The following is a 72,089-nucleotide window of genomic DNA, read 5'->3' as shown; positions in this document are numbered from 1 at the left end:
ATCGCCATAACATTATACAATTACAACTGGTGCAATGATTATTCTGCTGCTGTTTTAACTCAATAATAAATTCAACATCAAGATCAAAGTCGTGTTTATTTTTTTTATCAGATTGTTTGTATCCGATTAATTTTTTTCTTATTATATCATCATCGATGATGTTAAATTTATCAACGATTTCAGGAATTATGATTCTACGTAATTGAGATATATTTCTGACCCTCGATACCGCTAAATAAACTAAATTTGACCACTCGATGCGATCGTCTACAATCCAGACTCGTGTGTCAGAAATAGTTAATCCCTGAGACGAGTGGATCGTCATGGCGTATCCCAACACCCATGGAGATTTGTCAGCGTGTATTGCATCTTCAACCACACTGATATCAACGGCGACAATATCATTTAATACGAGATTTTGATTCTCAGTCTGTCCTGGAATATCAACATTAATATTCTGTTTTCGTGTATCTGATGGTCTATAACACAACGGTACAGGTAATTCTGAATATTTTTCTTTATGCAGCTGAAATAACTGTTGTTGTAAAGCGTCTCTGATTATTTTTCTACTTGCTACGATCAAATCGGTGGGTCTCCATAATTTCAAAAAATCACTCATTGATGTCTCTGAGATCACTCCACGTATTATTTCACACTGAATTTTGTTTGATTGTAATCTGATTAATTTTTTAAACTCCCTCAAATTTGCATCAAGAGCTCTATGATCATCATCTATTTCTTCGTAATAATCAACGAAATTTTTTAACCAATGATGTGGAGATGGTCCAACAAAAGGCGGCGGTTGACCATGATCGCCACACATTATTATAGCGGTATTTTTCGTCAACAACCAATCAAGAAACGTTTTTAATGTATCCAATGAGACCGTGCATATCTCATCCCAAATAATTATTTTAGGTATATATTTTTCTCCCATCCGTTCAGGAGTCCATGTATCTCCGCGCCACCGAAAGAAACTATGATACGTACACGATTGTACTTGCCGCTGTTTCATCTCACGTACGAGTCTATGTGTGGGTGTCAGCACGATTATATCTGAATTTCTAAAAACATTAATCGTTCGAGTTGTTTTGCCGCATCCACCAGGTCCATTGAGATATACTGTCTTATATCTGGTTATTGGATCACTCAACGATGGTGCTTTCGACATTTCTGATATTTTATTACTCTCGCGATAAAAATCTCTCATTGGAACATCTGCTGATTCTACATAATTGTGTAATAGTTCCTTTTTTATTCTCCACGAACCCCATCGTTCATCATTACTTGTAAATTTCATAACAGGTTCTAAATATTTACTTGAAATATAAAACGAATCTGTTGCGACTCTGACTGCGGTCTCAGGAAATCTATTAATCATCGATAATAAATTTATAGAAACATAAGCCAACATGGAAGATCTTAGATGAGTATATTGCGGGGAGACGTCATTTATGTAACTAACGATCGTACCCAATTTTGTTCCGTCGGATAAATAAACACTTTCTCGATTTACAAATATATTTTTCGCCGTTGTATCAGCGATTATAAAAACGTACTCGGCATCATCTAAAATTAATCGTGCGTGATGTCTTTTATAATCATATGCACCACCTTGAGTAAATTTACCTATAATTTTTCTACCGAGATCTTTTGCGGTTTTGAGTTTATTAGGAATATCATCTTCGGAAACATCCTTAAACTCGCTAATAACTTCAGAATCTGACATGGGCAACCAAACTTTGGTCTGTGCATGATATGATATAATTGCCTCACTGACCACCAACGATGTCAGTATCATACAATCTAGCATATATCGCAACAAAACTATAGGTGCCCAACGTTTTTCACAAAAATGTCTACCAAACCAAACATAACAAATCTTGTGAAGATTTTTGTTAAACTCGAATGATTCAATACAGGCGAATCCAGTCAGATCAAAATCAGGTAATGGTCCATTAATTGCCACTCGCGTCATCTCATTTGTTGGGTGACCAAATCTTTCAAAGTACACAGAACAATCTCCGTATCCCAGAAAACTTCCTGGATAACATGCAACCATATCAACCGAAATAACATTATTGTAATTGTATTTGGTATTCCATAATCCGCCATGTCCATATTCGACGCAACTTGCGAGTACGTCCTCGAGTAAATCAAATCGTGTTGGTTTCCATGAATTTCTCTCTCTGGCGAAATGAGCCGCAACAGATGGAACGGTAAAACAATTAGTTAGTAATTTTTCAGTATTTTCCGCGTGCTTGCACTGTAAAAACGTCGCAAGATTTTTCATCTCGTCATGGAGGGATTCTGTTCGATATATTTCACCGTTTGGTTTGACAAACTGATCAAATTCACCCTCCTCATTACTTTTAAATAACCATACCGATACAGGATCGGTTTTACTTATTTCGTTGATAAAATCAAACATACTATATGTGGGGTAAAATCTAACAGTTCGATCACGTGGAAATATTGTTACTGCGTTAGTCCATGCGTGCGCGTTATGATCGATAATATTTATTGGAGCTCCCTTCGATTTATATTTCGATTGGTACAGTACTTCTCCCGTTATTGTCGCCACAGTTATTGGAAATTTTAATATTTTTCCTAACTCAGCAACATCTTTTATTGTAGCACCGGTATCCTTAACCGAATCAGCCCACGAGTTTATTTTTTCACGCCTTAAATCAGTTAATCCATTTCCACGCATCGCGTTTGTAAAGTGTTCTATTACTCGTTCAGCTACACAATTTAACCTTGAAAATTTCATCGGCGCTAGTTTATCAACGTTGGGTTTTTTATTTATCTCATAGATTCCATAAATAACCGCTGTTACAGGATATGCTCGCTCATAATACGGTTTGTCAATACCCGTCAGTAGACCCGGTCTGGAATTTTTACTTAATATGATAGTTTTATTATTACCAAGGACAGGATCATATTTGTCACGGATAATCCAACTACCTGTTTCTGTTAATACAATAAATTTTACTCTGAAGAAATATTTTTGAGTGCCCTCGTATTCAGCGATGTAGTTAATGATAGTTGCCGCTCGCTTGTCGTTCATTGTGGCGTCTGTGACTTTGTCGACACTGACTTTGTCAGTGTTGCGTATAATCTTGAACGTTGACCATGTATGAGATGCACCATCCGTGTAAAATTCTTTCTTGGCGTCGTGAATTTTCGAGATCAGACTTTTATTTTTCGGATCAACCAAATCTCGCACTGGCAAGTCAGAAGATAATCTGTCAAGGTTGAATTTATATTTAACAGGCCTAGTTTGGGATAATCTCTCAAACTCGTTCATATAATTAAAACAAATATTTAAATAAAGAAAATTATATATATATATATATATACAATGTCTCAATGTAGATGGTTGATGATCGGCTCAGTAAATCGATGCAACAAATCCTGTAGAAAGGAATTTTGTTGGATACACTCACAAAACATACGACGAGGAAGTCTAGGACCAATACCATGTCTGAGGTGTGGTATTGGAGTGCGAAGAAAAACAGAATTATGTGGAAAGTGCGGCGGAAAACGGTTCAGAGAACTTAAAAGATATTATGACAAAAAAAAAATAATAGCGGTGAAAACGCTATAAAATCCGTGGAGGATTATATATCAAGATTTCAGACAAACAATGATTTAAACAAATAATATTATTATAATGGAGCAAAATAAATTTGTCCCACATCCTGTCATAACAAACTATGAATCAAATATTAATGGTATCATCAGACACTGCAAGTTGAAGAGACCAGTTGGTTGTATTAATAATGTTGGTTATCTAATGTTTACTGCTGGGGGGAGAAAACATTATCTATGTCATAGATTTACATACGAGTGTCACAAGGGTTTGATCAAAGACGGTCTTGTTATTGATCATATTGATGGAAATCCTCAAAACAATAATTTATCCAATTTACAAGCTATCTCTTACAGTGAGAATAATACACGTGGAAATACAGGAAGATGTAAGACAATCGGAAAGAGGGCGGTAATTTCCACAAACATAGAAACTGGTGAAGTAATTATATTTCGTTCAATGCATTCAGCTGCGAAATATTTTGATATTCACCCGCAATCAGTACAAAGGGTGGCAGAAAATATATATAAAACCACTTTCTCGAAAAAATATAAACAGAAAATCATCTTTCAGTATCAATAACTATCATCACCACATTATTAACTATCATCACCACATTGAATTAATTTTTTTAATTTATGTCACAGTAGGTCCTCCATACACTACTGAATTTTTGATTATATAAAAGGGAGATTACTTTGTAATATATAGTTTTCTTCGTAGATTTTTGATTTTTTATGATCGTAATTAGTCAATTTAACTAATTACATCGTAATTAATTACTCGTAGAAGTATTATTTATGTTTTTTAAATATTTCCCCATCATACAACATTACGAGAGATCATGATAATGTTATTGATCCGCAGGAAGCTGTGTAGTACAGAACAGAAACCGTTGTCATGGTAATCGATCTGCAGGTGTGTTCATGCCACTGTTATTATTGATTCGCAGTCTGCTTAGGAAAAACGCTGCTATAAATACAGAAACTGTTATTATTCAGAAACTGTTGTTATAAATACAGAAACTGTTGTTATTCAGAAACCGCTGTTTTATATTCAGAAACTGTTATAAATACAGAAACTGTTATTATTCAGAAACTGTTGTTTTAGTGTAAATATTGGTTCCTTAGCTATATATTAACTTCCAAAACATATGTTCGTAACAAGGTTTGATAGCTCAATCAGTATGGTATTGGACTGTGACGCTCGCGGTCCAGGATCAAACCCCCATGGCTGACAATTTGTCGGTGGTGCGCGCATAATTGCGATTTTTATAATAGTGGGGGGACCGCAAACCCCCCCCCCGCTCAGCAAAATTCCCACCCACAATATTGACTTGTGGTTGATACATATTTTCGTATCACCCACTGGATTAATTATTGTGGGTGGGTTTTTGCTGAGCGTACATGTTTGTACTGTCCTTAGTTAAGTTATATGTTTGTGCCGTTCATTCATAATCTGAGCTCGCTAATACACTCGATAGGGGCTCTTCATTCATTGTATATAACCATTTCATTGTATATATGTTATGTGTATATCCTCTAAGCTTGGTAGATTGCGGTGGCAAGCTACGAGTTTAATGAGGATTGTGCTGTCCTTAGTTAGTTATATGTTATGTGTATATCCTCTAAACTTGGTAGATTGCGGTGGCAAGCTACGAGTTTAATGAGGATTGTGCTGTCCTTGTGCCGTCCTTAGTTAGTTATATGTTATGTGTATATCCTCTAAACTTGGTAGATTGCGGTGGCAAGCTACGAGTTTAATGAGGATTGTGCCGTCCCCCCTCTTGGGCCTTCTAGACCGTTGTTTGGCGGGTTAGGGGCTCTCGTAGAGGGAATATTTGCCTAATGAACTTGGTAGATTGCGGTGGCAAGCTACGAGTTCTTGGTTGTGCTGTCCCTGAAACATCCCGACGAACTCGCTAAACACTCGATAGGTGTTCTAGGGATATTTTTTTTTATTTTAAAGATTTATATATTATATAATGAACCATGAAAATATCAATGATGTAATTGTTGCTATTAAAAAATTGAAAAAAGATGGAATTAATATATCTGATGAACTTAATCCTGAAAAAATAGTTTCTGACTTTGAGATTTTACAAGAACGTAAAACCCAGAGAACACACACACTATCATCTGAATACAGGCTCATGAAACGGATTCAGGCGGCAATGTTTCAGTCGCTAGCTACCGTAGAAGATGATCATGTGAAGGAGTTCGTTCCTCTCTCTGCCGCCGTAGAAAGAATTAAATCGTTATTATCCCACGAGTATGAGGCAAAGAAAACGATTAGTACTCGCATAAGACTATTAAGAAAAATTATGTTAGAGAGTAACTTCGTTACTGGTGAAACGATCCAGAGTAGTAATTCCGATGAAGATGACTGAGATCTTTGATCAGAAATATTATTTCTGAATTTGATGGGTTAGTTGGTACTTAGATTCATGCAATTTGCAATTTTGATGGGCTACTTGGTACTCAGAATCGAAGATTCTTATTTATTATTTATTTCTGAATTAATTTATTTATTTACTGAATTAATTTGTTTTTTTTTACTGAAATTTAACAAAATTGTACAAATTTCTTAATTTTGACTACCATTTACCCCATCAAAAAAATAAAATTGTACAAATTTCTTAATTTGACTACCATTTATCCCATCAAAAACATAAAATTGTACAAATTTCTTAATTTTGACTACCATTTACCCCATCAAAAGCATAAAATTGTACAAATTTCTTAATTTTACAAATTATTTATTTCTGAATTATTATTTTATTTCTGAATTATTATTTATTTATTTCTGAATTAATTTATTTATTTTTACTGAAATTTAACAAAATTGTACAAATTTCTTAATTTTGACTACCATTTACCCCATCAAAAGCATAAAATTGTACAAATTTCTTAATTTGACTACCATTTACCCCATCAAATTTACAAAATTGTACAAATTTCTTAATTTGAGTACCATTTACCCCATCAAAAACATAAAATTGTACAAATTTCTTAATTTTACAAATTATTTATTTCTGAATTATTATTTTATTTCTGAATTATTATTTATTTATAACTCTGATGGGTGAGCTGGTAAACCCTCCATTACATAAAGATCTACGACAAAAGTCTTACGACAAAAGTCTTACGACTTTACATACAGATTTATTACAAGTTCTTCTTCACGTATGTCAATTAAGCGATTAAGGTGGTCTGTGAGTTTAAAATTGATTGGTGTTAACATATTATTGTGACACCGCAGATACACAGGATTAGTTGGTTCTTGCACGATTAAACTTCCAGGGGGAACTTGTGGTGTGAACGTGTACAGGATGTATCCTTGTTGAGCTTGATTTGATCTTCCGAGATCTATTTGATAGCTGCCATCGATTACGTCACAAACCAGATTGACCGCGACCGTCGGTGTTATATTAACGATCCCCGGAGATATGTGTCTTCCGCCGCCATGTGGATCATTATCATGTCTAAGAACAGCTGCTGGTGGAATTAATTTTCTCCATGCATCGAGTATTTTAGGAAAAAACTCATCAATGACATCACTGACAGATTTTCTTAACTCGGTTACACTATACCCGGGAAATTTAAAATTTGGTACATCGGCTTCTGTTAATTTATACTTTTCTAACCATTCATCTGCACCAACTTTTTTAAATGATTCTAAACTAAGCATCGCTTGAACTATTCGGTTATTAATATATTCCATATCTGATATAAGCTGATTTAATATTTCCACACGCGTGATGATTTTTTCACGCGTCGACGCTGATATGTCAAAAATATGTTCGTTAAAATATTGATTCAGTTGATCTAGTTGTTTTTTTACATTCTTGATTGATTTCCTGAAAATATTCAATAATCTCACTTCGACGAAGACCAAAAACAGTTCCTCTTTCCCCCGAATTTCTAAAAGTCCATGCCTCATCATAACTGAAAAAGATAAAATGGCTAAACATTGATTTATTTTTAAAAATACGTAGTTCTTCCCCGTATGATGGATTAATTTCATGATATGATTGCCTATCCGTGACATAATCAGACTTTTTCGGCTCTGGTGGTATCGGTGTTATCGGTGGTGATATTTCAGGCCATCCTAGCACGGATCTTATCGTGGATTGATAAATATCAACGGCATAATCAGGCGAGTTTATTTCAATCGTAGAGGACAGGGTGGGTTCATGAACATTAATTGATATTTTTGATTGTTTTCCTGTTATTGATTTTATTCTACGCGCAAATTCCTCACTGATCTCTTCAATCTCGTAACTGCCAGTTGGTATTCCAACAACAACCCAGTCAGGTGTTCCATCGGGTTTGTTGTTGTTAGCAAATACGAGCGAATTATTTGCTGGTGTACCATTAAATGATTTTGATCTGATATTTGGCCAGCTGTAATATACTCGTAATTGTGCTAGTGCTATTTCTTTTACTGGAATTGCAGTAGGAAAATTAACACTAAATTCAGGATTAATTGAACTTACCGAGATCATCGTTATCTTTGGCGGAGTTGTGTTGGTCACGATCTGCTGGAGTAATTCTGTCATTATTGATACTTGTATCTTTAATACCTTCGTCGTATATTTTGGTTATCATTGAAAATTCGAAAGCAGATATAATTCCATCACTGAGACTCGCTGATAACAACGAGGATAATTTCGAGTATGCTACCGTCGCTGTATGTAATTTTATTTTGTAATCGGATAATTTTTCGTTCGTGCAAGTACATATTTTTTTTGTGATGATATTAAGCACACCTGCAATAGTTGTTGCTGCTGAAATACAAATAGTTACAGCTACTGGTGCCATCGTTGTCAACGCTGATAATATTACACCGGTTCCAGCAACAACAGCGGATACTGAATAAACAATCACATCAACGATAACCAATCGTCGTCGATATTTTTTTACTTTTACTGTATATTGATCAACTTGATCTTTTAGCGCCGCCTGCCATTCGCGCGCTTGATTGTATCTGTATTGTGCACCGTCCATATATATTTGTATGCAGTAACCAATTGAGGTGTTTCAGCTACAAATTCCAAACACCACCAGAAGGATGTTGCGGTTAATTTCTTATCATCTGCTTCCAGAATAAATATTTCCTCGGTTCCGTTATTTAATACAACAGATACAACCCCGGAAAACCTGTCGGTGGAATGACGCCATGGAAACGTTATAAATATTTCAAATTTTGCAGCACTGAACACGGACAACCTGTACACGCCAGTGACTGTTGCGGTATATTTGATAGTATTATTTTGCTGCGACCATGTTGCAAATCCCGATGATACCGTGCATACGATGTTTGTGATATGCCCGGGAGTTATTCCAGCTGGAATTTTAATCAAATTGGTTTTATTGATAATCTCAGGAATTCCCGCTACGACGTCTTGCTGTGTTTGTTTGATCGTGTCTAGGTTACTTTTGATATCAACGAGTTTCATGTCAATGGCGCGTGGAGTACCGAAGAATTTATCTATGGTATCATCGGTTTTTTGAAAATTTCTTCGAAATCTTCCAAAAGCGCCTGCGTGAACGTCATACTCAGCCCGTAACGTGGATAATTTACCGTCTACGGTGCCATAGTTGACGTCGACGTATTTTTTTGTTGCTGCGTCTTCGTCAGATGTTGGATCTCTTAAAACTACTATTTTGTTCCCGTTCATGCTAAGTTCACCCATCATTGTGTCACCGGTGTTTCTCACGCGATTAGCAACACTTTTTGCAATTTCATCTCTGATGGTTTTAAGTGACATACTTGAATCTCTGATTTTGCCGCTATCAGTAAACACGGGAATATTATCCGTAACTGCACCGAGTACTCGCCGGACTATATCATTCCATTTGATATTGCTGGTTTTTAGTTTACCATATCGATCCTGAAAAATAACAACTTCATCTGGGTCAACTCCAGCCAGGTTCATGATATCAGCGAGGTCATCCTTAGTCACATACTTCGACAGATCAACGTCGCCGGGCTTTTTCTTAACGCGTGAAGAAGATCTTCCGTAAATATCAACCATTATATAAGATCCGTTGTTTAAAACGCCTTACGCGCAACAAATCGGTTGCTTGTATAATCGTGCACGACTTTATGTGGCGGCCTGGATGATTTTGATATAGCGTCGAGTACATTAATTACTTCACGGCCGCATATTGGCGGATCTGTCATTGTTTGTGTGGGTAGCGTTGAATACCAAACTTTACAACCTCTGGTTGTTGCGTGAAGTGGTGCAACATACTTGATAAATTCAACAGGTGGAGCTAACCCGTACGAATCAAAATAAACAATTCCACGTGGATCAACCGCGTATGATACCCAATGAGTACCAGGTCCAGAACGTTCATCGAGATTAATAATACCTGTTTCTAGTTTGTTTGGTTGTTTCGGTAATTGATCTCGCATAAAAACACCTCTAAAGGCAGATATTTTTAATTTTTTAGCGGCATTAAGTAAATCAAAATTTGATGCTGGAACGTCTAACGAAGTGATCCTGGAAGCCTTAGGCCTCTCCCCCAACGAGATCCTGGCAATCTTAAGCCGCGCCCCTTTTTTTGTGTCCTTGCCCTGTTGCTTTCTTTAGTGCCATTCCAGCGGCTGTTCCAACAGCACCTAACGCGGCCGCTTTTGCTACGGCTAGAGCAGCTGCAGCTATTAATGCCGGAATGGCCGCAAGTAGTGGAAATATACCACCCGTTTTAACCATGTCTTTGATGGCGCTCGGGGAGAGATGGAATTGAACTCCGGTTTTTGATTCTAGGGCTTTATTGAAATGTTTAATCTGATTATTTGTCAACGATAATTTGTTTGGACCACCACCAATCTGATCTCGTTTTAGTGATATTTTAGTTCCGCATTTGTTGGCGGTTTTTGATTGAAGCTTTTTTACCTGACCGGGGGTCAGAGTAACATTAACATGACTATACGACATTTTTATATAAATAATATTTTTTCTGAATAATTAAAGATTTTCCACCGGTGCATCAACGACCCTCATTCTACCACTACCACCTTCAAGTAACATGGCCTTGTCGCTAAGTATGACCGAGATTGCTCTGTAGGTGCCTCGAATAAGAGGTGGACCAGCTATATCAGGAGGAGGGTTAGTAACACGAGCTCGAAAGTGTATATCAACGACAGATTGCTTGGATAAATCAAGATGTTCCAACGAAAAATAATAAATCGGGTACAATTTTTTAAAATCTAGTTGTGATATTTGCAACCCAGTATCTATATTTTGATCACGTCCCATGAATGACATTAAACGATGATATGCGCGCTACATGATTTTGATCAAAATTTAACAATATATCCTCAGCCGGTTCTTGATGTCCATTTATCCTCAGGGAAACTTCATTAACTCCAAGGTTGTCAAATATCATATGTGAACGTAGTTGATCATTTATCCTAGCATTATCTTGCAGCGCAATAAAAATATGTCGTGGTGCAGAAACACCCTGTTGTGATGCTATATGCCATGTAAATAAACCATTAACATTACTTTGAATAGCAACTGTGGTTACTGTTAACCATGATAGCAATGATTTACCGCCTTGATCCATAAAAGATAGTAATTTTTGTTCCTCAGTAATAGATGGAGTTATTACTGGCATCCACAATGAAAGTTTTGATATATTTACTTTACCAGCAGCAACAACACCAGCACCTCGCCAGATTGCATCATTATCATCACCTTTTCTTACGAGCACAGTTGTGTGTTTAGCTCCAAAGATGACTTTTCTAACATTTCTGCAAAATCCAAAGATGTGAGATAATGGAATTGCACACGAAAAATTTCTATCATCTCCCGACAGCGCTGCTCGGCGTGTTGCAAACCTTAAGTTGTAAGTCGTGCTATCATCTTTTACAATATCAAAAGCAGCAGCTGGTCTGGCCGCGTATTCAGGACCATCAGCAACTGGTTGTGGATCAGATGCAGTATCTACTGGTGTTCGTATTTTAGCATACCTGATATGATCAGCGTTGTCAGTAATATCCTTGGCAAACATCATTGTTGGACCAGCTGATCTTGTAAAGTCGTCAGAATATCTCGCCAGACCAATTATTGTTGTAGCAACATCAACATCCTTCTGAATTGATTCAATATTTTTTCCATCAATCATGTATGTGGCGCTATCAAACAGTGCCATAATCCCGTTGTTGACAAAACCAACACGCAAATTGGCACCATATGCCGTATCAGCTACAACATTCGTCACAAGTTTACCTTCTACTTCAATAAACGCTTCAGCGGGCAAGAAATATCTACTTGTATCATGAACCTGTAATTCGATTCTCCCCCGCTGATTTGGTAGTCTTGCGTCATAGGAATAAAATTGATAATCACGTACCGATTCATACTTAAGGACAGGTGCCTCCATATCAAATACTGGGTCTGATTCGCGCCTGAACATTTTTATTATAGTTACCATTTTTCAAATGATGATCATCGTCGACGAAGACCGCTTCCTGCTATTAAATTTGCTGTTATATTTTTTTCTGCTTCTTCAGATATCGCCGCTAGTTTTTGATTTGCAGCCTGATTTATTATTTTACTAACATCTGCAGGCATCACCTCAGTACTTGCCAGTTTCACCGGTGGTTGTTGTTTTCGTCGCAATAATCGTGCTAGTCTTTCTTTGATCGCCGAGAACGCCTTACCAGCAACATTGACAATTGCACCAGGAGCTTTATCACGAACAATATCAATAGCCTTCATCGATAATTGTTTTGCTACAGGTGCTACTTTTGGAGCTATCCTTGTAAATAATCCCCGAATGACATCACCAAGTCCATTTCCGTAAATAACACTATAGATTGGTAATCGTGAGTTTACCGCTCTAACCTGTGTGGGTTTACGATGATTATCATGCACAGTCCTCTTATTTTATTTACCATTTATCTAATCGCGGTGACTAATCATCAACGAGCTCATCAATAAGTTCTCGGTAAACGCCAATATCCATGATACCACCTTGAAATAGTCGCCGACAAATATCAGCTGCTTCATTGGTTATTTCTGGTGAATTATTTCCAGCTCGTTTTCCTCCTATGAGAACTTCTAACCGTGACACGTCATTGATGATATTATCAGGACATAAACCAGATCCTGTTTTAGGTTCATCTTGAGGTGTTTTAAATACTGATGGTTGCATTACCGGAGTAAGTACTTCAGTGGTGGCCGGGGGTGATCCAGGTGGTGAATCTGTCGGTGTAAATGTCATTTTCGGTGCAGAAATTTTACGTAAAGGTGAAGGAATTTTCTTCGAGGAGTATGATTTAAGTGACTCTTTAGCCTTTTTAATTTCCGACTTCAACCTTTGCTGCGGCGAAGAAGATTGCTGTTGTTCTATTTGTTGCAGAGGTGGAGGAAGCTGATACTGGGAGGACTCTCCTTGTCCTAGTTGTTCCCGTCTCCCCCTAAGTCTATTTACTTCTTCATTAAATCTTTTAAATTCTTGACCTCTAGCTTGTTTTTTATTGTAATATACGCGATATATCCATTTAATGAAATCATCATCAGTTGTTTTTCCATAAAAGGGTTTTAAAAAATTAGATTTATTAGATATATTATCTAATGTCATCTTAGGTAATTTCTCTCTTTCAGTTTTTCTAATTTCCTCAACAACTCCTTCGTTAAATCTTGCATTTAATTTTAAGCTCTCTTCTCCTGATTTGGATTTAGATGCAAGTTTTTTTCTCACATCGGCGACTTCAGTACGAAGTTCTCCAATACCTTCAAGTATTTCCTCACCAACAGGTGGAGGTTGAGCTGCAGCTATGTCAGTTGGAAGGTCTCGTAAAATCTTCTTTGCCTGTTTAGTTCTTCTTGCTATTTTTTCTGATACCGGAAGAAGATCTTCTTTGATGACAGTTGTAACTTTCTCAGTAGCTGCAGTGACGGGTTTAAATAGTTTTTTAGTTTCTTCTTCATACTCAACTTTTGCTTCTTGCTGCGCTTGTAGATTTTTTCTAAATGAGTCTTTGACAGGAAGAAATTTTTATTTGCTTCTAATCGTTCTCGAGCTGTTCTTGCAGTATGAGATTCTGGATGTATCATTTTATTATAACATAATAATTTAATTAATATCAGCAGAAGAGGAGCAGCAGAGAGGGTACCTACCAACGTTGGTCGTCAAAAAAATAAACAAGAAATAAATAAACACGTAGAGTACTTTATTTTTTCAGATACTATTTCGAACTGAGGTTTTATTAGTACAATCGGTCATTGCAGAAATAAAACATCTCAAGGAAAAGTTCATTTGTAAAAATCTTGACCTTTCTACGAGATGATTTTATTTGTTTGTTTTATTTGTTTTGTCGGAATTCTATGGTCTGTTCACCCTCTCTGCTGCTCTAGGTCAGTCCTTCAGCATGACACTCTTATGATATCAGAAAGACCCGACATCCACCGAACAGTTCATTCTCGTTCACGACATACAGTGGGTTTTTGCAATCGGAAACTATCTGTTTTTGTGTTTTGTGTGTTTGATCTGCCTTCTAGTGGTCGAGAGAGGATGGGGGTGAAAGGGAGAGATAGAAGAGAGATGAAACCAGATCGAGAACTATCTGGAAATTGCTGGACTGAAAACTTCATAAACAAGTAGAATTGTTCTTACCGATATAAATTGAAGAATGATTCTGGCTTCAGGAACACGATACATATGTTTAATTTACTATGTGTTTACATAACTACACCTCATAAATTTCCTATGAAAAGGCATAACGAATTTGCATCTTTTATGCATATAAAAACTTTTTTGCCGCCAAAGTTGAAATTCAAACAAAGTAAATGATGTTTAAACAAAGTAAAAGTAAGGGTAAAATACGTGATTTGATTTTTAACGTAGCTTTAAATAAAACAAGGATGGTTGTCAAACCAAAGAAAAATTATCAATGTTCTAATATTACAAACAAAGATTACAAAAAAAAAAAACCAACAAATAAACTCTGTTTGATGAAATAAACCTAAAATGAGGAAAATAAACTAACAAATGAAACTGTATTTGGATGACCATTGAAACTGACTATGGTGAAACTGACATCAAGTGAAACGATTCGCCACATACAAAGACGATTCGCCACATACATACAAAGACGATTCGCCACATACAAAGACGATTCGCCACATACATACAAAGACGATTCGCCACCTACAGAGACGATTCGCCACACAAAGACGATTCGCCACATACAAAGCAGATGTTAATGAATAAAAATGTCAAAGGAAATAATTTACGTTAATGACACATTCAAACGCTCAACAAAATAAATGATCGCAGTTCTTGGAAGACACCATTACTCTGATTTATGAAACAAACATTAATTATCGAAGACGAGTGAAAACGTCATATCCTCTATAGTATTTATACAATTAATAACAGAACATGCAAACATGTAAAATCACTTTGGGGGCTTAAGGTTAGTTTCCCATCGCATTTTAAAAACCACCAAAGTTGAGTCTAAAATGCGACAAGGTTCTGAGTTGTGTATTTTTAAAAACAATTAAGGATACACTGGAAGGCTTTTGTTGAAGGTTCGTATGTACAATACAATGGACTATATCATATGTTATTTGTCACCGTAGTAAATTATTGTTATACGGTTTTATTGATTTGCAATATGTTTTTGGTGATCGTTTTTCATTTGCGGTATATTGCACAAAATGACTTATCACTAAAGAAAACATTGTAATAATTTGCACAAAGAAGAACGATGTGTACAGCTGTTGTCAGTCATAGCAATATTTAGTAATTCAAAAGTCTAGTGTGTATCGATTTGTATATTTTATACTGGTATTCGTATTCATTAAATATTCCATTGTCGGTCTTCACTTAATTGTGTTGATATCCGCTTTGGTTTTCTTTGTTTAATACAGAGCGTAACAGAATATTTGAAACGTGTATTTTTTTGTTAAATTTTATCTTATATTTATATCGTAGAACACACCACAACAGACAGAAGCGCAAAAGGTAAGCCTCAAATCATATCCATTGTCTTGTCTTGCCTAATATTGACCATATTTCTAATGATTCTGTTTTAAAGAATTATTAGTCATTTTTTAAGTTTTTAAAAGCATAATCCAAAATTTGAAATCTAACTGAATTCATATATACAAGTTAAAGATCGCATATAGTGTTCCGAAACAAACCGATGCATCAAGAGAGTAAACACTTCTTCATGAAGGACTTACGCCACTATGATAATATTATTTAAGTTTTAGATCAGATATGTTTGCGCTACAATAATGACACTTCATCAACTCTAAATCTGATATTTACTTGGGATAAATAAATTACTGTATTCGATATAAATGGGGAAAAATATGAGGATACCAAAATTTATCCATTTGAATCTGCTCTAAAAACAACCCTTTTTGTCATTTGATTGAAGCTTGTGTTGTTAAAAAAAACCTATGAAGCGGTCAGAGTTTCTACAGTTTGTTTGATTTGGTTTTGTGGGGTTTAACACAATTTCTCTGGAGGCTATTCGTGACAGCCAGTATTTTTCCGGGACAGTGGTGACCTTTAGGAGGTACAGAAGAATCTATCGACAAACGGGAATCTACTGGCAAGCTTTCTCAAATCGCTGACTTTGGTCAGAATTGGGACTCAAACTCACGCGATCCGAGAGAGATGCATGAGTGATCGGTAAAGGCGAGAGCTTTAAATCACCCTGCCACCGGGACTTCCTTCTTTAATTAGAAAAACGCTTCTCGATGCATATCATACTTTGTTTTTTCTCATTATGTTTTAAATCCTGGAAACTATAAATAAAGACCATGACAAGTTTTCTAATGCACTCGATACCTAATTAGATTACCCGCCATATCTCTTACAAACAAATGTTCGATAGTTCTCGCTGTCGACGTCATTTGCTTCAATTATTTACATAATACATGCTCTTTCAAGGTCGAAGAACTGTTGACGGATCTCGTACAAGTAAGTATAATAAATATTTTGATCATTCAGAAATCATATGATGATGCCAAGATTTCTCAATATAATTTAATCTTATTTCTCAGTCGGCTACGCTCTGAATGGAACCACTAAAAGGTATTTTGCTGATGTTACTGCGCATGCCCTGTATGAGCCTTTGTCAGTCATGACGTACATTTCAAAGTACCAGCAGACGAAAACAAAACGACTGCATTACATAAAACTTCATTATAGATCAATTACTGGAAATCTCTTTTTTTTTACTCTATCGATCTTTGAGTAATTCCGTTGTCCGGTCTTAATTTACAATTCGTGTAATGTGTACTCTGTATCAGATTGTATCGTAATATGCGGAAAAGAACGCTTTATCACGTAGTTAATACTTCTTAACTTCATCGTACATGTGTTAAGATACGGTCGTATGACCGATTTAATAAACTCCATACAACACTGTCATTTAGATGTCTTTATAATCCAATATTTACAATATCTGTTAAGTAGGTTGTGGTTGTTGTGATTTGGATTTTTAACGTAGCTTTAACCATTTTTCAGTCATATCGCTACGATGTCTCCAATGTGGCAGTTTATAGTGATGTCTAGCACTGGGGCATTATGCCGCAGACATATAGCATGATGTCCCACCCAGTCACATTATCCTGACACCGGGCCGACCAGTCCTAACACTAACCTCTTAATGCTGAGCGCCAAGCGAGGCAGCTGTTAGTACCGTTTTTGTAAGTCTTTGGTATGACTAGGCCGGGGATCGAACCCACGACCTCCCGCATCCGAGGCGGACGCTCTAACCACTAGGCCACCGGAGCGGTCTGTTAAGTAGGAATTATAATCTGGCATACATTTATTTTAAACATCTAATTTATGACAGGCACATCCCTTGTTCATAGTAACTATATCAACGTATCTTCTTATAAACTTTAACTAATCGTTCAACGCTGAGGAAGGTGTCAAGTAGTCGTGAAAGGGAGAGTGGAAAGGAGACAGATACAGTCAGTGAGAAATTTGCCCATTACATTAGTCATATATTGAAATAAATTTGTATTTACATAAGGGGTAATGAAGAACAAATGAAGTTTTCCATTGTTTGTGCTCTAATTATGATTTTTGAAGTTTTACATCCAATATTCGTATTCATTTTATGACGTTTGATTAACAATGCCATAAACTGTCTTTCCTTTCGAAGATTATCTGCAAAGATTGGATTCATTTTATTAAATTCATTTTCAACGACTAGATTAAAGCAAGTTGAAGATGTTACTTTTCACATTGGTATGCACGAAACGCACAAAATTCTCGCCCTAGGATCTCATATCTTCCTTGTTGTTAAAGCTTAAGAAACTCTGATTCAGATATATATATATATATATATATATATATATATATATATATATATATATATATATATATATATATATATATATATATATATATATCGTCATGTTAATAAACCCTACCCATGTGTTAAACTTTGGAGTGCAGTTTCCTGATAGTCGTTCACAACAAGCGGTTACTTTTTAATTAGCTTTTGCACGTGTAGTTCGAAATTATTGGTTTGGTTGTTGTATGCGTTAATGTTTTTATTGGTATCGTAGAATCCATCATTAAGCCACGCATACCGAGGTCAGGGGTTATAAGACGCTTGTAAACGTTGAAAACCCTTCAGCAGATTGAATACGAGAAAAAGGTTATAGACGAATTCCTCATTAAGACGGATAACGTTATAAAAATGGCTAAAGATGGTCTGCATATAGGAAAACAAGAAGTAGAGGATTTAAACCAGATACTACACAGAATAGAACATTTAAAATCTGCCATGGAAAAAAGAGCACATGAAGACATAAAGAAAGAAGAGGATGGACAAAGTAAATGTGAGGAAGGTGACAAGGTTGAGAAGGAAATGAAACCTCAAGAAGAAGGAATCAAATGCGATGAGAGAGAGAAAAAGAATAAAGATACACTGACGGGAAATAACGATGCGGATAAAGGCAACAGAGAGGGAGAAGAAAGAAAATTAGAGGTAATAATAAAACGTACTGAAGAATGGAACACGGAAGAGGAGAAACATAATAAATTGAAGCAAACGGAAGCCGAATTATTCAGGCTTGAAAAGGTAACGGATTTGAGCAGCGGACAACATGACCACAGAAAAAGACAGGACGAGATAAGAATGATGGTGGATGGTGATAGCATCAAGAAGAAGAAGGAAGAAGAGGAAGAAAGAATTAAACGTGAGAGAGAAGCAGAAGAAGAAAGGATAAGACTAGAGGAAGCAGAGAAAACTCGACTCCGACAAGAACGTGAAGAAGAAGAGAAAAGACTACAACAGGAAAGAGAAGAAGAGAGAAGACTTAAACAATTACGGGATGAGGAAGAGAGAAGACGTCAGCTAGAAAGAGAAGAGGAAGAAAGCAACCTGAAAATGGAAAAGAATTTAGAGGAGAAAAAATGGAAGAGGAAAGGAATAAAACAAAGAAAGAGGAAGAGAGAAAACGAAAAAGGGAGGCTATTTTAGCAAAGATTAATGTTGAAAGAAAACACTGGAAGGAGAAGATGTAAGTACCCACTCACATCCTGAATAATTATTGCAGGGATTGAACTGTTATGTGTTAGAATGAAAACCAGTCGTATTAAACGTGTGTGCAGATAATTGAACATGTTCACCTTTTCATCGGTACAAATGTGTTTTGATCTGCATTTACAAATATCAATACAGCTACATCAGCGAAAAGCCACGATATTAGTGGTCCTTCGAACAGTGGTGTCTTCGTCAAAGTTCATAATTTGTGTTGCATTAGTAGCAACGCAATATGCACAATGCAGAAATGGTAGTTTATTGTAGATTCCCCGAAACCATTGTCCATGATCTGATCCTATTAACAATGCTTCGCCTGGGCGTTATTATCATCATATAGATTATTCACTTTTTATTTTAGTTCATATGTAGAAAGTAGATTCGTAGAAGATTCCTATAACATTTACCCATGAATCGATGTTAGCTGTATTCATATCAAATGCCGATATTCAAATTTAAGCTTACATGATGATATGGAAGATGCAGAAATGTCAGAGCGAACTCAGTTTACCCTCACACGAAGCCCGGACGAGCTATTGAAGTCAAGCTCCCTGAAAAGTTCCGTATCTAATGAAGCTCAGGTAGGAAGCAGCGGTTCTTCGTTTGAATTACAAGAAAGGATGGAGAGTCAGTTTGTGGAAATAAAGACCGAGGAGAGGATTGAGGTGAGGATATAGCTAACGGAGTACTGCATTGATTAACTTCAGGAAGACAAAAATTAACTCAAGTAGATTACTTCATTTATATTGCTTTTCATGGATAAAAATGCATATTAAAAACCTGTAGTGTCTCTAGCAGAACCACGCTATTATTTAGGTATCCCTATTAAAATAGTTAATCTGCATCAAATAATTTTAAAGACTTTGTATTTGCATGTGGAACTGTTACTCATTATATATGCGTATCATTATAGCTTAATTAAAAGAACCATTTGCATAATTAAACTAATTTCATTCATAACTGATTAGCATTTCATTAATTAGTCATGTATGCAATTTCTTTTACATTTACATTGCTCATTATGTAGATTGAATATTGGATTAATTCACACACATACGTAATGTTGTATCCACCATTTTCTGTCATGTAATAAAAAAACGATATCTAGAAAAAAAAACTTTCAATATTAAAGTTGACAAACTAAGAACTACATTATATATTTGAATGTTTATTGCTAGTTTTGACGATTTGGATATGACTTAGATCATAAACACATAAAGCAAAGAAAAATTTCAGTGTGGAGCACAGGTTTTTGTTGAAGCAGTAAAGATCCACAACGACTCCACAACTGTTGTAAGAGGATCCGTAGATGGCGAACCATGGGAGGAAAGACCAGCTTTGCATCTTACTATAACAACTGGTGATCGACAGGTATATGACTTTAATTTCTCAAAAGGGATAGCAATTTCCACTTATGGATAATATTTACTAATTAATTTGAAATTTCATACAATTATAGAGCTGAATACAAGTTAACTGTTTAAGATACACTAATGTATCTATAATGGAAGTATTTCAATTAGACTTTATGTTAAAACGAGTCGTAATAATAGTAACAGAAAGCTTAATGAAGGACTCATGGTACTAATTCAGTTCCCATAGTAAACCTATACAAACACCATACTATTAAAAATTCCATAATTTAGAATTTTTGAGTGCCCATGATCAAACCTATATTTGTCAGTATAGATGAAACCCGGATGTCACCTTCTGTGTATAGGAAAGGATATGAGCCGCGGTATTTTCTAGACCTGCATGTGTTTGAAACACGTGCTTTCAATTCCGCACCAAAGAGTCAGGTGCTAATTTTAGTAATGAATATTCCAAACTCAAGACTGTTAAAGGACTGCAATTCAATCAAAAAAACAAACAATGTTCTATTTTTCACTTACAACTATAATAAGCTCTCAAAAGATTCTTTTTCCTAAAACATACATTACATTATTAACTAGTCCTGGTCAGCCTAACCCATATATTCTATTTTGTGTTCACCCAATTCCAGGCTGGTTCCCATTTTTTCATACCATTAGTACCGTGTGTCCTGAAAGTCTTCAAAGAGTAAAAAGGGACAACACTATAGAAGTTCTTTTCCATCGTTGTTTTTCCCCTTGATACAATGCGAACATAATATGTTCCCTAATTTATGTTCACGTTGGGGATGTTCGTTTTTATTGTGCATAATAATGAAGCTATATACTTTATCTGGCATTTTATTCAGCGCAACCTCAAATGTACTTTATTTGCTGAATTTTGAATAAAAATTTTGTAACATAAGATTTAAATCAATTTGTAAATATAAAATAATATTAAAGGCATAACTGGAACATTGAAACGAGAAATATGTAGATAATTTTATGACACTTTTAATATTTTCAAAACAAATACACGAATTTAATACAAATGCACGTGTATTTACAACATGATGTCTTATCCAGTTGATATTGTTCACACATGATCCTATACTTCCTCCCTCAAAAGATGCATCAATATATAAGCACTGGCTTTATGTGGAACATTTACATTTTAATGTTTATGTTCACATCTGTTATAGGCGACTTTAGTTCTCATATCATAACATACACTCATTAATAGTTTTATCATATTGTTCACATAAGAATGCAATTGAGCTTGCGCAAAATTCGGCAGTCTTTACATTTGATCTTATCTCTAGACGAGTACAAGAGAGAAATACTTCTGTAGTGTAGAACATGCTCAGTTAGTGATGTTCGGAGAACAGAACTCCTGTGAATACCCATGCTTGTCCGAATGGCTTGTATTTATGTAGTAATAGGGTTCAGAGAGATTAAGATATAATGTATTTTTTTTTTACTTGTTCAACACAATAATAAAAATATTATTTTTTTGATTAGATTATTAACAATTAGTTACTCATCTTTGTAGACAAAACATCTGGTTGGAGCAGAATTTACTGATTTCCAAAATCTCTCTATGGTTGTCGCGGCACGGAACAAGACCGAAAATGTCTTAGTAAAGGACAAAGAAATCACAATAAAAAGCAAAGTTGATAGCAATATAAGGGTGACGATTCCGGCCAAAGCTTTCGATGAAGCTGAGACCAACGTGAGACTTAGTCTAAGTAAGTAGAGGTCTTAGTATTGAATAGTGAATGACATCTGTATCGTTCAGTTTGTTTCCAGTAAACATTTACAAGCAATGCTCATTTCACAAAACCATGGCTGTTCCTTATTACGCCCAAATATGTGTTTTGTTAAGACCGTAATAAGAATGCATGACAAAACATGAGCAGGAACGTATCACAACTTATTTAAATGACAAACTATCTGCTGATCTTTAAAATTCCTCCCCGTTCTCCTTTTTGTTATTCCTGGAAATAGTTCCACAACTGTTCATCGAGAAACGAAATCAATTTCTGTTACCCTGTTACTGCAGTTGTAAGACCTACCTTGCCTAAAATCCATAAGATGTGAGATGTTGGTCAAAAGAGACAAGTCTCCACGGCCAATTACGAGGTTTACGATGTGGTTTAGCCCTGTCTAGCGGATTCTAAGATCTATTAATAACTGCCCTAATCACTTTCTTTGTAAATTCACTGTATACTTGTTGTATCATCTATTTCACGTAGAAATATTTCATTTTATTATTCCATGTAGGCTCAAGTGGATAATTAAGGGCTTCTAAACTTATCGACATAGACGTGTGGATTTCAGATGACGAAAGTTTGATGATGATGATTTTGATGATGGTGATGATGATGATGATGATGATGATACTATGTTCAATACTTAAGCTTTGTGACGCTCTATACTGTAAAAGATCGTAAATCGACAACTGTCAAAAAATATATTCACTTCTTTAGGGTACATAACATGTTCGACACAGACCTCGATAAAACAAGGGCTTTACATCAAGGATATCTTAACATAATTTCCATAAGTCCCATCGTGTCTCTCAAGTGCCAAAATAAATGCAAGAAATGTTTGACATTCAGGCTTGCAAAATTAGGTAAATCCAGAGAATTGTTTTCATTTAATTAATAATAATAATAATAATAATAATAATAATAATAATATATATATATATATATATATATATATATATATATATATATATATATATATATATATATATATATATATATATATATATATATATATATATATATATATATATATATATATATATATAGATATATATATATATATGGTTTGCTAAATATATCATTTACTAAATCGTTTCTTTCTGCATTTGAAGTTTTGAAGTTACCGTGATAAAAATGAATGATCCACTTAAACATTCATTATGCAGACTTCTTGTTGACACACTGGACGTTTTTGAAGAGGACATTATTTTATGTTTGAAGAAAGATGGACTCCACATAGGTTCATTGTCATGTTTACCCCGACCCAGAGTAGCCCCAGTTTGAAACATGTATAATCAAAGTAATTCCGAAAAGCCATTGTTTGATGTTAAACATTGCCGCAGGCTACCACTAATCCATTACGTAAGATTGCCGTGGCTAGAAGTGGAGAGCCAGACCTAGGATTGCGAAGCCAACAGATAGCCAAATATCACCTAGTTGTGGAAACGTTTATCCAAGATCAAAAGAAGTTGCCTGAAGAAGTGGGAGTGTCTTAACTTCTTTCCCCTGCAGACAGACAGACAGACAGGTTGAACTGGCCGCTAAGACGATTGGACAGGGTCACAGCGCCACCCAATCAGAATCGAGATAGGGGAGAGACCCTGATTTGGGTAGAATGAAATCTCCGCGTCTTCCGGCAAGAATTAGTTTGCTAAGAGAAATTACCCAGAGGAGAGGTTAGCGTAACTCCGAATAGCCATTCGTTATTGGCGGGAAAATCTTAGAACAGGAAATTCTAAGTACAGACAGCTTCAAATAAGGTTAGTGAGCTATTTGTTCGGTCTTTGTGGAATGAGACTGCATTTTAATTAAAGGTCGTATGTATACTTTATTATTACTAGAATCATAGTACGAAGAATTACTTTGTTTTGTTAATATGTTTGCATATTTTGAAGAAATGAGTTGATATTTGTAAAGAATTATATAGCTTGCTAGCCGTCGTAAGAGTTAATATTGTAATTCGCTATGTGGGTATTTTATAGTAGACTAACACATGTGTTCATAAGATTATAGATTTTGCCATTGTTGAATATTTGTGTAATGTACAGACATGCGTCTGATTGTTGTCAGATTGTAGTACAATGAGATTAAATATATATGTGTATATACTGATGTGACGCAATGTATTGATGTCTGTATGACAATTAGCTGATACCGTGTTATTACGCCATTGTTTACCCTGCAAGAAGTGTGTGGGAATTTCGATGTGTACGCATGCGTGACAGAAGCCGTGATAGCCTTGTCTGATGATTAATTGTTGATCTAGTGTGAGGTGAGATTCGATAAAGCATATGTTAACGCCTTGTGGTTTTTCACAGGAAGATTTGAGGGTCAGACCAGTTACAGTTTGGTCCCGTAGTCTCAGATAGAGAGACGGAGGAAAGGAGAAGAAAGGAGAGAAGTCAGGAGAAGTTGAAGTCTGGGAGCGAAATTGGAGGAGGAGATAGTAGAGAGGGAAACGGAGTCGAAGGAGGTGTTGGAGGAACGGAAGGAAGGAAGGAATTAGCGGGACAGAAAGAGATGAGCAGACGCAAGGTCAGGGGGAAAATCGAACTCACACTGTAAATCACGGGATGAATTAGACTGTCACTTGGTCGAGCACAGACGGGTGATTGAAAGTTATCGTTTTTAAATTATCGAATTTATTAAATTGTTATTGATTGAATTTCATCTTCGTGTTCTCTATAATTTAACCGTCGGCATTGCTGACTGGGGGCTAAGAGCTGTAAATCTACTTCGTCACTAATTTAACTTTCTTACATCGCGAGCCAGGGTGGAACTTTCATCATAATTTAATTAAATTATATTGGAAGAACCCCACCCCAATGCGTGCAAACGTCACATTCATACAAATTTAACACGTTCTGGAATGATGATGATTTTCTACTGCATTGTCGAAATTGAGTGACTATCTCACCACAGCCCCTGAATACATTTATCGATGGCACTCTGGTATAATAAATATATCAAGATAAATGACAATACATTCTTTGTGAACAAATGATGTGAAAGGTCTCTAATCCGGATTAGTGACATAATTAAGGTAATCTGGTTTGTTCCTGATATGCAGCGAGTTCATACAAAACTTTAATATTAATATTACTTCTGTAGCATTCATACAAAACTTTAATATCAATATTACTTCTGTAGCATTCATACAAAACTTTAATATCAATATTACTTCTGTAGCATTCATACAAAACTTTAATATCAATATTACTTCTGTAGCATTCCCTGGAGTTCCTGACGCGTGAACCAGTAATTTGGAAAAATACTATAAAAAAAACTATGGAAAGAGAATTACTATTACTCTAAAGTATAAAACATCTTAGAAAGCAGGACAAAACTGAGAAATTATTTTATATATCTAATGCGAGGGAAAGGAAAAGACTTCCAGCTGAAAGGAATTAAATGGAATTCTATTTTAAATAAGAACTACTTTCCTGAGGATGCGAAATTTATATTTTCCTTTACTATTCAAGTTATATGACCTCATTGTTTTCCACAGACTTCTTCATGTTAAGTATTGGTTGTTTGACATTAAGTATTGGTTGTTTGACATTAAGTATTGGTTGTTTGACATTAAAATCTCTGAATCGTGTACTTCTTGTAACGAAGCTAAAGAGACTATGCTTCACTTAATTTTTGGATGTCGTTTTACGAAAACAGTTTTAATAAATTTTAGGTCATTTCTTTTTGACAAATATCATATTGAGTTAGATTTAACAGAAAATACGATATCATCTGGAGTCAGAAATAGAGATTCATTAATGCATGCTTAATTTTGATGTAAATATATCCCTGTAAAGTTTAACAATTGCATTTCATGTTTCTGGCTCGCGTAGAACATATCTTAATTGCATGAATTCTATATAAATATGTCAGATTATGTAAATGAAAAGGTGTCGCAAAAGACGATACGTGAAAGGCAATTCAGACAAGAAATATCAAATGCGCATGTCTCTGGGTTTCAGGTTTATATATTACTTCGGAAAAAGCGACAGATTAATTAACACATTGTGCCTTTACCATTTTGTAGCAGGGGATATTAACAAAACAAAACAGATTGGTGTAGTGTTGTGCGAGGGAGAAAAGTGAAAAATTGCTGGCAAGTCGAATGAAATTGTGACCAAAGTGAACCATAACGACTCCTGGTGAGTCAATCGTTGATATACAATCACTACCTTGCATGGATTATGAAAACAAAAAGCACTTTATTATTATCTCATTGTGTGTCTTACCTCTATGTAATCTGCAGATCGCATTTCATTCTGGATCATGTTCTCCTAATTATAAATAATGATCGTTATCGTACTATGGTATAATCTGTATTTCATTGTATCACCATAATACAAGGAATACGTACGTCTTATTGAACCCTATTTTTGTCTGTCTGTATCTTACACCCTCTCTATGTGTGCGAGTTCGTTACTTTTCGCATTTAACTTTTTAAAAAATCATGTCACGATTTTTTACTGTATATTCGTCTTTCTGTCTTTGTCTCTATGTCCCTCTCCCTTTCTTTCTCTCCACTGTCTGTCTGTCTGTCTCTATAAATATTGATAATGGGGCGCAAATGTAAAAGGGGAGGATACATCTTACTTAAATAAAAAAAGAAAATATTTTTGTAAACTATGTCTACTCTGCTCGGCCTGACAAACATAGCTTGATAACAAAAATCGAAATTTTAACGATCGCGTCTAACACAAAGATAACCAACATCTCACTCTCTCTCTCTCTCATAAGATAATTTAACCTTGTACAGATTATTATTGGAATAATAAGATAGTATGAATCACCCGAAATATTGTAATATGTTTCTGTTTGTTCGTTCTTGTATAAGCAACATTAAGTTACGGTAAACACATTGCACCGAATGGGGAATGAAGTTTTGATTGCATATAGAACCTATACTATTTCACATCATAACACCATTCCATTTATCTATGTCTTGCTCAATTGCTGTTTCCTGATAAGGACTGCCAAGGATGCGAACTCGCAAAACATACTGACTGCAGCTCAGCAGTTGTTCCTTCACTGTACGGAAACGCTTTCGCAGATATTGTGTGTTCAGAAAACCACCGATCAGTCCACGCTGCGGGTTGAGTGTGTACCTATTGAAAAGGTATCAGAGCGATTAGCAGAGGTGGAACAGAAAGAATACTCGTTGAATCCTAACGTCAGTCAAGAATTATGTGTGAAGGATGGGGAAAATATCGCAATCAAATGCACTGACAACATCAAACTCGATCCGTAATTGAATGGAGAGGTCAGAACGCTTAGCAAAATTATTCGAATACGGTAATATGTCAATGATCTTTCTTCCAAATTCATTCAAAGAAATGATGCAACAATAGCAAGGATGATAGTACATTTGTGACATTGATATTTTCAGGTTTGTTTTGTTCCAAGTTCTATATTTTCATTGTCTTCAGTCAGAGTAAAATGCCCATATTTGAAGCAATGAAATATAGAAATGTTTTCCACTGATGCATTCGCAAATTTAATTAACTTATTTTAGCTGGTTGTGAAAATATGATAAAAACATCTTTCTGATCTTAATACTATATTTGTTCCAATAAAAGATTAGACTAATCGACCTCTGGATTCTAAAATAGACAAATGCTGGAAGAGACTGTCTTTGGTAGTTATTAAAGTTTGCATATCAGCTCACAAATGATAATTATTCCAGCTGAAACAAAATGGTTGAAAAACATTAATATGAACACAGTGGGATGATATATGGGGCATTGATACTTCCGTACTTATTGTACTTATTAGCACTTGCTATAACGTTTTGTTTTCTTTCATATTGTTCAAAGTTTGTGCTGACCTTTAAAACATTCATGAACACGGCATCTACCGACGTTAGAATTCGTCCCAAAGATCAATCCAGTCAGGCCAGTCAGGACGATTACACTGGTGATCTAGTATTTACCATTCTGAGCAGAAATGAAAGCAAAACCAGACTAAGTGGTGCTATTGTTTTGAAGATACCCAAGGTAACTTATTTTTCGATTGGAAAGTGACACGCTATTCTTAGAAGACGTGTCTGGTGTTACTCTGTTACGGGGATTAGATTATTTAAAAGAGTTGAAATAATTTTTGTGTAAAGTAAACACACTAACTGTTTTTTGTGTGAGTTTTAGTCTTTTTCCGCCGTTCAAAATAAATAAATTAACAATTTAATTGGTAGGTTTGTGGACAGACGGGACATGTAGGTGTATTTTCATTTTTACGTTGCTCAAAATAGTTTATTTCTTATCTTTTTTAATGGTAACCACAGATGGATGGAGAATATTATTTCTTCGTCGACAAATAAAAGTGTAGAGTAAATGCTATCCGCTAGATTAAATGCATGTAACGTTTTGCTTCAGAAGATGTTCCCGACCACCAAAACACTTGATTCAGAAGCTGTTCCCGACCACCAAAACACTTGATTCAGAAGCTGTCCCGTACCACCAAAACACTTGATTCAGAAGCTGTCCCGGACCACCAAAACACTTGATTCAGAAGCAAAGGAAGAGTGCAAACCAGCACAGAAGAAGCAAGAGAGAAAGCGAGAAAAGAAGCATGAAAAAGAAACAGCTGATAAATCCGAACAGGAGGTAGATGAGAATCCAGCGTACACGGTGGGGGAGAAGGGTGCTAAAGAAAAGTAAAGAGCCAAATGATCTCAATGAAAATCATGTCATTGATGAAACCTAAGTAATGCCGATTGTATAAGCTGAGTGAATTTCGTTATATCTGTAGCTTCATATGTAACTGTACCGAATTACATGTTATCTTATATAACTTTGTTTTGAAAAGCATTAGTAGGAAACAAATGTCTAAAGAAACATTCCAGGTGTTAGGCTTGAAATGGCAGCTATACCAATACCTGTGTGAGTATATTTCTGTATTAATCTTGGCAAACTAAATCACTCTAATACTATTGCGTTGTGGGAAATAAAATTATATAGCATCATTTTCCATTTTTCTGTGACCTTTTACATTTTCAACTTCGACAAATCTATCAATTTTAAATGATCAAGCTCAATGTTTAATCGAAAAAAAGGTTTTGTGTCCATTCAGCGACTATATTTTATGGATGCTGATATATCTGTTTTTGAACCGAGAAATGGGCCGATAACGTTACAAGACATGATCTGCTATGGGCCGAGTAGTCCCAGAACCCTTATAAGTCAGCTTTAAAAAGATATGCATATCTTAGTCACATTCTTTTGACTGATTCGGTTTGTTTATATTGCTGGACGGAGTAAATATAAGCAAAGTAGTCCAAACGCACACTGATATGATGATCTTGAGTCTGCTGTCATCAGAATAAAACGGGAGTCTGTCTCTCCTACATATAGTGAAGATGACTACTAAAGATTAAGTATCAAGGAAACATACCTACCTATCTCTCTACCTACCTAGCTAGCTACCTACCTATCTTTCTACCTACCTACCTACCTAGATACATACATACATGCTTGCATGCACACGTACATTCACCCACTCACGCACGAACGCGCACATAATACCTCCGCATACATACATATATATATATATATATATATATATATATATATATATATATATATATATATATATGCATGCATGCATGCACGCACGCACACGCGCTCATACATACATACATACATATGTATGCACGTACATATATACATATATTAGTATTGTGTACATAAACGGTAGATATAAATATGAAAGCCTGTGAGGAAGATTTTATGACGAATTTGGTGGAATAATTGTTGTTTCTTCTAAATGTTCTACTTTCTGTTATTTAACAAACTGAGGAATTGTAAGAAAGGTGATTAATGGTATTTACGAGCGTAGCATGCTTTAAATGAACCTAATTTAGAAACGTCAAAATTAATGTAGTCAGAGAACTGCTGTAGAACCGTTAGGGAACCAAACAACATGCATTTCAGGTAGATTTAGAAGTCATTATTCAATTTAATGGTCTTTGGTTGGTTAACACCCCCATCGCAGTTGGGTTTATGACCAACTGGTGTTAGATAGGTATATCTTCATTAGTCATTAATTAAAACGCTGTTCGTTGAGGATAATGTGGCCGTATGAGGAAGCACTCGAATGGGATTTTACAAAGCTCTGTCAGCCTGATATTCTTTTATTTTTATTTAACAATAGCACGCGATTGAGGCTATTCATGAAATAAAGAAAACTTATCTAACACGAAAACATAAACCTACTTGTAACATCAAGGTATACAATTCTAGTAAACACACCATTACAATACCACTGAACAACTTAAAAATCCCATTGCAACCTTTATAACGCACGCTACTCCTGTGGTAACAAAATATCACGTCATTTGCAAAGCCGCTGTTGTCCAAAAATTTCCGTATTATGTATATCAATATTTAGGTAGCACAGATAACTTCTATTTGATAACATCGATTGTATTCATGGAAACAGTCTGAAATTCTCGAAATAACAATAACCGGCACAATATAAAACTATATCTTAGAAGACATCGCATGCATTATGGGAATAGAGAACAGCTAAATCATGGCTGGCAATATTTTCAAGGATCTCGGTACGTTTGCAGCATTGCCTTAACTCTAATTATCTAGAATTATTTTTCTTTCGTGAAATTGTAAGTCACATTTTACTGGGAAATACCAATAATTTAGTTTCTGGGCCTTGTTTTCATAACGCTTTCTCAGAAGGTAATTACATATAAATTGGAATCTGTAACATGTCTTGTTACAATACTTATGTAGCAGTTTAAAGACGGGTATGTTTTATAATTCATTCATGATCATAAATCAAGTCTGATATATTGTCTAGTTTTAAAATAAAATTTGAGGATCTTCGCTATCACTCGATTTTTTCCTACTCATCTTGTTACAGTTATGTCTTTATATCTGTATGATCATCCATTCAGCTTAACCATGTGTTAATCTGTCTCGTCTATTTTTTAACAACCAATGCATCTACTTTAAAAATCGTTGGATCGATTTAACGTCCTAATTTGCTTAACAAACTTCACTTGTGAGACCATCCAGAAGTTCATACTTTGGTAGAATACTCCTTATATATGGATAATTATGCAGAGGCAGATTGTATCGATGTGACTGTACATACAATGTGTATATTAGATTTACGTATTTAAACTCTACATTTATTTTGTTTCATTTTAGTGTTAATGCAAGTATTTATTTAAAATCTTTTGAATTATAGCCTTACAGGAAGCGAATGACTGCCACAATGATTATGAAATAACTAGTCTTTTCAGGAGTGTACTTTGCTAGAAACGCTGAGGAAATTATTAATAGGAAAGGTTGATGATTTCAGTACATATCACCTTTCTCCTTTTTAGTTACACACACACACACACACACACACACACATACATACATACATGTGTACACTATGGGGATCAGTCTCAATACAAACTACGGGCCACTACAGGGAATATTTCTGTCCAAATATGGGTGGTAAATACCTTGCCTGTAATTTGTAGTAAAAAAAAATACTAATTATATCTATGATATTAGTTTAAATGACATCGTCTTGAAATAATAAACACAATGTTTCAGGATGGAAAGGAAAGATCACGCGGTCTCCAGAATTTAACAATCACTATTTAGATTTCATTCCGACTTAACCGCTTCATGTCGCCTAGTGGTTAGAGCGTCCGCCCCGGATGCGGGAGGTCGTTGGTTCGAAACCTGAGCAAGTCACACCAAAGACTTCTCAAAATGGTACTCTCATTTTCCTCGCTAGGAGTACAGCGTTAACAGGTTAGTGTTAGGACTGGTCGGCATGGTGTCAGGATAATGTGACTGGGTGGGACATCATGCTACATGTATGCGGCATGATGTTTCAGTGCTAGACTTCACTTAAAACTGCCACACTACAGACATTGTAGCGATATGAATGGAAAATTGTTAAAGCTGCTTTAAAAATCTAAATCACACACACACACACACACACACACACACACACACACACGCACACACACACACACACACACATTCTGGCTTATCAATACATATCCCGTCTCACCATTACGTTTTTGACTAACACATATTTTGACTGACGAACAAATGTTCTCGCCGACAAACACATATTATAACTGAAGAACGCAGATTTTAATTGATCAACGCATATTCTGAAAGATCAAAACCTATTCTGACAAACAAATACATATTTAGACAATGTTCTGGCAAGCAATGCTGAAGTTAGCCAAGCGCAGATTGAGGGAGTGATCCAACCAAATGGCGGACGGAGGGGGTGAAAAAATGACATATAAAAATACATGGAACCGTTTGAATGACCAACACATGTTAACATAAACTATATGTGGCACATCATGATTTTTATTCATGCGCTATAAAATGTGAATATTGTTGTTGCTAAAAAAAAATAAGAGCCAATCAAAGTTAAGCAAATAATCCGACCAAATGGAATTGTTATATGTTTGGTTGATCATTATACTATTATTAAAATTCTAATTAGACGAAAGCCTAATTAGAGAAATACTATTACGTATATTAAAGAAAAATAATCATATATCATGGGACGATGGGACGAAGCTAGATTACTTCAATAAAAATATCAAAATCTTACCGGGAACAAAATCATATTTCTAAAATTAAAAACAGATTTAAATCTCATAAAAAATTACACCGGTTCACTAGAAGCACCACATGATGAGTTTACAAGGCAATCTGCGATTGAGCCAGAGCACATCACCAAATCAGAATTTGACAGATTACCAGGCGACAGAAAACAAATGCCATTTGAGTTACAACTGTATAATTGTATCAGACAAGCAAAGAACTAATTTATCAACGATGGTGCGTCCCATGTTTTTTTTTTCTCAACATTTATGATTGATGGCGGTGGAAAATAGATTGATTCCACAATGGACGACAAATAAGCATATGCTTTCGTTAATAATCTTATTGATGACAGCAAGTACATCTTCTTAATAAAGTTTATTGCTGAATATGTTAGTGAAGATAGTTGGGTTATTCGTGATAAATTCGACTCTGTTACGGCATCACGGCAAACATAACAATGTCGTCATAGAAGATAAAAGTCTAAAGCAGATATTTTCATCGCAGTTGACAAACCATGCTACAGTAACGCATATTCAGTTCCAGCAGTTGTTTATGCACTTTATAGTTTCAACCGAACATAGTTGCTCTTGTTCCGATGGAAATAGGCTCTCTAAATTGCGTGGCTGAATGTGTCAGGGAGCATTTTAAAAACTCTAGACGAGGAAACAGATTGACAAAGTCAAGGAAAATAAAAATAAATAATTGGGAAAACTCTTTATAACGGAGACAAAATAAATGATGTGGCTATTTTAGATGAAAATATTAAAGATTCCAATAATTTAAAAACAATTACCGATGAGATTTTTTGTACATATTTGGTAAATGCTGTACAACACGATCCAACAATACGTTATCAAATTGGTCTCAATAAAATCTTCTATTAAAGAAATGCATTCGTTGTATAATGAACCAACGATGATTCAGCATTGGCGTAAAGAAGGCAGATATACACTATCGGCAGACTATATATTTATCAAATTATTCGAAATGGAATGTTCGTTGGTGGATTTACATGAACAAAATGATATAGCTAAATTTGTTGTATTGTCAAGCGTCATTGAGCAAATATGATCAGATTTGTCTCGACAACAAGAAGCTCGAACAGTTGTAAGTGCACGAGAGAGACTACTAAACCGACTTGCACTGGAATCTATTAAGATTCCCGCAGAATGAAAATAATAGCAAAAACAATAACGATTGGTTTAAAAAAATGAAATTTTTTTGGTTATATTCTTTTGTTATCTTTTATATCATTGTGTGCCGCCATGGTCTGTCACGTACTTACAAACTAACAGCCAATTTCTCACCACGTTTGTCCAATAAATTACCGTTATGGTCAGTTAAAAAACAAAGTATTCGTAACAGCGACGTTTTATAACATTGTAAATAAACAGAATTAGTGGGTACCGACACTTCCAAATTAAAAGGCGGGAAATCAAGACAAAATCTGTAAAGAACATATCCCTGCTAAACATGCCTCAATGATTGCCCAGACGCAGTATAGCTACCGTCAACTGCTTCAGTTTTATTGATGATAAACCCAGGTAGTTTGAACGCAGGCAATTGGGCTTCACTGATCCTGTGATGATCAAGAAATAATTTTTTATAATCGTAATTGCTTCTGTGTTTTTCGATAGCATATCTTATTAAATTTGTAGCATCCCGTTTCACCGCCGATATATGTCTTATTGAATCAATATTGTTTTTCCTTTGAGATCACCATTCGGATATTCAATCACATACTGCTCAAAAAGCGCTCGTAGATTACGCAGTCTACTCTTTTCGTGTATCTTTAAAATTCCCTCCTGATGTAGTTTATGAATGAAATCTAAGAAGAATAACTCGTGCTCTGGTCTTCCCATATAACCAAGACGTTCCGGTAAATAATCAAATCGCATTGGCTGTGGATGTTCATTATAAATCGGCACTGCTAACGGCAATCCCACCAGGGTTCTGGTCGACGATTTGTCAACAGCGTAACTGGACGCCGCAGAATCTCCCGCTGGTCTTCCTATGGCAGCGCCCAGAGCTGGCTCATGTACTTTGATAGCGATCTTTGATTCTTTTCCTCTTATTGATTTGATTCTACGTTAAAGTTCATCATTGCTTTGTTTGATTTCATATGGTCATGTTGGTGCGTTGAAAACATTCTAGATTGGAACTGGCTCGGCAGTTCCTTCAGTGGTGGTTTTGATGCGAGAATACCAGTGAGATTTTAGCGTCTAATCCACCAAATGAATTTTCTCTGATATTTGGCCAGCTATAATAAAGTCGTAATTGTGCCAGTGCGATCTCAAGTTTCCCGCCATTAAGAGCTTTTATCGGAAATGGAAAACCAATAACGAATTCTGACCGTGTTGACGTTGCTGATATCATTGTGGCCATCGGCAGCGTTGTGTTGGCGATGATCTATTCTAGTCGTGTGGTTATTTCTGCGGTCATTATTATCTATACGGCGGATCCTAAATGTGGAGTTGGCAACGTTGGCAATGGTGGCGTTCTTGTGATATCGATAATAAATATCCTTAATTGCGGAAAGATCATTATTTGATATTGCACGGTCGTTTAACTCCGCTGATAGTATCTATGCTATATCTGTGCACGCATATGTCGCAACGTAAGCCATTTCGGTGTGCTCGTTCAATTTTTTGATGGTACATGTAGATATTTATTTCGTGATAATATTGAGTATATAAGCAATACCGACAACAACAATGAAGCCGATTCCAACCACGGGCTATTACGTGCGTCGCTGATAACCTACAGATTAACGTCGTTGTTCCAGTGACCAGCGAAGAAACGTTGTATACAACATTGTGGATGGCGATGATTCGTCTGCGATATTTTTGTGGTTTATCATGAGCTCGTCGACGAATTCTTCGGGCGATTCCTTCCACGTACATGCTTGATTATACCAAAAGGATTCATTATGCTACATACTTAGTTCCGCGTCGAATTCCAGACACCACCAAAATGTCGTTGCGGTTAGGGTTTTGTCTTTTGGATCCAGTATGAATATTTCCTCGGCATTTTGAATTTAACACGACTGAGACGGTTCCGGAATATCTACCTGTGGAATGACATGTCGTAAATATCTCATATTTAGTGGCGCTAAACACGGAGAACGTGTACACCCTGGTAACCAGAGCGCTATGTTTGATGGAGTTGTTTTGTTGCGACAATGTTGCCGATCGAGACACTACTGTGTGTACCGAGTTGACTAGCGGAGTTGCATGAACAACGTGATCTTCAATCGCTTTGAGTTTTCGGTGTTGTCAACAAGGCGTGTGAGCATTTCAGCGAGCTTAATATCGACGACCGTTGGATTTCCAAAGAAATTATCTTTGGTACTATTTGTGTTTCTACGAAACTTTGCAAACGCGGTTCGATGATTAGCATAGTCAGATCTGTATATGGTCATTCCATCATTGATTGTCAATCACGAGGTCATCTTCGGGATGTTGCTGTTGTCCACGTATTTCTTCGTTGCAGCGTCATCGTTTGATGTTGGTTCTCTTAAATTAGCAATGTTACTTCCGCTTTAGTTGAGACCAACAGTCATTGCATCGCCGGTTTTAGCAACTTACTTACTATATCAGGACCGATCGTTGTGTTGCTGTTGTCAACGTATTTTATTTTGCTACGGAATCGTCTGATTTTGGTTCCCTCGCATTGATAATTGTATTTCTGCTCATGTTTAGATCGTCATACATTTTGCATCCAATTCTTCTAATACGCTCAGCAATCTCTCCGATAATTGTTAGAACTGAATCCCTATATTCTTTAATTTTACCTGTGTTAGTAAACACCACTAGGTTATCTTCGGTCGTGCCTAGAACTCACAAAATATCTGACAACGGGATATTTCTCGTCTTTAATAGCTCTTGCTGATCCTGAAAATAATAACAACCTCATTTGCGTCAACATCGGCGAGATGCATTATATCGGCAAGTTCATCTCGTGTCACATACTTGGATAAATCAATGTCACTGGGACCTTTGCGATTACCAGATCTTTTGTAAATATCTACCATTATAAACCATTAACCTGTGTTTAACCAAAACTGGGTATTTGACAGAAGCTACTTTCAGATGATTCACGACAAAACTAAATCCATGAGAAAATGGGCGTCATTCCCGGAGGCTTGATCTTTGTCATTTACGAAGATGAGCTTGAATTTGTTCAGTATGTTTAATTTGGAAAAGCCATCATGCTTAAAATTGTACGAAGCCCATAACGCTTAAAATTGTACGAAGCCCATAACACTTAAAATTGTACGAAGCCCATAACGCTTAAAATTGTTCGAAGCCTTACACCAGTTAGAAGATCGTGTGCTGTACTTTTACACGTACAGTTTCATTTACATAGATCGCCTTGGTCACCGTCACCCTGAAATTGACGGAGCCCTATTAGTATCCTCGATGGATGAGCACCCTGACGACAAGATTTTAAGTTTTGCTAGCGGCGGTCCTAACAATTACAGTTACGAATACCGGGCCCAACGAGGAGAACTGCACACCGAGTGAAATGATTCACTCTGAAACATCGCACCAGTCGAGAGGTGAATTTTGGCGTGTTGAAAGAAGCCTTACTATCTGGAGAGGATGTAAACGTTATAATGACCACCTACGGACCTCACAAGATTGTACGTTTACCCACACACCAAATCGTCAGTCTACCTTAGGAAAAAGTCTATCAAATCCTGTACCAGAATCGAGTGAGGCTTCCCTATTGCTTCACCTTATCACACGCACACGCTGATATTGGTCAGCATAGAAAAAGCGAAAACGTCCAAGACCGATTGTTCCTTATGACTACAAAAGCCAAGCGAGAACGATGAATGCTTTCAGACAGACACAAGTCAAGTTCAGTAATTCACAAGCCGAGTGCGATGCTGTGCCTTGTGATTGCAGGGATGCCGTACTGTGCGACCTCAGCGATTCAGCACATCATGGGAACTTCGCTATCACTACTACTACTACTACACCTAGCATGAAAAGAGATGCTGTGCGTGTCAAACATGACGGGTGCAAAAGCGATGCCACTCGTTACAGTATACCTTATTACTTTTCTGGTTTTCATGCTCAACGTCATACGACAGTACAGCTACCATTCGATAGATATCATCCATGCATGAGTAAACTACTTCATATATCACCACTGCCTCATCGAAAAGAGTCAGTGAAAGAAGAATATTAGTTGCCTGTGCGTTTGTCTGGATACTGCGACTATGAAAGTAGTTTTCAAAGGTTCAATGTAAAGTGGCCCAAATATCTGGGAGAACCAACCCGAAGAATTAGCTAGAGCTTGATTTATCTACTTGGGAGAAGGTGATAAAGTCAGTTGCTTCAGTTGCGGTGTCACCTCACGAGTGGGAGCAGAAAGATTCGGCTTGCATGGAACATGCTCGATGGTCTCCGCACTGTCATTACCTACCTTTAGTGCGACCTCAGTAATTGAAGTGTCTACAACAAAGTTGCATACCATGTTCTCTACGAAATTTCTTATAGCACATAATCTAGTTTAATGCTCTAAAGATTTAGAATACCCAAACTAAACAGTACTAGTACAGCGTAATCAAAATAATGGTTTTATAAAAGTGGCATATTGAAAAATACTATAAGGGAAAATAGACATACTTTCAGAAACACTAGATAAGTGTCGCACATTCTATGAAAGTAGAAGACAAATCTTATTTGGGTAGGTAAAGTAAGGGTCAATTTCGGCCCTTAATCAGATCCTGATAATGCATACCTCGTTTTTAATAAAGAAATACAAACATTAAATAGCCACTAGTTTTCGTCTACATTATAATACCATTAAAAATGCAATCATTGAATAACCACTAGTTTTCGTCTACATTATAATACCATTAAAAATGCAATCATTGAATAGCCACTAGTTTTCGTCTACATTATAATACCATTAAAAATGCAATCATTGAATAACCACTAGTTTTCGTCTACATTATAATACCATTAAAAATGCAAACATTAAATAGCCACTAGTTTTCGTCTCCATTATAATACCATTAAAAATGCAATCATTGAATAGCCACTAAATTTCGTCTCCATTATAATACCATTAAAAATGCAATCATTGAATAACCACTAGTTTTCGTCTCCATTATAATACCATTAAAAATGCAATCATTGAATAGCCACTAGTTTTCGTCTACATTATAATACCATTAAAAATGCAATCATTGAATAACCACTAGTTTTCGTCTACATTATAATACCATTAAAAATGAAACCATTGAATAACCACTAGTTTTCGTCTACATTATAATACCATTAAAAATGCAATCATTGAATAACCACTAGTTTTCGTCTACATTATAATACCATTAAAAATGCAATCATTGAATAACCACTAGTTTTCGTCTACATTATAATACCATTAAAAATGCAAACATTAAATAGCCACTAGTTTTCGTCTACATTATAATACCATTAAAAATGCAAACATTAAATAGCCACTAGTTTTCGTCTCCATTATAATACCATTAAAAATGCAATCATTGAATAATCACTAGTTTTCGTCTCCATTATAATACCATTAAAAATGCAATCATTGAATAGCCACTAGTTTTCGTCTACATTATAATACCATTAAAAATGAAACCATTGAATAACCACTAGTTTTCGTCTACATTACGTTGCCTATAAACGTGGAATATGTATGCTTTGTCTTAAGAGCTCCTATCACGCATATTACTGAATCACATGAATACTAAATAATCAATGATCGAACAAAGGAAGATGTTGCGTTACAACATTGGTTATATGATGTTTAAATTTTCACTAGAAAAGAGTTGTTGAAAAAAATCTTGCCGGAGTTGCCTCAAACAAATAAAAATGCATCAATTGTTTTCACAAAAGTGCAGTGCATTCACAAGCACACTAATAGAAAAGGAATGTTGATACTGCGTATACAGAAAAATTACAATATTCAAAATGTCAGTGACAAAAGCGACTTTGTTTACGTAATTTTGTCTTTGCATTTACGTTAATGACTTTATTTGTAAATATTATAAATTCAGACTGTACAATAAGTGTGAAAACGATCTCCGGATAGGAATGTTAGTCTTGGAATTCCTTCAGAATAATTAGGCATGTTCAATAAACGAAGATTTCCGCAAGGACAAATCTGGACAAAGGTATTGCCCGGTTTTGACAGTTTGCTGCAAAAAAGACGAGGGCAAAATAAACAAGGTTTTATTTGCCAGTTATCAGTCCGGCCCTTGAGTATACATTCAAATATAAACCTAAATGTACAGATGTCAAAGCCAGGCTTTGTCTAGCATATCCCTCAGCGTAACGTAACTATCATAAATATGTCAATAGATGTTGCCTATAATAAACACAGGTCACAATGTTATTGCAACAAAGGAAAGAACCTGTATTTGAATATAAGCTGTATATTTAGATATATGTGTGTTAGTGTCACACACACTCACACACACACAAAGATATATATATATAATGTTGTAAAGCGCTTAGAGCTTCTAAAGATTAGGCGCTATACAAAGTCCTCATTATTATTATTATTATATGTATGCACCAGCGACCCAAGGGAATATTGGTGTATTATCAATATATTGAAACCATTAACACACAGTCAATGACGTATACGATATATCCAAACCTACTCAAATGTCTGTACAAAAAAAAATTAATTATAGTGGCGTGCGCACAGTTGTGCATGTGCCACTTTTTTCTGACTGCACCGCAGCCTGCTAGTTGTTCCTGGGGAAGGGAATGGTGCCACCTCCCCCAGGCTTTTATGGGTTCGAGGAACCCTGATAGTTTGGCCTCAATCTGTGGGTCCTTAAAGGTCCCTTACAGTTGAATGGTTGGCTGTTATTAGTGGGAAGGAGAGCTCGGGAACGGTCCTGGTTGCTTCACATTGCTGGTTTATTGTTGCATTTACCTGGTTTTTCTTGCGGTTTTTTTTTGTGTGTCAAAATGTTCTAAAAAGGGGGGTGTTCTATGCTGTTTATAGAGGATGTTAGTAGACATCAAGTATGAAGAGAGATTTTCAAGGTTATTATGGTATTAATAGTCAAGGTGTTTAGGGTGTGCTTCTTACGCTATGTTATTTATAAGTTTTTAGATATTGCCTCTTTAAGTTATTTTTTTATTATTAATGTTTTTAGAGATTGAATGTTATTTATACTTTATTTAGCAAGAGACCGAAGTCCTAGCCGATTACAAGGTTTGTTAAGGACATCTAGGACCGGAGTCCTAGCTGATTACTCGGTTCGTTAAGGAAATCTAGGACATCCGATTTTGCGGTTTTTAATAGGTGCTTCGTAAGTGAATTATTTATTCATATTTTTATAAAATTGAATGATATGTTATGGGTTTTTATGTGGGGGCTTCTAAATTAATTTAGCTAGTTACTAGGTCTTTTGGTTTTGTGGGGATAGTAATTATATTTTGTTCCTAAGTCCTGCTGAGCCTATTGATTTAATTTATATTTTGATATGCTGATTATATATTTTTATTAGAGTCCATAAGTAACTCTGGGTTTGTGTGTGGTGATCCAATCTCTTTTTGGTTTTTGATAAATATTTTCCTAGCGGGTTGATATTTTGGGGATATATTGAATACGTGGTGTAGATCTTCGGTGGTGTGGCTGTTAAAGCAGTTAATGGTTGCTGGTTTGGGTCCTATAAACCTTCCAAAACTGCTTGCTAGTTTAGTTTTTCCAGTTATTATCCTGCTTATGGTTTTCTGTTCTTAATATGTACCCTTAGGTAGCTGTATGTTCCTATCTACGGATTTTTGGGTTTCATGGTGCTTTTTACCTTTTGTAGAGGAATTCCAAAAATCTTGCCATTCTTGGTCTATATATATTTGTGCGAAGCTTAGTGCTTCTGTATAGTTAAGCTTGATAGAGTTTTGATCTCCTAGTTTGGTTTGTACAACTTTGTCTGCTGTTTCGTTGCCAGAGATTCCAATGTGCGTCGGTATCCACATGAGCTCGACTAATTGATGTGCTGTGGTGATATCGTCGATTAACTGGCATGCTTTGTCGAGGAATAGTTCCCTAGAGTGTATATTGGGATTTTGGATCGATTTGATAACGCTTAGGGAATCGCTAATAATAATTGCTTTAGGTACTTGGTTGTCTTTGATCCATTGTAGTGATTCAAGTATAGCCCAGAATTCAGTGGTGTAAATGGAGCAATAGTCAGGTAATCTGGATCACGTTTGTATACTGAATTCAGGGATGACTATTGCTGCTGTTCTTGGTGGGTTGTTTGTTTTTGATCCATCGGTATATATTTTAACATAGTCCGGGTATTTTTGGTTGATTTCGTTTACCAGTACAGGTTTTAGTACGTTTTCTTGTCCTTCTTTATTGCCTAATTTGGTGGCCTCATTGTTAATCCTTGGTGGTTTTTATAACCATAGTGATTTGTTCTGGTCTGTATTTTTTGTTACCTGTTTTTTTTTTAAGTAGAGGTATCTTTTCTCTTAGTTCAAGGATTACTTTGCCACTTGGTGTGGTGGGTATGATTTTGGGTTTGAAGACAACTTTACACTTGTTTATAGCTATTTTGATGGGATGGTTGTCTGGGTGGGTATCTAATTGAATGGAGTATCGGAGGAGCAGTTCTTGCCTACCTAATGTTAAGGGTAGTTCTCCTGTTAGTGTTTCTAGTTCTTCTAATGATGTTGAGGGGAGTGTTCCTGTGCATAATAATAAGGCTTTTCTCTAGATAGTGTCAAATGTTTGTAGTACAGGTTGCTTAGCCGAGTTATATGCTTGGCAATCGTAATCCAGTTTTGATCTAATTAGGGTTTTATATATCGTGAGGAGGGTTTCCTGCTTGGATCCCCAGTCAGTCCCTGTGATGTTCCTGAGTAAATTGAGATCTTTGTTACAATTCTGGGTGAGTTGTTCAATGTGCTGTTTCCATGTGAGGTGGTTGTCAAAGAACATTCCTATGAATTTTACTACTGTTACGTATTTGATTTAACTGATTTTGTATATAGAAGTTTGGATAGACTAGGTAGTTATTTCGTTTGGGGGTGAATATGATTGCCACAGTTTTTTCATGAGATATTTTGAAACCCCATTTGTCCGCCCATCTTCCTATGTTTTCTAGGCTCTGCTGGATTTCTTTAACTACTGTTTTATTGGCAGGATTTCCATTCCTCCATATGCCACTATCATCTGCAAATTGTGACAAGTTTATTTTTGTGCAGGCTGCATTGAGGTCAAGGTCCTTTACCATTAGGTTAAATAGTAGGAGACTTATTACACTGCCTTGTGGTGTTCCATTTTCAAGTGAAAATTCTTCCGAATGGGTGTTGTCTATTCTTGTGGTAATTTTCCGGCCTGTGAGGAAATCGCCAATCCAGTTGAAGAAGCGTCCAGTTATTCCGAATTGGTTTAATTTGGCCATTATTCCATTGGTCCATACTAGGTCGAACACTTTTTCTAGGTCTAGAAAAACCGCTATGAGGATGCGATCGGTTTTCCTATGTGAGTTAAAAGCGAGTTTGATGTCTGTTTCCAATCTGAGAAGTTGGTGAGTGGTGGACCGTTTGTTCCGAAAGCTATATTGATTTATGGAGAGTAGATTATCGGTTTCTAGGTGGTGTTTTAACCTTTTTGCGATTATTGTCTCCATTAATTTGCAAATATTGTTTGTAAGGGAGATGGGTCGGTACGACTTTATGTTGTTGGGATCTTTACCTAGCTTGGGGATTGGTATTACTATGGCCTGTTTTCATTTGATGGGTAGTTGGCCTTTATCTCATATCATATTAAAGAGTTTGATTATGGCTATTGTTATATTGATAGGTAGTTTTCTTTTTATAGATAATGTAACCTAACTGATCCTTACCAGGGGATGTTTCGTTTTTGGATCGTAGGGCTATCTCCCATTCATGTGCTGTGATGTCGCTATTTAGGTGAGATTCTTTTGTTCCTTGGTCTTGAAACATTTGAGGTTGGGTTTCCTCCATTAGTTTTTTGTGTTCTTGAAAGTTTCTGGTGTGATTATTGTTGCTACTCATGTTCAAAAAATGCTTCGCTAGGAGGTTTGCCTTATCTTTATTTGTTATGGCATTTTTAATTGTATGGGCTGTGGTAGTTGCTTTCCCTTTTATGGCTTTTATCTTGTCCCATATTTGTTTTCAGTCTGATTTTAGACCCAGTTTAGAGCAAAATGTTTGCCATAGATTAATTTTAGCAGTTTTTATAGTTTGTTTTAGTGCTTTTTCTTTATCTTTATATTGCTGGATGTAGATAGAATTTTTGGTGCGTTTATATTTATTTAAGGCCGTTTTTTGTCTTCATGTGCCATAGTGCACTGTCTAGTCCACCATGGTACAGGGTTTTTATTTTGGATATTAGTTGTCTTATGGATGCATCGGTTAGCTGCCTCTATAATTGTGTCTGTTATGTTATCATAACACATGCCAATATTTTGACTTTCTAAGTTATCTGGATTTACTCTAGCTAGTAATAATTGGAATTGGTCCGAGTCTGCCTGTTGGTACCTCCATTTAGGTGGGGTTTCGTATGGAATGTGTTGAGTTTTTGTTTGAATACTGATTGTGATGGGGAAATGGTCACTTCCTAACGTATCTTCTTGATCCACCCACCAATTTGTGACTTGAGCCAATTTTGGGGTAGTGATGGTTAGGTCTATGGCTGAGAGAGAGCCATCCTCAGGGTTTAATCTAGTGTTCGACCCGTCATTTAAGATGACCAGATTGTTCTCAGTTATCCATTTTTCAACCATTTTCCCTCTTTGATCTTTCTTTTTACCTCCCCATAATTCACTGTGTGCGTTGGATTCGCCACAGATAATTAGATTGTTGTTGTTGTTATTAGTGATTGCCCTTAGTGAGATTATGTTTGTAGGGCAGAAGGTACCCGCTGGGTCGTATGCATTTATTATTTGAATGTTTGTTGTTCCTATATTTATCATTACTGACATTATTTCGATGCTATTATTGATGTTTAGGTTAGGGGCTACTTCTATTATTTCATAGTAGATTAGTGACTCTATCAAAAAAATTGATAGTCCACCCGCTTTCTGCCCCGTGAGTCTGTTTTTAAAGGTTCACTCGGTTTAGCCTTGTAGTTTTGGCAGACGTTTGTTTTCTTGTGTTATGAGGGTTTCCTGTAAGCAGATTACGTCTGGTTTTACGGCCGTATTATTCAGCTTGTTCTGCAGTTCTGGTAGGTTTTTAAAGATTCCTCTGCAGTTCCATTGCAAGATGGTGATTTTATTATTTAGGTCATATTTTGTTCTTATGCATATGTTTGAAATAATTTACGAAACGGAATAACATATATAATTAGGTAAATTTATGAACATAGTATTCAAACTTTGTTAGATGCATCAACGACCTTATATGTAAAAATGGTACGAAAACTTTAAAAATATTGGATTACAGATTTGAATCCATACAGCTAAAGGGAAAACCCCCTCATGTTTATTCATTAGTGAACCGCGTGACCGAGGCGCCAGAAAAGCTCAGTATTCAATGTGTGCTTGGTGCCTAGCAGGGTCCTTGATTGATTACTTCTTCATCGATATTTTTAATTTAATGAATTACAGTGTAAGATTAAAGATTCCTCTGTTGAAGAGTTCCTTGTACAGAATAATGTGTCCATGTTATGAGGGCATACTTGATTTATACATTTAGGTTGGCCTATTACACTGCTTGAAATTAGCACATAACAAGGACAACACTTAAGCAGGAAGTAAAGTAATTCATCACTAGAAGAAAAATATTTCATGAAAGTTTACAGGAAGAAAATGCCATAAAATCTTGAACAAAAGACTTTAAAAAATCACAAGGAAATACTTACCACTCAGATCAGTATCCGCAGAGCTTACTCCTTTTGAAATGTATTAAAACAACAATGACTAATTGTGTACATAACCAAATGCTAATCCTCCTAAAGACCTAATAATCACGAATGTCTATGTAAAGTACTAACCTTCTAAGTAGTGATGACGGTTCGATTGTACTAACCAGTTAATCATGTAAACATGCCCAATATTATATGTATATCATGAACTCGAATACACTGGGTACCTCGTGAACCACATTCGCATTTACTCGTGGAAGGCAATACATTCATTTATTCTGGTAAGTTTTTGACATTGGCCACCACTGCAATTATTTTGACTTGTTTATTATTGATGAAGTTGTAAGTTATATTTTACCAAGACACAAGTTTGACATAATTAGGGGGATTTGTCTTAATAACCATCGAGCAAGAACTAATTACTGATGCTAGAAGATACGTTACTTCTCATAGTAATACAGTCATTTAAAGCGACAAAGGAGTTTACTTGCTAAATCCTTGTTATTATCAATGATCGGTTTTGACATCTTAATTAGTCTTATTAGTGAAAGTTGAGATATTTATTTAATTTTGCTGATTAAACCTTCTCCTCATTTAACTGACATCGCATGTCTGTGTAAGAAACAAATAGTTCAATTAAATAAACGATGATTATTCAGTAATTTTTAGTGCCCAGTCAATATGACGCTCATTTCTCTCTCTCTCTCTCTCTCTCTCTCTCTCTCTCTCTCTCTCTATATATATATATATATATATATTCAATCTGTAATATCAATGTCCATTAAAGAAATCATCATGATGTGAACATTTGGTTGTGCATGGACTTTGTGTAACTTAATACATTCTTACAAGTAGTTGATTGAAAGAAAAGTATTGTCAGTTAATATCATTTATGATTCTGTGGTTGATGTTCTCTCTTCCTCACTTTATTCTGAGTCTTGGTCACAGGTCGTGTTTATTTCTTTCAGACACATTGCTAATTTTCTGGATCGTTTTATTGATGTGGCAAAGTTGTATAATTTGCTGCACTCCTGGTAAGCAACAAAGCGTAATCATTTATATGGATGTCTTCGTTCAGCCATTTTCCATTCTTTAGACATATAATTCCTTCAGCCGCCGCAATATGTGTATTAAGCACTCAACAACCATTATATGTATGTGATAGCCTGTTTGGATATTCAACACAGTTCACTGCTTATAGTGAGATTTGTAAATCAGACATTAGTATTTATATCTTTTTAGCAAGCGCGTAATTTGCAGCCAAGATTTATTGAACTAGAAACCTTTTTCAGGCGTGAAATATAAAGAACAGGAGGAATTCAACAATTTAAAGTTGTCAGCATTTGAACCATGTCATCATTATACTTCAGTCACCACTGTTACCGACTAGATTCCCTCCTCTCTCTCCAAAGCTCCTAAACTGGTCCGTCAGTTATCCCATACAATGAGAGAGAGAGAGAGATGGGGGGGGGGGGGGGGTAGGGGGACATTTACCATGGAGGTGAAAATGAGAGACGAACTGGCCAACACAAAGAGATAGAATTAAACACTACATGTAGTGGCACAGAGCAAGGGAATGTAGAGCATATCCGTTGTCGAGCCGGTTTCGTTTTAATTTGGTATTCTGGCTGTCATATAACACTTTATAAACATGGCATGGGATGAGTACACATACCATTATACCGGCATTTGATGCAGGTTCATCCAGTTCAAATCAATTGTTCTGTCCCACTGGATAGGTATTTATATATTTTCCTTTACGCCTAACGCGTACGATTTCGATGAACTGTTTTACATTGTGCTATTCATTATTGCAAAGGGTGATCAAAATAGTGAATGTGGATAGTTTTCTAGTTATTTATTTTTTTTAAATAATAAATAATAACTTGAAAATCCTCAATTGTTTTAAAAACCATTGATACAGTTCTACACTGATACAACACATTTGTATGCCTTTATTTCTCAAAAGGAATGTTGTATTTCGCCCGAATAAGAATGACACAATACATATAACAATGACACGAAATAGATAAACAAATATACCTTGAATGTATCATGTGCCAACCTATAAAGCATATATGATGCTGATGCGAATGCGCTTGAAGAAAAACGTTATAAACGGTATATATATATATATATATATATATATATATATATATATATATATATATATATATATATATATATATATTGATCCTTTAGAATCCAAATAATTCGAATAGACATTAAAAAGTAATTCCCAAAATGACAAAACAAAATAAACACATTTACGTCCCAGTGTTTAGAAGCCCGACGGAGATTATTTCTCTAACACAATGGTTTAAAACCTTAATATGGCGCAAAACAGATGCCCGGATGAGGGTCACGTGATCATGTTTACATCACGTACTCAACGTGGCCCTGACAAAAAACAATCATTTTACTCTAAGAATACAATTAGAAAAAAAGTTGTTTACTTCACTAAAATCTATTTACAAGACGAGGGTCACGTATCCGATACAGCCTCGATCTCACCCTTATTATTCCCATAATAAAAATAAAATTTTAAAAAAAGTTATTCACGTGACTATTACTAACTTCGAATTAAGGTCGGGAACGAGGTCAGCTTTCAGTGTTTATAAATGAACAATCAAGGTCAAACTATTTAATGAAAAGGTATCGAATTCCTAGTAAAGAAAAGCTAATAAAATAAAAAATAAAAAAGTTTTAAAGCTTACAAACAATTTAATAAGATATAAATTAAATCAAACATGCATAACAAATGTAACTTGCTCCTGGGAGCTGCTGAAATAAGCAATATGCATGCTAAAAGACCTGAGCCATGTTTGTGAGCGATGTGTCTACCACAGTCAAGTTGACAAATCAGACGAATCAGACTAAGACAGATCAAATCAAGCCAGCAACATTTGATCCAAATGGCTTCTGGCTAGATCATACTTCCCTTTTCGAGGCATGTGCACATCTTAATGGTTTGAGTACCGATGAAAAAATGCATGTAGCTCGCCCTATTTCTTCGCTGACCAGTGCCAGGCGAACTCAAAAAACCCGAAGGATGGTGATGATGAGAAATATGAGCGTATTTCAAGGGTAAGCGAAGAACTATGGAATCGTAAAGGGATCAAAAGAGAGAGCATAAAGATCTGGCGAAACACTTTCCGAGGACAAAGTATCAGGAGATTTGTTTGCTTAGTATATTCAACAGCACCATTAGATTTTACTGAAGATCGGACCAAAGAAATTTTATTGACCCACTGGTAGATTCAGATACGGAACTTCTCTTTCTCTCACCCGCAAATGACTGTATTACTCAAGGAAAAATACGTCCCTAGTTTGAGCAACTGATAGATCCATCTACAGTGTTTTTAAAGAAAGGCCCTACATTAGTGGCCAGAACATAGGCAAAACGGAGACATGCCGTTTGATTATGGATGATGAATCCGTCAAATGAACCGCGAATGCTATAACCGGAAACAGTAGGCAACGAATTTTACCTAGCTAAGCTTGTCCCCTGTCCAGTAGCAGAAAGCGATCTGCAGGGAAATAGGCCAAAGGGCTGTCTCAGTTTCATCAGTTAGCAATGTTATCATAACTGTCAATGGAGCAAGTAGTGAAAGTAAAATAATTATTTTGTTGGTATTCAGAGTATTTTACTCCTGAAGTCAAGATCTTAGGCTCACGTGTATTGCGAAATATTATACAATCACTAGAAATTTCAAACTCAAGAAGCAGCCATTGCTTCCTCTGCCAGTATATTCAAACAAAGAGATGGATAGGAAAGTCGATAATCAACAGAAGTAATGTGTTACCTCTGGCAGTCCATGGTCGTACGGATTCGTCATTGTCAGGAAATAGGATGTGACCTTAAGTGTGTGTGTCGACTACCGCAACCTGAATGATCTCACAGTGAAAGAAGTGTATCATCGTCAACAAATAAATGCATCACTCGGTCAATTATCAGGTGCAGAATGATTTTCAATACAATATATTTGCCAGGGACATCGGAAGATTGAGGTTTATGAAGCAGATCTTATGAACACTGTGTTCTGTACTCGAAAATGCCTGTGCATCTTTGCGTTAATTCCTTTAGGCCTACGCAATGCACCGCGACATTCAAACTGCTTGCGGTAACGGTCCTGGCAGAGTTGTAGTGGAATGCTTGCCTAATTCGTTTTGATGACATCTTGGTTATTGGAAAGTGTTTTAAAGATATGTTCTTTAATTCAGATGAAATGTTAAACAGATTGGCAGAAACACGACTGAATCTCAAGCCTCAGAAATGTTGTTCATACTCCAAGCAAGTCAAGTTTTTTGGTCATGTCGTTTCAATGGATGGTATATCATTGCAAAGAAAGTTAGCTCTCTAAAAGACTGTCCATTTCGCAGTTAAGTTCGATCCTTCCAGGAGTTATGTAGTTACTAAAAACGTTTTAAACAAAAACATTCGGACATGGAGACACGCTTAAACAAACTGAGTGAGAAGGGGAATAAATTTGTTTGGACACCTAGATAACGAGAGTCTGTCAAGCGAATTCGTGATACCCTCGTCATTACTGTCTCAACCTGATGTCTCAAGGCCTTTCACGTTTGGATGAATGAAAGCGATTTCGTAATCGGCGCTCTGATGTCGCAAATCTATGTGAGGCAGAAGCAAGTGATTTGCTGTAACAGTCCATTTCTCACTAAGAAGGAAAGACGCTACTGTATGGCAATAGAAGAGTTGTTAGCTGTGGTGTATTTTGGAAAATATTTCAAGTACTGCTTTATTGGTCGCAAGATGTTTTTAATATTAATGCTGATCACAGGTAGTTGCGCTGGGTTTTTAACAAGTATCCTGCCTTGATCGGGCCCCCTTGTAGGCAATGTGGATATGAGTCTAACTTGGTCACTCCAAAGAGACTGTCAATGTCATTTCACAAGTTGGACAGAAACAGAATGAAAACAGTGATAGGGGAATCCCAAAACCAGGATAAAATCATTTTCTCGATCAAAAGATGGTCCACAAATACTGCCTCACAGAAATATCACTATAAGCAAAATGGGAAAGACTTATCTTTAAATATAGAGCTTTCTATACCAAGGCCTGTAAGTTACATGCAGTAATTATATAAACATAGAGAAGGAGTATTATTAGTTGTTGCCACAACAGGACATTCCCTGGTATTATGATGTTCGAAAATCTTTAAGCTAATTTGGCGGAGCAGTTACTGGTCTGGCTTGCAGAGGGAAGTAAAGCAGTAATTAGCCGGTTGTGAGACATGTGCACGTCGACAAAGACTCTTAAGAGTATAATTTTGCGCCTGGAGCGCATGGCTTTATCACGGGACCTCGTTTTGAAACAGAGGATGGAAACAAGTACATTCTCATAAATTACTTTTCAAAGTGGACATAGGCATTTTCTGTGTTGAATACAGCTGCGAAAATAGTAGCTTCTTTCTTTTGAGAAGGAAACAACCTGATTCAGTTCGAAAATGATGATGCTGGGACGAGAAGTTTCTACCCCTCTGGAGATAATGTATTAGATCCCCGCTAGTTTACTCGTACACCTGATTGAAGCTGGGCATGCAAGCTAGAACAAGAATGTAATATGCTCAAGTTCCAGGAAGGAACAAAGAATAAAAGTGACATGCAGAGCCAGAAGCGATATCATGACATTTTGTATGTGAAAGATTCATGTCCAGAGAGAAGGTGTATGAGTTGTTTTATCTTGTGGTTGGCCCCCAAGATTCTGAGTTACTGTTGGGTCCGTTCAATGTTTTAGATAGAGTTACTGTAGTCAGGTACAATGTGAACTGTGGGAGAAACGTACGAATACTGATTGTACATTGTGACCATATACTGCGTTGTCGTACTCAGCTACTAACTGGAGAATGGAACAGACCACATACCTCATAGGATGTCGAAGGACATGAAGTTGAAAAAGGCGTCGCAGAAATAGACTTGCGTGATCCATGTGTTGATACGATTGCGGACACAAATGACGGCAATGAATTGGATTCAAAATTGAAGATCAGAAAACGACTCAAAATTTTCTAGGCTGCATGATGATGTTATTGATTAGTATTTAGTATCTATTGATTAGTGTTTAGTATCATCAATCATGCTCCTGTAAAATCTAGGGAAGGTACTTTCCATTTTGTCTGGAATATATATATATATATATATATATATATATATATATATATATATATATATATATATATATATATATATATATATGAGTGTGTGTTAACAGGTCTGTCAACTGGTAACACTACAACACTGATGTCAACTCAAGCTGGTGTTCCCAACGAAGGCCTTCTCTCCGAGAAAGTCATAATAATCGTCATATGCGTGGCCGTTGTCGCATTGCTGATGGGGCTTTGTTCTATTGTTTGCCATATCACGATGCTTTTACGGTATGTACAACCACAATATTTTGCATTGAGATGAAAGTTTGAACCCAAAATCATTAGAACAGTTTGCTAAATAAGTTTTATTTGCGCTAAAGACAAACAATTTTGCATTGATTGAACACATCTCCGTTAAATCAGACTACTCTTGATGTTTAAATGTTTGTCCGCTATTGAAATATTTAACCATTTTTAAACAGCGGCTAGAAAATAGTTTTGTTTAACTGAAAAATGGACCATATTTGCACGAATAGACAAAACAAAGCAACTGCATACTGATTTTAATGAAGGTGATGGACACATATACGTGTATGCGTTCAATAAGGAGAACATATGTTCAGCTGATAGACGAAGACTATAAAAGTTCCAACTTTGGTAACATCCAGCATTAAGGAAAGCATCAACATATGATTTGGGAAATAATCGGAATTTAACAGCTACATATGATCAGTTTGTTCCAAGCTAAATTGGTTACTGTAAATGAATCTGGTATCAAATATTGACAAATGCATGAACTTTATTCACATTTTAAATAGTCTCATTACTCGTACAGACTGGCCTACAGAGTATACGAAATTACATATTCACGAAAATAGTATTATGTTTTATTGTCATTGTCAGTATATTGACAAACATATTACATGAAAGGTGTCTGTGGCAAAATGTTGAATTAATTTAAGGTTGCATTCACTTCATATAATTATTAATTTACTGAGATAACCAATATCTTTGCAAGTAACACCCATGTCAAATTGATTGTTTCATAGTAGAAATCTGTCAAGACCTTTGATATCGGACAGCTTGAGGTTTCATTTTATGAAATCCATGTCTTTCAGACGGAAATTAGTATTGATTACAATTAATGTAGCCTATCTGATGATTTGGCCCTATTGTATGTGTAGACCTCCATTTAGAAGCATGAGTTGTCTTTACATGGTTGATTTGGTATAAAATTAGGTCTATTACATAAGTTTTGGTACAACATATAATTTTAGAAACATAACCAGGCCAAATATCTTTCCGACTTTCGTTGCAAATCAATAATTTATCAAAGATATACAGCTAATTATATGTTCTGCATTCAAAAGCCCATTCACAACCACGGAAATCGTGTGCTATACATTTTGGTATTAAATGCTTGTCTGTTTATGCCATTCCTATAAAATTGTGGAATAGATTGACTCATTACACCGATTCGTATTATCAGACACAATTTCATACTAACAAATTTACACCAAATACATAAATTTATACCTATATGCATTGGAAAGTAATTTGCGACTTTTGGAGGTAAATTGCAATAGAAATGGGTCTCGTTTTATAATCTCTGCTTATAATCATCCTGAATTATAGATCACCAAAGGCCAAAGCGGATCCAAAACAAAGTACAGTGACTGAGCCTGTAGACATGGCCAACGACACAGTGGGTAAAAAACAAAACAGGTAGTGTATTTAACATTTTACACTGAATGCACGTCAATATAATAATAATAATAATAATAGCGATTCTTCCTATCCCCTCCTCTTGCCCCATCTCACCCTCCTCCTCTTTCTTTCTTTCTTTCTTTCTTCTTCTTCTTCTTCTACTTCTTCTTCTTCTTCTTCTTATTATTATTATTATCATTATTATTATTATTATTATTATTATTAGTAGTAGTAGTAGTAGTAGTAGTAGTAGTAATATAGTGTGTGTGCTAGTTAACAACTATCCAACTAGTCTAAGACCAATGCACTTCGTGCTCAATGCCCCGCCTCGTTCCCTACCACGTCTAGTCTTTCCTTTTAAGCTCTCATCACATACTTTCATATGTATATAAGTTTAATAAGTTCTAAACAGTTTCATCCAGACAAAGAAGATTAGTGTATTTTAAGACATCTGCATTTTATGCATTCTATTACTGCTTCTTGTCCTCTTGTGTGCAAGTCAGTTTCATAACATTTCTCTCCTTTTCTTTTCATGCCGGTTATTTTGGTGTTCATTTTGTATTCAGTTTAAAGGTCGGTATAACAAAATTGGTAGTCTTGATAAGGTTAAAGAAAACGATTTTCTTGGAGAAAATAAAAGGATGGTGGGGGTCATTCTCTCAGCATCTAGTTTTTAAGAAAGTCCGATCAGCCGTACGATATACAGTGTATTGGTATATTAAAGAGGCAATACCGTTGCTTTTGCATAATTAGATCAGAGATTAAAATACATATGTATGACTTTGAGCTTGTGTAATATCTTTGATGTTGCTGATGTTTTGTGTTTAACGTCATTTTAACACACACGCTAGGAAATATGGGGCCAGTATAACTGACTGTGGAAGAACCCGGGAAATTCCCATTAAGTTTCACCTTTCTCTTTTTTTGGTGGGGGGGATGGGTGGGGTGGGCACCAGACAGATGCCCCCTCCCCTACTTGTCCAAAAAAATAAAAGGTGTGTTATGTGTAATTGTGTCCCCCTCAGAAGTGTTGTTTGTCTACTTTATTCAAAAGAATTTCTGTAAAAAAATTTTTTTAAGAATTCTGACGGGGTATTTTTTATTTCCCTAGTGTATTCTATAGGGTTGCTCATCCGAACAGGTTTCCATCACATAACTCCGGATTCCTTCCTATTCTTTTTAGTTGACCTTGGCTAGAGGTCTCCTATTATCCCATGTGTGCTATTTATGTATATGCTATATTGTATGTGTGCTATACTTTGTTTTTGTGTCGGGATAGCCATCTATTTCAAATTTTCCCCAGTTGTTCTAAGATCCTTATTATTGGATCAAATTTTTTAAATTTTATTTATTTATTCTGGTTAGATATTTTTTAATTTGGGCGAAGTAACAGTGAACTAAGGTTTTACAGAATAAAAAATTTCCTAATGTATCATAAGTGCTATATGATGTGTTGTTCTTCGCATTGCTAGTTTAGGGAAATGAGGTCAGCTGTGTTCGGGTGGTGTCAATACTCTCTTTATTTTTTATGTATATCTCCCAACTCCGAATTAGGCTGCCTCTTTTTATTTATTAGTTTATTGCCAAAGATTTTCTAAAGGGTTTAGATTCCCATTTAAAGGGGAAAATTCTGTACAGTAAGGGAGCTCTACAATAGGAAGGTATTACTATAAGAGGAGAAAGATTTGGAGCTTGATTTTCGTGTATTGTTGAGTGAGTGTATTCCATATGGGGACGTTTTTCCGGACTCTTTCATAGGCCTGTTCACTTCGCGTGGCGCCATGTGACATAGCCCTATGATGTCATAGCCCTATGATGTCATTATCACGTACTTTTCCCCATAGGGGTCCCTGTTCCCCATCTAAATGGTAATTTGGTTTTAGGATAGACCTATAATGGCAGACAAAGTACTTGAAAAAATTTAATTTAATTAAATATTTGAGAGAGAAAAAAAATTAAACTTTTATTTTAAATTTTAGTTAAGCTAATTGATTATCTTTGGTGTTTATCACTTGATCCTTGTTTTTAAATTATATAGTTATCGAAATTATTTTTTTACGTTCATACGTTATTTTTTCATTGTTATCATTTGCACGTCTTCATTGTTGTAATTATGTAATCCGTAACTTTTCTTAGTAATTGTTTATCAAAATTTCCATCTAAATATGATAATTGATTTCTTTTATACTGTTCTTTTTTGCATATTTCCATTATTAATTTAATCCTATCTTGTTTTCTGGTCTCACACTGTGCTATGGCATGATATTTGGTAAAATTGGCTACTTTGCACATAGGGCATTTCACATTAATTCGTATCATCCTCCTTCTGATCGCTACTTTACCAGTCAGCCATGAGTTATGGAGGTATTTGAAGAGCATACTCTGTATTTTCAGTGCGTCGATTGTGTCCCAGCGTCCCCAGACCCTTTCCCAATTTACCCCTATATTTTCTGCCTCTACTTTATTTTTTATCCTATAGGTTAAATTTTCTCTAATCCAAATATGTTTTTTTTTTATCAATTTCCCAAATTTCTTTATTTTCCCTATATTTGCATAATAGTTCTTTTAGGCCTTTAAATGTTCTTGGCACCTCTATTTTTTTCACTAGTTTATTATTTTTATAAATATCCATCCTATTTTTCATTGAAAAACCAAACCAATAAATATATAAAGACTCCCAAGGAGTTGACGGTTGGTTTTTAGATATTTGAATCTATTTAAAATATTGGTACATTTTATTAAGATGGGACTTGGTAAGGCCAGTCCTACCCTATTGTTAGATCTATTCAAAGTAGATTTTTTTACACGGTGTGTTTTAAAGTTCCATATATATTTTATAATTTCATTATCTATTTTATCCAGTATTTTGTTCGCTATATCTACAGAGTTTAGAAGATAATTTAGGTTTGAATATAAATAAATTTTTGCTACTTGCGTGGCATCCATTAAGCAAATTGGCGTAAGTGCCCAGAATTTGATATTTTCATTTATTTGTTTTGTCACCTTTTTACAGTTTTCTTTTTCGTGTTTTTTCCCGAAGGAAATTCCTAATACTTTTGCTGTGTCCTTAATTAGGTGCGGGGCGATCCAGGGTGATTTCTCCTCCAGTTTCCTATTTTTAGTATTTCTGTTTTTTCATGGTTAATTTTTGATCCTGATGCCATTCCAAATGAATTATATTCCTTTTCTAAGTGTTTAAAGGAATTTGGATCCTTAATAAAATTGGTATAATCATCTGCGTGTTGGAGCATCTTAAATTCCTCTTTCAAATTAGGAATTTTGATACCTTCATTTCCTTTGTTGGTTCTAAGTTTTATGCTAAGAATTTCAATTGCTATTACATATAATAGCATCGACAGTGGGCAACCTTGCCTCACTGATCTTTGTATGTCAAATTTACTCTTTGTGGCCCCATTTACCTGTACCCTTGCAGATATGATGGTGTACAGGATTTTGGTCTAATTTAGAAAATTGTTTCCAAAACCAAATTTTTCTAATACTTTTTGTATGAAGTTATGTTCAATTCTATCGAAAGCTTTTTCCTGGTCGAAAGTACCATAGCACATTTCGTATCTGTTTCATTAATAAAATAAATTATGGTTTTTATGTTTAAAATGTTACTTTGTATGTTTCTTCCTTTTCCCCTACATGTTTGATTTACATATATTATTTGGTTTATTCCTTTTTTAATTCTTTTTGCAAGTATCCTACTTAATATTTTATAGTCTGTATTTAGGAGGGAAATGGGCCTCCAATTTTTAAAATCTTCCCTGTCTCCCTTCCCTTTATATATAATTGTAATTAGCCCTTCCCTCATTGAATCAGTCATTGTATCATTTTTAAATAATATATTATTGTACAAATTTTCAAGAATCGGCGCTACCTCACTTTGGAATGTTTTATAGAATTCCACCGTGAGGCCATCTCTTCCTGGAGATTTTCCTTTCGCTAACTCCTTAATAGTTTTTTGAATTTCTTCCGCTGTTATAAATTCGTCACACACGTACCTGTGTTCTGATGTTATTTTCTCACATTCAAGTTCATCTAAGTATTTCAAAATTTCCTTATCATATATTTTTTGTGATGTGTATACATTTTTATAATATTGTCTTATTATTTCTAATTTATCTTTAACTTTTTCTTTGCATTTTCACGTTGTTTTTCGATAGTTTGTCCACCCCCTCGTCTCATTTCTTCTCTCTTGTATAATCCTTCTGCTTTTGTATAAATACTGTATACTTTTCCCGCTCTTATGATTTTCCCATTTTTTCCTCTTTTAGAATTTGATTTAATTTTTTGTGTATTCTTTCATTGTTTCCTCTGTTAATGTTATGTTTTTAAGTCTAAATTTTAATTCCTCTTGCTCCCATTGTTTTAATGTTTCCTCTTTTTTGAGTGGTAGATGGCTATTTCTTTTATTTTATTTTTAAGCATATCCCAATCTTGAATTATTTTACTAAATTCTTTCCCAGATTCATTTTTATTTTTGGACAAGTCCCATTTTAATTTAGTTGATAAAATCTTCTTCTTCTGATATTTAGTTATTGAACTTCCACGATCCTTTCCCCCACTTTTCCCTATAATTTATTTTCGTTTCTAAAGTGACTAGTTTATGATCTAATATCTTGAATTCAATTATTTCTGCCTTTGTATATATTTTCTTCAAACTTGGTAACGTAAAATTTATATCTATTCTACTGCCTTTATTTCCCTATTGATATGTAAATTCAGTTTTGAGTAAGTTTAGTCTCCTATATATATATCCACTAGTTTATGTCCTGTTAAAAGTTGTTTCATTATTTCTTTGGAGCTGTGATCATTTGTTGCTAACCCCCCTGTTCTATCTACTACTTCGCCAACCCAGTTAAAATCCCCTCTAAGAACTAAGTTTCCCATTGTATAATTGTATAAATGTTTGCTTAAATTTTGAATAAATTCATGTCTCTTATACCTTGTCGCCGGGCAATATACATTTACTATATGTAATTGTTTTATTTTTATATGAATTACTCTTCCTTTTAGATCTTCTCCTTCTTCTGTTCGCTCATAATTTAAACCATTTTTATTTTTTATAATAGTAGCCACTCTCGCCCTTATGTCATCTGTTTTAAAATTATTTAGTATAACAATTCCATTCATTATTTCCTCAATCATTGCAATTAATTCGTCAGTCAATTTATTATGTGTCTTCTGTAACAGTTTGACGTCATATTCAGTTAGTTTAATAAGTTTTTGAACAGATCCCTATCTATCCCATTTGTATTATTTGAGGCTATTTGGAAGTTTGTTCCCTCCATTTTTGTGTTCCTCCAGGTGGCCGTCTCGTTTCAGGTTATTTCAATTTTGTTTAATATTTATGTAACATAAAATTGTCAATTTTCCTATTTAGAAATTATTCTAAACTAATTTAAGGGGCACCGGCCCCTCATCGATTTCTGATTCGTAGTTTGTTCTGATTTCTGTATTGTCTGTTTCTTGTTTAAGTTCCGTGTCCATTTCAGTTTTCTGTTCAGTTTCTTCATCAAAGCTTAGCGTTCTTACTTTGTATCCGATTTGCATCATTCCGTCATCTTCTTTGTCGTCGTGTTCGTCTTTTCAATTGTCCTTTTCACTCATGTCGTTATTTTCTTTGTCCGCCCCTACATCACTGTCATTTCCGGTTTCATTTGTTCCCTCATTTCCATGTCCTGTCCTGTCTTTAGGGTTTGTATCCCTTATCTTTTTTTGGCAAGTTGCCATCATTTTCCTTGATTGTTGAGTACTCCCCTTTCGGTGATTCGTCGCTAAGAGACGATAACGAGAGGGGACTTCAGTAACTTTCTCTTTCTCCTCTCAGCTGGTATTGTTGTTGAGGCTAGGGGAAGCAGCCCGCTCATTTCTGAGTCTTCCTGCTCTATTTCTAACTCCCCTTCCTCTCTTAACACATCAAATCTATTCTGGGTTTCAATTTCTCTTCCTTGAGTGTACAGAGCTCTCCCTGTTTTGTTTGGTGTTAAAAATTGTGCCCATTGTGACGATTTTTTAGGTTCTCCCTCTATTTCTGATTGATTGAGTTCAGGTATGCTTGTTGTTACCTCTCCTTCAGCTTCATTTCTGATTTGTTTTATCAGCCTGCCTACATCATCTTGTAATCTATCGTTGGATGTTTGTGTTTGAGTGCTTTCTAGATTTTGTGTCACTTTACCCGCATATGTCTGTGGCCAATTTGTGTTAGTTGATTTGTGCACTCTTTAGGTGCATGGCCTATTTGTTTGGACCTGGTACAGGGTCTCTCTCCTTCCGACCCCCTGTACCATGAGCTGAACAAAAATCCCATTACATAAAAAAAGTTGGAATTCGCTTTGCCTCTTGTCTAGGGACTCTTATTATCCTGACCCCTGTTTTAACTGTTTGAAAACCATAAACAGTGGCCATTTTGCTGGATTGTGCTTTAACTCTGAATTTGGATATTAATTTGTCTATAACCTCCTGCGTTTCAATTTCAAGCGGGAGGCCCGATATCGTTCTGGCCTCAGCCTCTCTAATAATTGGCTCTGCTTCTGTTATGTGGACCTTAAGGCCCTTTATTTCTATCTCTTTTTCTTTTACTAAAGGAATGTTCCCTTTGGGATAAAGTATAAACTTGTTCCCTCCACCCCCACCCCCCGTTCTGTAGGCCATCTATTTCTTGTATAGGGATGCCTTGCACTCTAAATGCTGTCAAGATTTCCGCTTGACGTGGGGAGTTTTCAATATCTCCGAAATTTAATGTCTGGCACCCTTCAGGGTGAAAGGCAACTAGCCTTTGGTATCCCCCTACCTCATCAAACATTGTGTTGAAGTAAGTTCTCAGTTTCGTTCCCACTTGGCGTTCTGCCATGGGCTCTCGCTCTATTGCGTTTGTAGCCATTGCTGCAATGAGTGGTCAATTGTGCTCACTCTAGATAGACCAATGTCAGTGAGTGAGTCTCACACCAATATATATGAAAACCTTTGTTCCAAAACTAGGATATAAAACAAAAAATAAAACACTTGATTTCTAATCATTGACTAGGTAAACTAACAAAACAATTTCCAAAAAGAAAGCAAAGTGAAAAACATCCCCTTTGAAATACAAAAAGCATAAATTGTGAAATATGAAAATGAAATTTGAAAAAATTGAAAAAATTGAGAATGAAAAAGCAAAAGTGAAAAAAAAAAACAAAACAATAAAGGTGCTAGAAATATAAAAGTGTGTTTACTACTCCATTCTATCCGATGGATTTCCTGGCTGTTTGCTCTAACTAGATTGCAGTTTACAAAATCGTTGTCTTATTTAACGACTCATCTCTAAGACAACACCTAAAGTGCGTCTGCTCTCTTGTTTCTCTTTCGGTGAAGACACAGAAATACGTTATATAAACATATTTCTGCTTAACAAGTCAGATTTAAGTTCCACCGACCCACGGAAACTTTTCTCACATACTAACATTGGCAGAGCCCAAAACTAAAACGCACGCGGATAGAGGTGAGGAGGCAATGATCGGTAAACACAAGCGCTTTAGACAACTCTGCTACTCGGGGCACCGGGTAAATATCTTTGAAAGCTGGAATAATTTTGTTCATGACAGTTTATATATCCAGTCAGACCCAAGATATCATATACAAAATGAAAAAAAATAACTTAGAAAGAGTGGCATATGTGCATGTCCAACATTGGAAAGAAAGCGGATTCTCTTGTAAATCTTCAATGCACTATCATTATTTTATTTCCCAAAGACTTTACGACTGTGGTTCCCATTAAGATACGCTGTAATAAAAACTAGCTTGCGCGTGCGTTCACGTTTTCTTTCAAAAGTGACTTCTCTTTCGGATGAAATGCGTGTCTTTTGTAATAATAAATTAAGATGTGGGTCAAAGGTTTCAATTCAAGATTATAATGATGCTTTCGCTATTTCAAACTTGTTCAGTTGCTCTACCTTCAGAATGCACAAGTAAATGGTAGCCATAAATTATCTCCAACCTTTTCTGTTCTTCGGTGAAAGTAACATAATGTCAGCGATATTCTTTAATTAGTCATTACATTACCATTCATTGTATTAATTTACTTATTCGTTATTTAATTGATTGTCTTATTATTACTTCATTGAGTTCAGCATGGTCAAGAATGAGACTGACATAGAAAGTTGTGGCGAAAATGATGATTTGACCTCAAAGCGTGGCAGCTATACAGAGAGTAATGAAACTCAGGAAAACGAATACGTTCAAATGCAATTCACTAAAAGGTATGTTTCAATGTTTCAGCGGTAGTCTTTACATAAATTGCAGAATCCAGATAAAAAAAAAATACCCAATGAAAGTATCATGTTCAGAGGGTTTACTTTTTACCAAATATGAGACACTTTAAACGAATAAAGCGAATTTGTACAACTGTTTAAGAGAAAATAGATAAATAAATCACAAACAAATTTCGAGAGGACAATATATAAATAAATTACACACAGATTCGTGCATATATATATATATATATATATATATATATATTACTAATTTTCATACACTGAAACGTTATTATTGCCAATATTTCTTATCTCCTTCAACATGATTCTAAACAGATCTAATTGACATTAATCTGCATAACTATGAAACCAAATTTCTGAAAATATATTGCCAATACAATAACTGTCAATATTGCCAATACAGTAACTGTCAATATTGCCAATACAATAACTGTCAATATTGCCAATACAGTAACTGTCAATATTGCCAATACAGTAACTGTCAATATTGCCAATACAATAACTGTCAATATTGCCAATACAATAACTATCAATATTAATACCTTATATTCAGCGATTGACCTGGCTTATATTTTGTCATTGACCATGTTCTCCTATATGACATTGGGATCCGATCACAGGTACGAGATATGGATGGAACAGAGTTCTTCTTACATTTGTTGGTACACTTTTAATGGTTTGCACGTATGCCACAGAAACATGTTTCTGTTATAAATTCCTTTTCTTGAAATCAAATTATTAAAAAAACTATGTATGCATTGAAAAATTAAGATTCAAGGTTATTTAATTAATAATCTTAATCTAATATTTTGCAGACTGTCACTGTCAATTTTCGATTCGTTTGATACTTTGGATGCTCGGCGGTTTTCCCTGTGTTATCTGTATCATTATCTGTTTCTGTTCTATTGCTACTTTACACGATTTTACTTTAAAAAGGTGGTCAAATAGACGACGCTATGCTAATATCGTTTATTATTTGAAAATCATTACATTCTTTAATAATGATGATTGTATTCGTGTCGCGTACAATACTTTCATTCATATCGTGAAATGTAAATGTATATTCTTGTGCCACAAACGTTGCAGACAGTACTATGAGAAACGTTTGTGCCGTTATAATTTAAATGTGCTCTGCGAGACATATGCCGTCGAAGTTTATCTAAATTTCAAGGAGTACGCCTTCAAATAGACCCATATATCGATGATGACATGGATGTAGAGTACATTAAGGGATGAAACGAGAGTGGCAACAGCGCGGCTCTTTAACTTAAGCAACCATTCACGACACAAATTATTGTATTGTGATATCAGCCAGGACATGTTTTAATACAGTTTCAGTTGTTAAAATGACACCGTTGGCCTTCCGGGAAATTTGTAAGAAAGGAAATATACTTGCGAATTTAAAATTAACTGCGAGAGATCTTTTTGTCCCTACACATATGCATCTTCATATTAGATGACTTTTACTTTAGTAAGTGGCACACAACCAAAGATTTGTCTACTGATAATGTTTATATAAAGACTCAAACGAAAATAACCCATACGTAATTCTGATAATGATATTAGACACGAAACGCAAGACTAGTTACAACTTTGTGTAACTACCACTTGCTTACAATCATACATGCACACATATATAACAACATACATTTATAAAATCATACAAATGCATCCGCACCTCAAATGTCAATATGTATTTTAGCACAGAAGATATAAAAATCAAAGGCATCGAAGTGACGACTCCTTCAAAAGAAGATAATGATATTCCCAAGTACAAGTACTCTGAAGAAGACAGTGATAAACCCGAGGGAGAATATATGGAAATGGGCTCTGTACGAAAACAAGGGTAATTAATGACAAAAGCATGAAATTCATCTATTTTCATTTTTGTTTTTCTTTAATTTAAATATATTGATCAATACAAACATATATCAATTGATATTTTAATGAACATTACTTAATGTTAGCATTGTATATTGGCGGGGAAGAAGGCTTTATGACTTGTTTAGTGCTAAACGTCTATGAACATTTTATATCAATAAGAATGATTTTGGTAAGTATTATTTTCATAATTTTCTACTTCTGATATATCTTGTCTTGCATTTAACTGTAAATTCATTCGGGATAAAATAACTGTGTTTGACACATGTTAGAATGGTAATCTAACGATCTTTTCCCTTGACCAATTTGGTAATTAATTTGAAAATATAATAAGACAAAACTGTTTTGCATTTTGTTTTTAAATTACGTTTTAGGTGGGTCTTTTTATACTATCGATCGACTTTTATCATAAGGCATACGTGGAATAAATGTTTGATACCATACCTGATGTTATTATTGACATATATCCTTTTAGTGGATGAACAAAGTAAATACTAGTACACTACAGAGCTTTTGTTGATCCTGCCACATATCTGATATTTTATATTCAACTGAATTTATCTGCACGTTAACCCGGCAGGTCAGTTGTCATATTACGTAGCCAAAAGTCTTCGATCCGGTTTTTCCCTTCTTGTCCTAGGCGAGCAGATATCTACATTTTCTCTATCAGATTGTATCCAGCCGAAATAAAATGACACAATCAGTTGCTCGTTGTGCAGTATCGACCTACTTGGAGAGTTAGGAATAACCAGCTCTTAGTTCTAAATTCTCCATATGGACGATTTTCTTTCAACTCAAGGTTTGCGGACCTGGTAGTCGTCATCTTCGATAACTAACATATACGACGAGGTTAGAACTTAACAAACAATTTTGCTTTCCAATAACGGTTACTATTTCATGCGGAAGACTGCATATTTTCAGAACTGTTCGAATAGTTACACATGACAGGACTCGATTTGCAAAATGAGGGAACTACAAATCCTGGCTTGCAAAACCTCTCAATTGAACTTGTTCGTCAGCCTCTTGAATTTTTTTTTTAAAATGAGAAATCTTCGTGAAATATGAAACGAGTCTTTGAAATGAGTTAATAAATTCGTGCCAACTAGTAATTGAAACGGCGAGTTATTGTTAGGCCCACTGTGTCCAATAGATGGAGTTCAGGGAAAATGCTATTTTATTAAAATGAATATTCAGGTACAATTTACATTAATGAGTGCTCTAAAAATAACTGTCCAAATAATGCAAATTTGCTTAATCTGGTATATTTTCATTTCAGAGATAAATAGGTAACATAATCAACATAACAGTTGAGGAACTAGAAAGACAGACATGGATGTTAATGTTTGAAGTTCCGTTCACATGACCACCTGAACTGTTCTCATTGCGTTAAAATACTCTATTTCCCTGTATTACACACAAATAAAATACTTTGTATTACATTATTGTTTGAACATTATGTTACTAAAATCTCATTCTACACCAAGGCAATATGCCAATATCAAATGCATTATTTTCTTCTTGTTTGGTAAAATTTTACCACTGACTCTCATTGTATCTTGTATTTTAATGTTTCTTCAATGCATTATGAACTCAGAGGTTTTAAAACGATTATCTAGCTAGGTACCATTACGAAATATTAACTATAAAGAAAACGAAAATCGCAGTTAGTTGTAACTTAATGTTTCTTTTATGTTAAAAGACAAATTTATCAAGGTAGCATTGCATAATTAATACGTATTTCGTGATTGTTCTGAATTGAAGTTATGGTAGTTGTAATAGTAGTAGAAGTGCTACGGTGGAGGCGGCTGGATGGGGGCGGAGCAAAACGTGGTCGTGGCTATACTCCGCCTACTATTCACAAAGTGTCTTCATCAGAAGCAGAACTACAGTAATTTCTTACGACTGAGCAAGCAGTTCATTAGATATAAGTATTTTCGCTGAAATATTTATATTGTTTAAATGCAAAAAGATATGATTGCTCATAGCGTAGTGACCATTTTATTTGTTTAATTCAACAACATTCTAAAAGGGATGCGTTGCATATGTCTCCATTAAACAGCTATGAGCATTGTCTTATACATGCCACTTCCCAGTACATTTAGAGCTTCAATCGACTCGGAAAATATATGTAAAGAACATGCGTTTATTTCAAGTTATTCTCAATCCTTTGAGCATGTTTCGTTTTAAACGATATCGATGATTATTCAATATGCTTTTGTGTGGGGGGGGGGGGGGCTCTGTGAATTGCACTCGATATTCTCTTGGAGAGCTAAGTAACTTCACGCAGTATAACGTCGTGGAAGAAATATAAATTTTGGTATAAAGAGTCTTGTACCAGTTAGCTAAGACCTGTTGAAACCACCCGGAACATTGCAATTAAATGATCGACGCTTATTGTTCAGATATTAGTACAGTTAAATCAATCGTCTCGTTGCGCAAAAAGTGTTAATTTAGACCTGACTCTCAACTATACACACTCTTTTTGGCTCGTATGTCTTATTTTATTTCTGCTATACTTTGTATCTTTACTCCTATAGCATTTCGTTGACGCTGTCTTTTTTAACACAAATTGATGAAATATTCATCCAGAATCACAGACACAAACACGCCAATATGTACGCCCATACATATATATATATATATATATATATATATATATATATATATATATATATATATATATATATATATATATCGTCATAATATAATTTATTTAATTCGTTATTTCCTTTAACTGGAATTGCCGTATCTTATGGTACCGTGTTTGTGCTTAGTACATTTAGAGACTTATTCCGAATGGACTCAATGGGGTGCATTTAGACAATTACATGATTTTGATAAATGTTAAGCTCTGTATCCCTGGTGAACTGATCTAAAAATCCATGTAAGCGTTTGCTTTACCAGGATCGCCATGTTCCAGTTTAGTTGCAAATATAAAGCACTACTCTAGGATAGGATTGCGTAGTCATTGACTGTTTTAGCAAACAGGATGACAGCTACACAATAACAACCTACCATTCATCTGAAGTTTTGGGTATCTTGCCCACCAACCAAAATATGCATGGAATGTTGTAGTTTTGTTTTTCAAGTGTAATTATCTCCAAATGTTTTATGATCCATATATATAGCGAAAGGCGTTGTTTGGTCTACATTGTTGTGTCCTCCATCTTTCATTATAGCATCACTGTTTTGCTTGTTTGAGTGATACCGGAGGCCTCAAATATTGGTGTATGATCCAAGATCCTGTAGACTATTGTGGATTTTATTATAGCATCAATATGTCTGGAGAGAGCGGTCATACATGTAGATAACAGTAAGTATATTAGGTATTATACAAAAATTACAACTTGATAAGCTTAAGTTTTCCGATGAATTAGCCGACATCTTAAAATTAGTTTAGAACCTTAAACTCTGCATCGTAATCAACCTGTGCGAATTGGCTTATCGCTTTTCCGTATACGCGTCTGAAAGAGATCTGGACAAGACCGTCAACCTGTTGGTACTTAGAAAAGATTAATAGGGGCACAAATTATGGATCAAAGTGCTTTCCTGAAAGGTGCATACAAGTAGCGAAAATGAGTACCGAGAACACTCGTGCTGCATATGATTCCTGATCCTACCTCCTTAAAGATAACTTAAAAGATTGTAAAAAATACCGGCTTGAAACCGCATAGTACCATCCTACCACAATCCCGATTAATTGTTACAATGAGAACATATTTCATCAGATGTCCATACAATGGGCAATCTACGCTGAAAACGAAGTCCTTAGCGTACCTGTGAAAAGGGAAGAGGTTGATCACATCTACATATGCATCTATAAGTCTAACCGCCAGCCCAAGAGTGTATGGCTATCCACCTACTAGGTATAAATTTTTGCGAAGCTAGGACGTTGATATAATGGATGCGAATCTGTAAAAGAAACGATAAATGTCGTTCACTACTGGAATCTTTAGCTCTCAACTGGTCCTGGGATGTTCATAACAAAGTATGCAGACCGCTAGAATATGACCAAAGCACATGTATGGCACCCTATATCTAAACGAAAACGACCGGATGAGTAATCTACCAATGATACTGTCAACAGCTCTTGCATCAATTACATGTTTTAGTGAGCAAATTTAAAAGAAACTACGAACAATGCTGCCACTATCATCGCTAAAGGTATCAATAAAAAACATGATGTGGGCATTTTAACCAAAATACTACATTTCTACATACAAATACCATAATTTTTGTTGAGCATGCCTCAACGGGGGTCTCCACCAAGTATAGTGAGTTTCTCCCTTTGTATTATGTTATGCCTGATTTAGTCCAGCTCTCGCATACTGTTCGGTTATCTTTATTTTTATCTTTGCCTCCAAAAAACTAGGTCCCGCCGCACCTTGAAAATGGAATCGTGCAAAGATAAAATATATACGGTATGACCATGAAACCTTTTCACCATACCATAAATATCCTAACAACCAAGATTTTAAAATTGCATCTTAGGTGCAGGGATAGGGTCCAAGAAAGAACTTACAACTGGGGTCGATATCTTCAAACTTCACTCCTTTTAACTGGCTTAAAAGTACCATAAATAATGTGTGATGACTTCAAGGCTTGGAAACGAAATTCCACGTAATTTCCAAAACATCTTCTGCTCATTATTTCTTGCAAATTGTTTAAAAATATCCAAGTTAAGAATACCTGTTACAGGTAAATAACATCGTTTCTACTTAAGCAAATATTTCTGTTCTGTCAATTAAAATACCCGATATATGTAACGACAGTAAGAAGACACCGCGTGCTTGATGGAGCGAATTCACTCATGGCTGACACTCTTATTAATTATATAGGTAACATGTTAACATTGACTTCCATTAACATTATCTTCACTAGCTTTTGATGTTGCTATGTTTAAGTGTGCCTTTAACTGGATATATGTATATCATTGCATTAGGTCAAGTTTCTATAACATTTGTATATGAAGTAATTATTGGAGTGGTCTCGTGTTTGAGCTTTCTTGCGGTGATGCATTTTTCATTCTGTGAACGGAATCCACATCTGCATCTAGAACCGCTTAGGGACAATCGAGTCAAGCTGGAAGATCGACGTTGAGGCTCGAGGACTTGTTTCGAAAATGCATATATTAAGTATAATGAGTAAAATTGTAGTTAAGGCAGGAAAAATCCACATCAAAAAGCTACTTCTACTTACGTTCTATGCATAGGTCGCCATTCTGAAACTAAGTAAATATACCAGCCAGAAATTAATGAAGGAATTAATGAGTCATTTATCTGAGTGAATTTGGTTTTTAACGTAGTCATTAAGTATGGAGATAGCCACTTAAATTGAAATACTATGTTTGCTATATAAATACAGTTGTGACAATACTGGAGTTCGTACTTTAACAAAGCATGCTTCCTTCAGCCAAGAATTATCTAAAAAGAAACACTTAAAACGTTAAAAACAGTGAAATACGAACAGATAATGCAAACTCTTGTTCGCCAGTGCGGCATAATAGTTTGGAATATAGAAATAGAACCATTTACAAATCTATCGATATTATTATGGGATTCAAAATTAGCTTTTTCTAGAGATGAACTAAACAAACATATATATATATATATATATATATATATATATATATATATATATATATATATATATATATATATATATATATATATATTCTTTGTTCTTTATAGCAGCCACGTTATCATGAGCAGTCGGTCTTTTCAATACTTCAATAATGAGAATGGACATTGGACCAAACAGTACTCCGATTGTTGGAGCTATTCTTGCTGGCTTAGAAAACTAGTTTGACAAGCCATATAAATCAATTAGATGACGATGATGTGACCTTGGTGCTTTAGCAAATGGGCACTTAAATAAAGCTGTTATTGTCACAGGATGATATAATTAGAGAAGTTTCGATGGTCAAGTAGTATAAATAATGGAAGGTGTTTCATAGATAACACGAAGGAGTATAATGAAATCTTTCGTCGTATTTTCGAGCCATAAATTTTCACTTTTAATAGCAGGGCAGTGTAATTTAGTTCTACTTCTTTATATTTATTCAGAAGTCTGCAACATCATCACCAGTTTCCCCATAACGTCCCCTATTTAATCCGTTGATTATAATGGTGATATTAGTGGACAGCAGAATATTTGAATATATGTAAAGATCGATTTATTCACGTGTACATTGAACAAATGGTATTAACTCTTGAAACTTAGAGTATTTAAGTTATATATATATATATATATATATATATATATATATATATATATATATATATATATATATATATGTGTGTCTCTGTGTGTGTGTGTGTGTGTGTGTAAATAAATATAGTTCACCGTATCGAAGGCCTTTGTGAGGTCTATGAAGACACCGTAGAAGTTCATGTTTTGTTCAATGCACTGTTCCTGTATCTGTCTCACTGTGGAAATCATGTCGATCGTGCTCCAATCTGGTCTGAAGCCACACTGAGTCGCCGGCAGTATGGCTTCCGAGACATTACCGGCCAGACGGTTGAGAAGGACGACGGCCATAATCTTGCCCGCAATCGACAGGAGAGAAATGACTCGATAGTTGCCACAGTCAGCTTTTTTATAAGGTGACAATCATTGCGTCTTTGAACTCCTGTGGCATGGAGTCCTCCTCCCAAATGCGGATCAGGATGCTGTGCAGTGCCTCAAATGCCTTAGGACCACCTGCTTTGAAGTGTTCAACAGGAATTCCATCCGCGCCTGGTGCCTTGTCAGAGCTGATCATTTTGATGGCTCGCTCGACTTCTTCCGTGGTTGGGGGCAAGTCCAGGTCCGAGATAGTTGGCTTCGGGATAATGGTGTCTAATGTTACTAGTTAAGTGGGGCGATTCAACGTCAATGGGAATTAGCATTAAAAACTACACTGGGCCTGTTTAGCGTCTAGGTAAATTTAACATGGAGAAAAATCGTTGGCCTGTTTAGCGTCAAGGGGAATTGAACATGGGGAATAAATCGTGGGTCTGTTTAGCGTCAAGGGGAATTGAACATGGGCAATAAATCGTGGGTCTGTTTAGCGTCAAGGGGAATTGAACATGGGAATAAATCGTGGGACTGTCTAGGGACAACACACACACACACACACACACACACACACACATATAAAATAAAAATTTGGAGGTAGGCAATTGAAAGTAGATCTCTTTTCGAGAAATGTGGGTGGCCCTGAAAACGGCCGTTGGGTTTTATGTTAATGTATTCATTAACATAACATTATGTATCCATTAACATAAAGGGCACCGCATTGGTCTTCTTCTTGTCCTTAGGCTGCGCCTGACTGCAGGACCGTAAGTCAGGACTCTTTTGAGGCATCCTTGACGTTCTACATAGACTCTTCGCATCCACAGACTGGTGTCTATCCTGTGGACAACTGTCCAGTTGGATCGGTCAAACATTAGCATGTCCGTCCTGAACATCATCGAAGACACAAGGGTTGATGATTCGACTGTGGTCCACATCTTGAGGCGCCGAGAACAGGTGAATCAATGCAGTGAACTGCGCTTATTTATAGGTAGAGGAAGGATTGAAACGGATTGAGTTCATTGACCAATCCAAACACGCGTTACAAAATTCAGTCAGCCCACGTCCAATCGGAAGAGAGCAGTCTGTGACGTCACGTGGTCTATATAGATTCGCTAACGCCCGTGTGTAGTCAATCCATGCGACAGTTTTTTTCAACATGACGGAAACACAGAAAACGATTAACTGGGGTGCACCAGCCGTTGAGACATCACAAGGGAACCCGGACTTACTTTCAGAAGAGGTGAACTGGGATTTTGTGGATTTTCTTACCTCGCAAGAATTTGTTCCGGAACCTTCGTCACCTTCATTACCACACGTGGAGAATTTTAGACAGAGACAGAAAGAAGAATTGGAGAAATTTATACAGCGGCAAAAGGAAGCAGAACAAGCTTTTCTCCTACAGCAACAGCAACAAGAAGAAGAGGTAAGAAAAAACAGCAAGAAGAAGCAGCAAAGAAACAAGAGGGTGAAAGTCAAACCGTCACGGTACTGTTGGACATTTTAGCGGAGTTAAGAAATCTGAAACAAATGTATCAGACTTCTTTATCACGACCGAAGAAAATACGACCTTCTCAAGCTAAACACGCCAACCCTATGACTAAGCCTACCGTACCACCCTTAGTGATTTCAACCAAATCATCATCATCAGAAGTAGGCCTCGGCCGTGGCAAAGGCTTAAGGCAGTTAAAGTTGATTGCTTAAACTCACCCCTACACTAAAAAAGGCCCTTTTCAGGGCCACCCACGTCTCTCTAAAAGAGATACACTTTCAATTGCCAATAACTCAAAAAACAAATAAAAAACAACAACCCATTTTACCCCTATAGTACGTGTCTGTGTATGAGTGCGTGAGTGTAGGTTCTTATTTTAA

General features: G+C 35.7%; 1 protein-coding gene across 3 annotated transcripts; it reads left to right on the top strand.

Moving 5' to 3' along the window:
- Positions 1–30,697: 30,697 nt before the first annotated feature.
- Positions 30,698–65,099, top strand: LOC149798515 (uncharacterized). 3 transcript variants are annotated; one of them, XM_089956932.1, is made up of 7 exons: positions 45,833–45,990; positions 46,678–46,743; positions 51,942–52,104; positions 53,452–53,541; positions 61,638–61,766; positions 63,484–63,627; positions 64,939–65,099. In XM_089956932.1, exons 2-7 carry the CDS (start codon positions 46,710–46,712, stop codon positions 64,946–64,948), a joined length of 570 nt encoding a protein of 189 aa, XP_089813058.1. In that variant the 5' UTR covers positions 45,833–45,990; positions 46,678–46,709; the 3' UTR covers positions 64,949–65,099. The 3 variants fall into 3 exon arrangements, with proteins under 3 accessions (XP_089813059.1, XP_089813058.1, XP_089813060.1); XM_089956933.1 differs by lacking the exons at positions 45,833–45,990; positions 46,678–46,743 and adding an exon at positions 30,698–30,822; XM_089956934.1 differs by lacking the exon at positions 46,678–46,743.
- Positions 65,100–72,089: the final 6,990 nt, after the last annotated feature.

The sequence above is a fragment of the Sinohyriopsis cumingii genome, chromosome 5, assembly GCF_028554795.1.
Source record: "Sinohyriopsis cumingii isolate HCF-2022 chromosome 5, ASM2855479v2, whole genome shotgun sequence".
In the NCBI taxonomy this organism is placed as follows: domain Eukaryota; kingdom Metazoa; phylum Mollusca; class Bivalvia; order Unionida; family Unionidae; genus Sinohyriopsis; species Sinohyriopsis cumingii.
This window is presented reverse-complemented; position numbering and strand designations above follow the sequence as displayed.

Coding starts and splice junctions, on each gene's coding strand:
- LOC149798515 (XM_089956932.1), top strand. CDS start 46,710: ATGTGGCAAAGTTGTATAATTTGCTGCACTCCTG. Junction 52,105..53,451: donor CATATCACGATGCTTTTACG/GTATGTACAACC, acceptor CCTGAATTATAG/ATCACCAAAGGCCAAAGCGG. Junction 61,767..63,483: donor CAAATGCAATTCACTAAAAG/GTATGTTTCAAT, acceptor TATGTATTTTAG/CACAGAAGATATAAAAATCA.